The sequence below is a fragment of the Thermobia domestica genome, chromosome 11 (genome assembly GCF_964235325.1).
Source record: "Thermobia domestica chromosome 11, izTheDome1.hap1.1, whole genome shotgun sequence".
NCBI classification, from domain to species: Eukaryota; Metazoa; Arthropoda; class Insecta; order Zygentoma; family Lepismatidae; genus Thermobia; species Thermobia domestica.
The window spans coordinates 64,307,817-64,368,764 of NC_137464.1; the positions used below are offsets into that span (position 1 = coordinate 64,307,817).

At 35.4% G+C, this 60,948-nt stretch overlaps 1 protein-coding gene across 4 annotated transcripts; it reads left to right on the top strand.

Moving 5' to 3' along the window:
* The first annotated feature begins 21,913 nt into the window (after positions 1-21,913).
* CIA30 (complex I intermediate-associated protein 30) lies at positions 21,914-60,584 on the top strand. 4 transcript variants are annotated; one of them, XM_081730478.1, is made up of 5 exons: positions 21,916-22,064; positions 41,475-41,856; positions 51,016-51,233; positions 54,825-55,010; positions 60,281-60,584. In XM_081730478.1, the coding sequence occupies exons 2-5, from the start codon at positions 41,508-41,510 to the stop codon at positions 60,503-60,505; spliced, it is 978 nt and encodes a 325-aa protein (XP_081586604.1). In that variant the 5' UTR covers positions 21,916-22,064; positions 41,475-41,507; the 3' UTR covers positions 60,506-60,584. The 4 variants fall into 4 exon arrangements, with proteins under 4 accessions (XP_081586607.1, XP_081586604.1, XP_081586605.1 ...); XM_081730479.1 differs by lacking the exon at positions 21,916-22,064 and adding an exon at positions 22,069-22,114; XM_081730480.1 differs by lacking the exon at positions 21,916-22,064 and adding an exon at positions 22,195-22,405.
* Positions 60,585-60,948: the final 364 nt, after the last annotated feature.

Here is a 60,948-nt window from a genome sequence, read left to right on the forward strand (position 1 = left end):
ATTCACTGTCCACACTGTCTGGTCCATTGGAATATCCTCTTCGTTCATTCTTTTTCCATTTAATGATCACTCGACGACTGAATCTTCTGCTCCTATCCTCTTCCGATTGGATAGGGCTAGGTCCATCGGTGGAAGTTCTTGACATTCTCTGCATTCCTGATAATCCTATTTTAAGGTTAGGACTCTGTTTTTCTGAATATAGGACGCCATTATTGATATGTTATCTTCACTGTACTTTATTACTCAGAAGCTGATTAGACTTTTTTTTATTTGCTGCTGTTGCTGCTCCTGCATTCGTGTTAAATGAAATGTGAATGAAGTATTTGTTCTTCTTATTGTTTGGACCTATATGTGTTCTTCCTTGTGTTATATTCTTCGTGTATGTAAAACAAGTGTATATATTTTACGTGTTGCATGTAACTATTACAATGAGGGTAAATCAATTTGACCATGCTTAAAAGGAAGTTGACTTGGGATGGGTTAACACAAGAAATGTAAGTATTTCTTCATTTGCTACACACTCTTCATGCGCAATCAAACACGATAGACATGACCCAATTCTTGTCGCATACATGCAACTTCACCAAATAAACACATGGTACATAATATTGATACTTGATACTGAAATATACGTATATAGGATATGATGCTGAATAAAAATATATAACATAATAAGCCTACACATATAATCTTAATGATGACTATTATATGAATATTATGAAGTTGGAAATAAACCAACATAAACTCGAATGATGGAGTCTTATATTGAGGCAATGTCAGATGTCTACAGATGCCAACCTGTATCCATCTTTGGGATGGTCTGACAACTAAATGATGAGGAGCCACCCACAAAAAACCAAATGAATCTACCCACTATAAGTACGACCATGAAGACACAAGAGATGTGGTTAACAAAAAGAAGTTATGTTAAGGAAACTCCATAGAATTTTATAGAACACACACACACAAAAAAAAGATTGCACATGAAATTCGTGGCGAAACGTGGTCGTAGGTTTTCAAGGGAAAGCTTCAATGTTGTTCTTCAAACAACAAAAGGAATACTTTAATAAAAAGTGTACATACTCTAAAACTTCTAACATATTTCTATAAATTCGACCTCACTTCTTCAAAGTACTACTGGTAATATTTCTCTAATAGACTAAACAACTTTCGTTCGTCTAAATAACCGTGTCGCACATACCACAGAACACTTTCGTCAATAAAGCTAGAATGCACTTTTACTTCTAGTTCTGCGATGTTTACACTGCACAACTGATCTTCTTTGCTTTCTTCCTCTTCTTCTTCTTGATCCATGCAATTTTCGTTTGCTTCCTTTTCAGCTCTCTCTAGAATATCACCGAACAGTTCTTAGTTCACATGCTTCTTCAGAAGTTCAAGCCATTTCTTTCTAGTGGCTGGTGTTGGCCTCCACAACTTCATTCTTGAAACGTTCTGAAGTCCAAGGTATTTACCACTTTGCGGATCTACTACTTCAAATACATTTTCATCGACTTTCTTCCACAATAAGTACGGACCACGGTACACTTCACATAGTTTAGCGATGCGTTTGTCCACCAAACTACTGATGTCATACTGACGTAAGAAAACTAAATCACCTTCGTACAAAGTTCTTCTCGCTCTCTGACAAACATTTAATTTTTCATTTCGTTGCTGAATAATTTTCTTTCGTCGCAAATCGGCCATGATTAATTTTCCATTCCAATCTATGCCTTTTCTTTCGTCAATCACTTCGTTGTTCTGCACAATACCAAAATGCGATAATGTAAACTCTTCTGGTTTGATATTAAGGTGTAACTCTGCTGGCGCTATTCCCAAACTGGCACTAATAGTATAATTCAATAACAAACAAGCTTGCACAACATATTCCGGCCATAAAGAATGAGAATCGCGGTACAACACACGCAGAATTCTTTCTAAGTCAGCATGAAATCTTTCGATGACATTTCCTTGTGCGTGGTAAGGTGTAGTATAATGTATATTGATATTGTACGCTTCCATGGCTTGCACAAATTCTTTGCCAATAAAATGTGGTCCATTATCTACCAAGATGTTCATGAAAATACCCGGATGAAGCATGTACGACTCAGTGAGGCATTTCGCTACACTTGCACTTGTTGCACTCCGAAGCAGATATGTCACTAAGTAACAAGAGTACACATCACAAACTGTTAACAGGTAAGTTTCACCATGTTTACCTCTAGGAAGAGGACCTACTAAAGCACGGCCAACAAGAGATGGTCCCTGACGTTTCTTACCACATGCGGTGGGACATTGCAGCCCCTACTTTGATACCAGTGGTACCAACCACGATCACTCTGTCTTATACCATTAATTAAGTTGCCACTACAGTTGCACTGTAAAAAACCTTGACACGCGAGTAGTGGCAATGTCACTGCGAGCTGTCAGAGACGTTCTCTTCCTGGACGCACTATAAATCTGCTGAGACTAGATAACGAACATTTCTCATTGGCACAGATTGCATTAAACACTTTGACACAGATTGAAACAGCACCCACACAAACATTTGGGATCAAGCTATTGTCCAAATGTTTATAGTGTATTTAGGCGTGCTCTTAGCAATATTATATTAATACTTTCCTCAATACTTCATTTTCGTGTAGTGCTGCGATGCTTACTCCATAGGATGGTAGTCCAAGTAGAGCAAACATTACATTAGATAGTAATTAATCGAATTTTTCACCCGAGCGTTAATGACGAAACAAGTTATCACAAAGGACTAGATTCTTTCACCGCTAACTATACATACGCGAAAATTCAAATAACAACCTTAAACTTACGAATAGGACAAAATTTCAGCATCGTTTAACCGAAAAACAACTGATCACAATAATTCCTAACATTAATACGTATTTCGTACCATGCACAACCATGAGGCGAGAGTATCTGGGTCAGAATAACGTCAATGATACACATGAATAAAGCTTATATTTGATATTAGTACTATACTTACATTGCTTCACAAGGAATGGATAATATTTTTACTATAAATAATGTGGATGTTTACTATTTACGAAAATATGAGTGGATATTCGCAATTCTACATTTTATATTAATTAATCGTCGTAGTGAGTGCGTAGTCCTCCTTCCAGCTGAGTGAGTTTTTTTGGCGCCCAATGATGACTACGTCACGCAGTTTTCTTCTTGTTCTCGCCGTTCACGTTAATCCCACCTACCAAAGTGACGAAATCACAAGTGTGATTGCCTGTAGTTTGATTGCCAAGGCCAGAGGCTGCTTCGTCTGCTCGTTGCTGCTACTCCGTTGCGAGAACATACAATGATTAAATACACTATTTGTTTAAAAGTAACCGTCTTTCAAAATAAAAAGGGATTGAATTGTCTGAGTCGGGTACACCAAAAATAATGCACAAATAAGTTTATTGCAGTACTATTCTGTTTATACTTATGGAAACTTGAGAAGTTGCAATTTCCTCAAAAAATGTTTCAATTGCAACAAAGAAAAAGATAACTTCTTTTACATGTATACATGTGTGCAACAGGAGTGCAAATTGTGTACAAAATGAATGAGAAATGTACAGAAACTTCCAAGAGTGCAAGTCGTGCACATTTCTCACACGTTTTGTACACAGTTCACACCTCTCGTGTTGGACACATATAGCCCTATACATGTAAAAGAAGTGACCAAAAATCATTGCAGTGTATGCATACAAAAGTGAAATATTTTTACAGTGCAGTATGGTGTTTCACTAATAGTACATTGTTTATAGTTGGTCTTACTGTGAATATGTTTGATGGGTCAATAATTAACGATATACAGTAAGGGGTTAACATGAATAAACTGTTTTTGAATAACCCTATTTTATTACTAGAAAATAACAGTCCACATGAAAGGATATAGTAGTGCTTATATTATCAACCTACAGTTCTAAACATTTTCAATGACTGGGGAAAATCAAAATGTGCAATAATAATAATAATAATAATAATAATAATAATAATAATAATAATAATAATAATAATAATAATAATAATAATAATAATAATAATAATAATGGTAGTAGTAGTAGTAGTAGTAGTAGTAGTAGTAGTAGTAGTAGTAGTAGTAGGGAAAAATAAATAATAATGTTTCTTTTGAAATAATAATATATATTCAAAATTTCGGACCTAAAAGTAACGCGTCACTTGCGTTACTTTGGGAGTAGGGTAACAGTTACTTTACTGGGGCAAGTAATGAGTTACAGTTTTACAAGTAACTTACCCAACACTGAACATAGGTACCATCATACACTTCGCAATTTGACACAGATACGTACTTGACTCACGCCTAAATTTGGAGATTGTCAAAGAGTTGGTAAGTACTAACGCCTCATTCTCTTTCACTTGACATGGAAACTTTAGTGCATCTCTTTAATATTTGCCAGGGATACTACATGGTCCACTCCTAAATTTAGGCATTTGTTAAAAAAATAAAAATTAATGAACACTGGGGCTCATTTTCTTTATAAGACAAGGGTACCTTTATGCATTTCCTTAATTTTGACAGGGGTCATAAATGACGTACCCTACATTTAGAAATTGTTCAAATATAAAAGTTGGTAAAAATTAGGTGAATAGGACAGGAACTATAATTGACTTCTTCGTAATTTGAAAGAAGTACGTTGTTCCAGACCCGTATTTACATTGGGCTAGCCCCCAAAAATTTTCACTGTAGCTTTGCAAATGAACTATAATATAGTTGGATCGGATCCCTCTAACTTCTACAGGCCCCCCTACATTTTTAAACTGGCTACGGTCTTGAGTTGACTCACAGCCAAATTTGGAATGTGCCTAAAACAAGAATTGGTATTAATGACTCATTCTCTTTCACTCGACAATGGAAATTTAATGCACCGCTTTAAAATTGGACAAAGGTACATATATTGGCCCATCCTAAATTTTGGAATTTTCTGAAAACAAATGTTAAATGTAGATATTTCATTCTCTTTCATGGTACACAGATACTCCTCTTAAATTTTGACAGGGTGAATACATTGTCCATCCCTAAATTTTGGAATTGTAAGAAAATTGGGAATTTTTTATAGGACACTGGGTACTCATTTTAATTTCATTAGCTGAAATTTGAGAAGGGGGACATCCATACATTTTGGTCAAGCTTTTAGTTTATAACTGAAGCAAACTAATAGTTTACCATACTAATGCAGAGATTTAATTTTTTCTCATCGTAAAAAATCAACACTGCTAAATTCCTTTTATCTTTTCTTTTACGTTAATGATATCTTTCCTGTTACTTTATTTATCATGGTCGAATTGGGTTTAGTGTTGTAAATGACGTTGCTTGTCACTACAGACCCTTTAACATCGAGGATTATATCCTCGATGTTCAGTTTAATACACCACCAACATAACCAATATCGTCAGCTGGGTACATGATAGTTTAACCTATGCTGGACCATCTGTTGGATCAACGACGATGCTATTATTGTGATGATTAAATTATCTGTGATAATCTTCTCACAATACGAATAAACCGTTCTGGCGAGCTTCCGCCAGGCCAGAAACTTGAGATGATTTGGGCATTGCTTGACAGGGTTCTACAAAGAAACCTTTCGTTTTTCCAAAATGAACCATTCACCGTCCATATTCGTTTAATGGATATTCCACGTGGCTGTGACAGTGATATGAGGCTAGGAGTTCTACAAAATAAATGACTTCTCCGACGTAAGCGAGAGATTATACTAGTAAAGAACCGAGACTCAAGATACTTAGTGTACGTCCTTGTAATTACCTCTAGATTGAAGAAATACAAGCATGGAGATATGAAACGTCATAACCAGTACAAGTATCAAACAAAATGTGTCATGGGCAGAGAAGCAGATGATTTATGTATCGAAATTTAGACCATGGAGCAAGTGTTAATGAAATTCGTTAGTTCCAGGCTAACCTTGTAATGCCCAAGTTACGAAGAATGAAGAAAAAGGAGTAATGAAAAATAACATCATAATGCGAATTGAGTATGGAAGATAGAAATTTCAAATTGATTTAAAATGTCTAAAAGTATAAACAAATAGAATGGTATTAACTTTTGTCTGTATAAATAAAACAAGAGATAAGAATGATTGGAAGTATTGAGAGTAAGAGGTTTTTTGCTTCGGGCTTCTAGTTCAAGGTCGCTTTCGCTTCTGCTTTTCTTTCCCCTCTCCCGTGCTGTAGTCTTTTTGGGTGTAGCGATCCGTTTTTCGGTGACTAGTTTGTTTTGTGTCCTAGAGGGAAGGTCTTCAGTCTGGAGGAAATGGCAGTTCATGCAGCAATGGAAGTCTTCATTTCAATAGACCAGTTATATAATGGATCTCGTCAATAGGATTGAAGTTATTTCTTTTCATTAGTTTGTTTTGGTGAATGTGCTTAGTTGAAGCAAGGAAAAGTTGCTTGGTATTTTTTGTGAGAAAGGATGGTTACGCTTATCTTGCATCCGTGTTCGCATTCCTGGCTAAAAAATTGAAAGTTAAATAGAATAATTGAATGCTCGGTGTAGCATTTATTTTGTTTAAATGTGTTGGGACATTAATATTAACAACGTTAAATTCTCCTCTTTCTTGAATTCCATGATTTGGCGTAATTTGCCAGTGAGTTAGTTTGCTGGAGTTTAATGCCCCTTTGGCCCTGTTTAGTTTCTCTCTCGCTATTTCATCATTTTAAGCACCTCACAGAAAATCCCATGTTTATTCTTGCTTCAGACGTGATTGCGACTTGGAACAGGAAAATATTTAAAGCTGTTCTCCTGGTCCTGTTTAGTTTCTCTCTCGCTATTTCATCATTTTAAGTACCTCACAGAAAATCCCATGTTTATTCTTGCTTCAGGTAGCGCAAGACGTGATTGCGACTCGGAACAGGAAAATATTTAAAGCTAAAGTGGGCTCAAGAATACAGTGAGTCCAATTTCAATTTTTGGTAGAGTATCTTTTGTGAGTGTTAATGTATGTTTGTGGGTTCGGTAGTGATCTTGTCACCATATACCTTTGTAACGTTCCTCTTTGAGCGTTACATTTTCTCAAAGAGAATATTTGCGGAAATGTTCAAGCAGCTCTCAGCTAATATTATTTCTTTTTATTTTCTCAATTCTCGACTCTCATGAAGGATTCAAGATGGTCGACAATTGGACTAGTGCGTGTAGATGTAGTATGCTACTTTCCTTTGTACGTCTATGGTTTGCGTTGAGCGGCTTTTGAGAGTAGCTCGGATCGTTTGAAATAATTTAAATTTTTGTGTTTCATGTAAAACGGAAGGATTATTATGAATCTGCATATATAAATGCCCGTTTATATAATTTTTATTCTCCTTTAGTTATATTTGTTTTATTATAAAATCTGTTATTTCCATTCTACGCTCTGATGCGTAGTATGGAATGACTAATCCGGAAGTGAGAGGGCTGCGGAGAGCCCCCTCTGGTTCACCTTTCCCTTTGTACTACGAACTGCGAACATGGCCGTGGTGAGGTGAAAAGCACGATTGTCCATATTTTCGGACATTAATTTACAGTGAATTATGCAGTGAGTGGCCGTTCTTTAATATAAATATTTAAGGAAGCTGTTTAGTCGAACGGTATGCTAGGCTAGCGGGTATAAACAAGAATCACAAGAGAACTTACTCAAATATTCGACCTGTGCGTTTTGGAATATGGCTGGGATTGGTTAGATATTTCCTAACTGTTAATGTGATGAAAGCTGAAGTTCAGAAATCCCTTTTGTGCTGTCTCCGAGACTGAACTCGATTGATGTATGGCCTCCTTCTCTTGACGTTGTAAATTTCCGTCCACCCTTACTACGTTTTCTTGGCAAGGGACTTCGTCCTATATTACTTGTTGTCAGCTCAGCCTGCCTCTCCGGAATTTAATGTGTCTAACTGTGGTCGCTGTTGTGAGGATGAACATTGCAGCAGCTTTGTAGTGATTGTTTGTCTACCTGGTGGAGATAGCAGTGGAACGTATGCTTTGCTGTTAACCAAGGAGGGGTCGTCGTGTGATCAATCCACGCCGAGGTTATGGCTGTACACATGGTGAGATGTTGGAGGAGTCGTCAGGACCGGTCGCCACCCTGGAGTGCTGTTTCACAGTGTTTCCTCAGTGTCCCTATTCGTAAAGTGAAACCACGGTCGGGTGAGCTTTGGTAACTGTCTACTAGGTAAATATGTCTATTTCTTTTATTCCGTCTTGTGAAGAAACTGGTATCATCCGGGAAGTTGCGGAAGAAATTGTCCACCGTTTATAGTTGTCCAAATTATTTAAAATATAACATCTAACGTCATATTAATGTCTTCGTGTGTTCATTATCTTACTACAGATTACTTATGAACAAACAATAATATACGTTCAATAATTCTCAGTTTTCTTGGTGTATACATATATATATATATATTATCCGAGTCAGTTTATAATGTCCATAATATTGTCCGAAATGAGTTTTGTCCGTAATATGTCCGAGTAAACGAGAGTGAGTCTCTATCCAGTAAGTTGAATCATACGCCAGCGGGGTAGTCTGATATCAAAGCCGTTTCTCTCTTGCTCTGAATAAAATCATCTCTTAGAGTTGTCTAGATGTATAATATATTACTCGCTGCCATCTAGCACATGTATGTGAGCAACAGGTATTCCGTATTGTTTATTCTCTCAGGTATTCTATTTGATAAATTAAGGATTGATTAGCGATGGCTAGTTTACGTCTGTTTAGCAGCGGGCATTCCGTATTGTTCATCAATAACTATATACGTAAGTATATCTATATAATTTACAATCTAAGCATCAAGTCGCCGCACCCCAAGTTTGCATTCTCGAATTGTCCTGTTACGTTTGATTGTGATGTTGCTCACTAGATCAGTGAGGCACGTTAAGACGGTGGGTGTACGATACCACTCGTACTTCAATGCGGGAGTGTCAGAAGTCGAGTCTAATTTCATTGGCTGGTTTTGTGTTCCCCATAATGTGCTACAGAGTTTAATGTTATTACCGCCGCTGCTAATAGTAAATGTCGAGGGAAATGCCCTCTTAGCAGTTGGATGCGGGTGAAGTGGAGAAGTTATGTACTAAAAGGGGGAAGGTTAATCGACGCAGCCGTAGGTCTCTCTCTCTCTTTGCAAGGAGATGTTTACGAGTGGTAATGTAATCGGTAAATTTCCTTTGGTGAAGTAGCCTACCAAGGACTTTATGCTATTGTTTAGAAATGTAAACAACTCTCTTACTGTTAGTACAGTGTGGCTTAATTTATATTGTTATTCACCTTTGAGTTGTGTTGGCGCTAAAGGGTTTGAGAAACTTAAACTGAATACAAAGTTTTTTTCCCTGAATCTAGCTATCCACGATCATAAATGTCAATGAGAGTCTTTTGTTATACGTTTATTACAAGGAAGGTTAAATAAACAGAGATGCAAGATATATGGTGTTATCTTAAATGATTTTTTTTTTCTTTTCCTCGTCTTTTCCTTAGCATTGACAACGCAAGTAGTGTACAAGAATCTGGAGTAAGTAGCGTTGTGTTTACTGGTCTATAAATTATAGTGTAAGAAGGAATAATGGCGACCCAATGTTTTTTTTCTTTTTTTTTCCTTCGTTTCCTTAATGTCAGCTACGGATACAAATTCAAGGTAATATAAGACGCAAGGTAGCGCTTTTCAGGTTCGGTTCCCATAGCCAAAATTCTAATTATTGGAAAAGGTGACGCCGCAAGTTTGGCTACCCAGCCATAGAATCGAACTAGCGTATCCAGCGCTCTTCACCTTCAAGAAGCTGATATAGGATTGGTATTTAACAGAAGTTGAGAAAAGATTGGTATTGAGATCGATAGTTAAAATTGATAATCTAGTGAATTAAAGTTGAGGGATTTAAACTCAATATCTTAAAAGGCAATATTATATGTTTGTTCTCTTGCAGGATTGCTTCATTAAGGTATAAATAATTGCTTTCTTTAAAATTGTTGAATGTAATGCTGTTTTCTGGGATTAAGTAAGGATTTGTGGTTCCCAACCACTATACCGCGGGTTATATTGCGTAGTTCATATAATATTGCGAGACCTTATAATATTGTGAGGTTCCCTTTGATTAAATTGCTTATTTTGGCTTATAGAAGGTTTTCACAGATTGAATATTTGCTTCAATCTTTGCTTGCTTTGCTAGTAAATTTTATTGTGAAGCATGCCATCAAAATTATAGTGAGCGTAACAGACATGTGAAAAATTGTCCTGTAACGTAATAAATTTTCACAAAGGACTCTATGCGACAAGAGTCGAAGTTAGATTTTATGTCCACACTTAATCGTCAATTTTATGGGGAACCTGGTTTAATAATCACATGAATGCACCGTACCATAAAGAAGAACCAGTGTGTAAAATGATGAAACAGTATAAACACTTCAGAATATACTCTTTTGTACATACTGGAGAACGAATAGATGATATAGAAACATTCTGCTACATGTATAAGAAGATTGCTCCAGCGCCACATCAATGTTTTATGATTCCTAATCAGCTATGCTTGAAGCCTGGCGTACTCTCCATCTCCACGCAAAGAAAGCAATGCTCTGTTCTACGACACTGCAGGAATGCAGGACAGAAAAATTGAGGATAATATGTATGCACACGTCCCAAATTTTGTGGTTACACAATAAATCTGTTACAAATAAATAAAAAATTGACAATATTATACTGCTTGTAATGCTTGTCAGCGGCAACGTATCTTTAATACTATCCAATTCATTATTTTCTCCTGTATTTGCGGAAATATGTCCGATCATAAAAGGATCACGTGTCTTCCACACAAAACACAAGATTACGATGTGCACTTTTTACTGGAGGCCATGATGGAACATGAATGGAAACCTTCAATTATCCCGAATGGAACCAAAATTCTAAGTATGATATTAAATACTGTGATATTCACTAACTTCTTTAATTTTCCACTCATGGCTTTAAGTAAATTGTCCAAAGCATTTAACTTGACAGATGATGCTTCCCACCTTTCTTCAACATCATGGAGAATTAAGCATACATTGGGACCCTGAGATGAAGTATTATGGTGTGAATCTCCAATATCTCCACCAGATACTGAAATTAATAATATCGTTCCAGTCAATGATATAATGTTATATGCGTTCTGGGAATAAAATGAACATGTACCTTTTCAGAACCATAATACCAATCTTGTTCTCGGAGCGTTTACAACCTGTCAAGCACGACTAGAATTATACAAATACTAGAAAATTTTGGAAGATCGCGTGTTGTACTTTGAAAATGATTCTGTGATATTTACACAAAAGCGATAACTAACCATTAAACCTTCAACATATTCAGGGTCAATGTCAGATGAGATCGTGGGGTACGATGAATGGGCCTACATCAAGACATACGTTAGTGGTAAACTCAAAAATTGTTCCCTACAAATCTTTAACCCTGATATGAACGTGACCAGCTATATATGCAAAATCAGAGGATTCACCTTAAACTATCAGGCAGGACAACCAAATTTCAACACTCCGAAAGAAATGGTTTTAAATCACTGCCAGGAAAAGTCACAATCACAATCCACATAAAATATGCTGTCTGAAGAACTATAGCATCATTACAAGCAAAGATCTACAGCAAATAATATTGCAAATGACGTTTCATAGATACCGACTCTTATAATACGGTTCTCTGTATGTATAGAAACACAAATAAGGAAGAAAATGAAAAACAATAAATATCCGATCAGACCATTTCCATGGTATAATAGTCATACTATCCTTTCGTTCTTTTCTCCCATGCCTTTTACTTTAACACAAATCAAAGCAGCAGCAACAAGAAAAAATGCAACGTCTCGCTCATCACAGCAAGAACATTCAGAGACCTCATAGTGATGTGAGAATGCAACAAGAACTGGTCAGAGAGCGAATACAAGGAAACCATCACATTTTTATTCTCTCGCACATGAGTAAGCTTTCATCATTCTAAATATCTTTCATGTTGTAATGCATTATTTCATGATCAAAATACATGTTAATCATTGACAACTTGTTTTTGTTTCAGGAAAATAAAATCGTGATCAGAATGTAGAGTTTTATTATATTTTATTCTATTTTATTCTAGCTAGTCTTCAAGAGAGAAAGATCATACTTCAAACTCTCTCGTTTTACTTGTCTTCAATTTCACGCTTACTACCTTTACAAGCCTACATGTTTTATATAAAAAAAGTTATATGAAAAAGTGAATACTTTTTGTTTAAATATATTTAGTTGAAAAAATCGTCTATATATTAATCTATATTTTGAAACTCTATTCGGAGAAAACAATTACAATGATTTTTCTTTAGTATGAAAATTTAAGTTCCAATTTTTTTTGTTTGAAATGATTTTAGTTTAAAAACCTTTTAAAATTTAGTTTTGAAAGTTTTCAGTTTGAATTTTTTATTTGAAAATATGTAATTTTAAAGTTGTTAGTTTGAAAATGTATCTCTGAGAATTTTAGATTTTAGAAATTTGTTTATCATTCACTTTGACATTATTGTTTTAAAATTTTGATTTGAAAAAATAGCGAAAATATTAATTTGGAGATTTTTAGTTTGAATATTTTGGTTTGAAAATATTTAGTCTCAATATTTTCATTTGAAAAATTTTAGTTTGAAAATTTTCGTTTGAAAAGATTGTTTGAATGAATATTTTTAGTTTAAAATTTCTTGCACTCATTGAAAAATTAATACAAATAACCGTTTCTAAAAAGATCTCAGCAATTTTGATAAAAAATTAATCTGTCGACACTGTACATTAAGTTTTCTGTCAACTAAGCGTTTATTGGATTGAACTGAATAACTAAACGCTGACCTTTTAAATTAACTCAAACCATTAACAATATTTCCAAATCATAACAATGTTTCATTGTTGTCTTGTTTAGTAAGTATGTTTAATCATAGTTACAATTAATCAATCAGATTTGAATACAATAGCTTTTTCACTAACAAGAATTTAACATCCTAACTCTCTGACCTATGGGACCCGGAGACAATGCCATATTCAGGAAAGTTCTCCATTGACTTGTGTCCTTAAATTTGTTCCTTATGCCGTTTTCACATGGTGAGAAAAGCTTGAACAAGACCATTCAATACTTCAAATTTACACATTCAAAGAAATATTGTTTAATATATTTGAATAACTTTCTCGAATGAACTTGAAACAATTTTTACATGATTATAGAGGTATTGAATCATATTTTATGTACTTCTTGATAGGTGGCAGTACAAAACAAGTGACCGAAACTATGAAAACAGGTGAAAGCGAAACTGTGTACTGATTTAGATCAGACTTGCGCATGAATAGCTACAATATTAGCGTTTCTTTCTTAACTATCTGTGGCATTTGGAATTTAATAGATTATATTATATTAAACCTTTTAGAATACATGTCAGTTGATTTGTAACTATATCATGAATTTTTCACTAAATATGTTGGCCCTTCTACATCGAATGTAGTTTTGGTAGCCTACTTCTATTCTATTCTATTCATCTCCCTCGCGGGAGATTTTATAATAAAAAAGTCACAGCATTAAGGCCAAGGTGACTGCTTCACTAGAATTGTTTTAAATCTTTTTGTTGTTAATATAATTGTAGAAGATGGCCCGTTCCAAAATGGATGAATTGGCCTGTTTCAAATAGTTCTGTTTTCACAATAGTTTGTGAATTAAAAAGGAAGGCAGAAGCGTAGAACATACAAAAATTATGTATAACACTATAAAAATTGTAATACACTAAATTATGTCCAAAATTGAAATTGTTGTTAAAAATTAAATTGAAATAATTGAAGAGCATGACGCTGTATTGTGTAGAACATTCTACGCCATCTTGCCAAACTCAGCCTACTTAAGTGGATACAATGCTGCTTAATTATAAAACCGTTCTCTGTACTAAGTTTTTTAAAAATATATTTTTACATAGTGTAGGAAGAACAGAATCACAACGAGTGCCTTTTGGTGTTATTTGTGCTATGCCAACGAAAACTATTTTAAAGAAGAAACTGAGAACAGGAAACTAAGAGAAGCAATGACAATATACTTTTTCCCTAGCTGCTGGACTTACCTTCATATCTGCATAAGACTTTCTTCACACACACATAGGCGAAATTCGGAATAGCCCGTTATGAAAGTGGCAATTTTACAGTTAAAACGAGTACATACGAAAATGTATTGTCAGGTATATTAATTTCCACTATCAGATCGTTTCTGCATAATGTAGGAAACCAGTATTTATGCTTGCAAGTTTAATATTAGTAGTGTCAAACCAATATGAGGGATATAGTATAGTTAAAAGGAGTGAATGTGATATTAAGTACTTTTACAATGCTCATTTATGCGCATACTCTCTGTCGATGACAGGCCTGCTCCTTTCGTACATACCGACTCCTGGGTCTCCCTACGGTGCTACTACCTACCATAGCAACAACTTCTAAGGTACTATGAGTGAATTTGGTGATGAAATAGTTGCATATATTATAATAGAATAGCATGCAATGATTTCCAAAGCAATTCATTTTGCACACATATTATCATTCTGTACGCTATTTATTTGGGCATGTGCCAAGGTAGTAATAATCCGCAAAGTCTTTTTAAAGTAGAAAAAGTCATATATACAGTGTTTCCCAAAATTAATGGCGAAAAATGAAACATCAGATTCCTGTCACGAAAATAAGAAATAAGTTTATATGACATATAGTCCGGAAGTGGACATGGGCGGAGCTAGACAACTTCGAATGTTGTGGGGAAACGAACTTCACACCTGCCAGCGAAATAATGATAGAGACTAGGAAGATGGTTCAGGGAGACAAAAATCATATTGATTTGACATGTTAAACGCGTTACATAATTTTGCTAGAGATTCTCCATACGTCATTTAGGAATTCGCCTATTGTTTGTACGACAGGGGTAATGAAACGGTGCAGTATAGATGGAAATCATACAGAAAAAAGTTGTTATCCATGACACGATTGCACTCACATGTATAATGGGAGTGAAAGCAAAATCACTTAGCATGGTTGCATAATCTCAGGGAGCAATGGAAATTGGTATATTAGATAGAAACTTGAAATAAGAATAAGTGTAACTAGTAATATCATATAATGAAATAAAGGCAGAATCCATAACGACGTACTGCTTTTGTAACGTAGTATCTTACACAGAGTAGCACTACAAACTACTAGGTTATACGTACTAACAAGAAATATATCTACAGAAGATGCTCAAAGTGCTGTCCTTCCATATCTATGCAACGTACTAATCGTAAGTATTGAATGCATCTCCTCACTCCCGGTGTGTTGTGTAACTGTTCACACGCATCTTCAACGCGGTTTTGTAAGTCAGCAAGTTCCTGTCCTGAAGTGTGAAGTTCCTTTCCTGCCACACTTGAAGATTTTTATCTCCGCCCCTGTCCACTTCCGGACTATATGTCATATAAACTTTTTTCCTTGTTTTGGTGCCAGGAAATTGTGGTCTCATTTTTCGCCATTACTTTTGGGGCACCCTATATGAAAACATACAAGCACTCTAAGTACATAAATCGTGTACATTATGAACAAGACTACTAACAATATCTTGCAGCGAGGATATTTGCTTTTGTTTATAATGCACACTTTGAATATCAGATAAGTATTTAAAGATATTTATTCAACAACTACCGCTCTGTCCCACGACGGCAACTTTGTTTCTTTTTTTTTTTTTTTTTTGTATTTTCCTGTAAGCAACTCGGGTGTTGTTTGGCTACTGAATGTTCTTGAATTGGTTTGTTTAGACAGGACGAAACGAAATCTCGTGAACAAAACTATTGAATTCAAGACAAAAATTACATCAGTCTTAAAGTCTTCTTCATAAAATAGTTTTGAATGGTCTTGAACGAGTCTTGTTCAAGTTTTCTTTGACCATGTATAAACATGCATTCTAAATAGGGGCGGATTAACGCTTTTGGGGCCCTGAAGCCGATTATTTCAAGGGACCCTGTATTACGAAAAATTTCAGAGCATAAATTTTCTTTGCTGCATTCCACAGCCTTATAAACTTATCGCAACACCGAGAACTATGTTGCAATATTTTAATGTACTCCAGGTTTACACTAATCAGTTTAATTACATTCGTTATTAACAGTTAAATGCTCATATACTGCAGTGTAAAAAGGGCCAGATTTCTGTTTTCAGCCCATGGGCTCTAGGGAATTTGCTGCCCCTAATCACACCAATCGCATCGCTCTCCAAAACTTCAATTCTCCTGTTTTCACTTCTTAAAATATTTCCTTTACGTTTGCTACTAAATTATTACTATTACTAACTATTACTATTACTCAGTGGCGGCGTAAGGTAAGCTGGAGACCGAGGCCAGTAAAGTAGACCGGGGCCCCTGCTCGAACAATCTTGATTTATACACTGCTATTTTTTCATTCATTTGCATAATTATTCTTTCGGTTTATTTCTCCTCCACCTTTCACGTTGATGTGTGTGTTTATACAATCTTAATTTGGGATATATTAAATAAATGGGGTGATATTCAGCATTTCTGTCTATTTTCTTAATGCTGAGAATCGCCTTCAGATTGGTATCTAAAAATAAAACCGGACCAGGGCTATCACTGCATATTTTTTCTTTATTTTATTCATTTTTAAACAAAGTATAGAAGAAGGATTAGAGATACAAGTGTAACGGAAACTACAACTCACGACAGAAATAACATAATCTTAAGAATAAACAAAACGTAACAACAAAGAGTCCAGAATTTATCCTGCACCTAAGTTATACTTAGTTTAAACATGTACTGTAATTAGATGGAATCATAGAAGTAATGCTCCTAATAATACATTTAGAGACAAATTTACGTACAAAATGTAAGAATGAGCTGATATTGAAAAAAATGTAAATAATAAGATTACCGATGCAATTTCTAAATGTAAACTCTAAGTTTTCTAGAACTTTCTTCTTCGGTTCTCGCCTTTCCTGTTTCTCCTGTGCAATTTCTCATGTCTGAGTCGCTACACGGGTTTTATTTGATTCGATTTTTCTCCTACAATTAGCCCCATTCACTTTAACATTTGGTTTTTCTCCAATGATCAACACGATACTTAAATACGTTTGAATCGAACTATCAGTAAATAATGGCTAGAATAGATTTCTCTCCTGCATATCTTCTTCACTTACTTTTTACTAGGTTTCTCTCCAGTGATAATATACGATCTATTTATTTCCACTGCCTTTGCCAAAATATCAATGAATAATTAAGGACTAGAATATTTCTCTCGTGCTTGTCTTTTTCACTATTGTTTCCAGATTTCACACTTGTTTTATGATTGCATTATTTTGTATTTAATAATTCAGTCATGTTTATATTCTGTCACTTATGACTGTTTCCATTACCACTTACTAACACACTTAGTATTAGAATATATTATAACAAAAAGCCCTGAATGCATTGAATAATTTATGGATATATCAATATATGAGCACAGAATTCTGCTACGGGTTATACCATCCTACTTTTCATTACCACTTTATCACCAGTCAATTGACAGATATTGACTGCTTTTTATTATTCGTTCGGTACTTTAGGATTTTTATTATCTTAAGTTGAAACATGAAACTACTTTGGACGATAATTTCACTACCTTATTAGCCTGCGTTCCACCAGCATTCAGACTCCTATCTTCCTTGCTATGGTAGCTGCGAAAGTCTCAACTCAAAATCCAAAGTAGATGCTATTTCAATTTCGATAGAAAGAATGGTCACATTCGTGATTCTTAATTGAGCTAAGTAAAATAGTTTCGCTCGCTGAAAATTCGACTTGTAAAGGAAAAAAAAGACAGATGCAAAACAAGTGAATTAGCGACTATAACGTCTGTACCAAAGAGCTTTTAGTTAGCAACAGAATGTTAGTACCCTAATAAAGCATTTTTTATGTTGATCCCTTCTTTGTGCCCTTCCTTGAACTGATAAATAAATAAATAAATAAATAAATAAACAGTGATATTTTAGGAAGCAGGCTAGCAGACGAGGCACCATTACTTGCATATAAGACTTAGAATGTAAACAAAACAATATACTTCGACTTTTCTTATATTATATTTTAATTTACACTAAGCTTTTTCGTTTAAATTTCTATGAGGATATTGAACAGAGTGAATCTTATCTTATTCATATGTTAATCCACATACATTCTTTCTTTTAAATTTCTGAGAGGCCCCAAGAGAGTAAAACGTTTGTATTATTATTTTTCCCTTACATTCAGCCTTTTCCTTTAAATTTCTTTGGGGCCTCTCAAGAGCGTAAAACGTTTACTTTATCAACTTTTCATCTACATTCAACTTTTTCTTTAAATTTCTTTTGGGGTCCCCAAGATAATGAAACTGCTATTTTATTTATTTCTAAACTACATTCAGTTTCTTCTTTAAATTTCTTCTCAGGTCCCCAAGACAGTGAGGCCCTAAGCTATAGCTTGTTTAGCTTATACGAAAAACCGGCACTAATTAGTTTTATTATACAGATATTTCTGTTGTTTCTTCTGTTATTTGGTGTAATATTGATTGACAATTAATAGCGTTTACTTTTAGAGAAGGTGTGGATTATAAACCTTGACGACCCTTGTACGGCTTATGTGAACAAGGTTCTTTAGTAATTACTGTATTTTCTACCTACTGTTCAGGGCCCTCACAAAGTGGGACCCGGGGCGGGGGCACCGCTCACCCCGCCCTTACGCCGCCACTGCTATTACTAGTTAATACTGTTCCTATTTCTTATTACACATTTTATGTAATATATTTTTATTCCTATAGAGTAATTCGGGGAGAAGTGACCATAGGGGTGAAGTGAATAAAGTTAAGATAAATATGTGACAACACAGCATGATCGGTGCTGACCTTGCAAAGCCCCTGTGTGGACAGTATTGTCCGAGACGGTATTTTGGACACGACCACTGGTTGGTTTGCCTGTTTGCTTTTTAAGCATTTTTGCAACAATAGCTTCTGTACCTTTACATCATGTAAATATTCTTCGTTCGCGTATACTCATTATATACCAGTCTATAACTTGTTATTTACATTATGTCGAGGACGCTTCTTCTCACCACTTCACCACATATGCATATTCACTTCACCCCCACGTGTGGGGTGAAGTGAATAAAATGTGCACGTTACTTCAGACATGATATGAATCATACTTGTATTTTCAGATTGCAGAAGGTCTGACCTATTCATATATAATTGTCAACAGCCGTGCTGCCATTTCTGTGTAAGATTTTTTCACTTTTATGGTTACTATGTTTACTTCCCCCCGAATTACTCTATCTGGTCAGCATTTGAAGTAGATACATTTAAACTTACCTGGCTTCTGCCTACAACATTACATGGTGTAAAAGACGGCAAAATATAAATCAATTATAAATGATATAAAGAGTTATATTATTATACCTAAAAATTTATAAAATGACGTTTCTGGAAACTTTTGGGTATCGATACTGGTCACGTCTTGCTTTGACATTGGCAAAATCATTAATAATGTAATCAAAATCAAGTTTAACAGTCAAGTCATTTTCGATGGCTAAAACAGCTAGACGAACCAGTCTCTTCGGAGAAGAGTAGTTCTCAAATAGTTTTTGATTCTTGATAGTATGGAAAATGATCTTTCTGCCGCACAGTTAGTTGCTGGTGTACATAAAAACACTTTAAGGCAAATATTTATCTTAGGATAAAAGTCCTGAAGGATTTTCGATATGAGAAATCGGTTAAATTGCGCTAGTGACATTTCTTCATCACTTCTCAACGTGTCTTGAGCTAAAGGGCCTTTTAAATGAAGGCACTCAACAACAAACGAAGATTACTCGAAGTCAGCTGCATACACTTCCCGCAGAGATGTCGCTGCTGTGGTGATTTCTTCGGCACTCAAGTTGCATAGAATGAAAATCTGCTGAGAAATTCATTGTAGACCGCAATTCCCTTGTTCAGTTCGGAAAAAAGCTTGGTAATGACCACAACAAAGGTTTCTTGAAGACGATAGTTTGGGTTTTCTATCTCCTTTTCCTCTTCTGATTCAGATGATTCTGATTCTTCAAAGAATTTCTTCCTTTTTCTTAATCTTTTAGGCCTGTTTTGTATATATTCATCATCAGTTTCAAGAACAGTCTGGACAGTCTTTATTTTTTTCTCACCAGACATCTTATAAAACTTAAACATACCCAGTGATGTCAATTTAGCCTATTTTTGGCTAAATCTAGCCTTTTTGAAGAGGCATTTAGCCATACAAATCTACGAAATGCTTATAGCCTTAAATATAGCTTATTTTATAAAACTCTTTTGCCATATTGACTTTTTTATTAATGATAGTGCATAATCCAGTTCCAGCTCTTTATCTAGCTGCGACGTAATCGATTATCACTTATTTCAACTCAACTGATAATATGGTTATTGACTTTCACAAGTCAGATGAGTTGTTAATGGATTTTATTGTAATTTAAAGTCATGTAAAGTCTTTAGCGAATAAAATTCAACATTTCAAACTTTTACTGTAACTCACTTAATCCTACAAATAAGTACGGCGTTTAAAATTTACAATTAAAATTTACAATGTGTGTTATAGGTTAAAAGTTCAAAATCTAGCCATTTTTTGAGTAGAAAGACTTATTTCTGAAGGCAATCTAGCCTATTTCTACAGAGGTTGTTGACAACAGTGAATATACGTTTCCGTTCATCCACAAATGTAATGAGAGATGTATACATACTCACAACTGTGGCTACAGTCATATTATGAGATTGTATCTTTTCACTCACAGAATTAGATCTACTGAGAATGTCTGCCCATAAGGCTGCCATAAACAAAGTTTCAGGAGAAACAAGTTTTCTTAAAAGCCCTTTAGCTTTGGTATTTGTTTTTTGATTTTCATCTTGGCGGAGAATCATACACTTGATAGCCTTTGCAATTGCCTCAAAATCTCTGTTGAAGCTTTTGCATGCATTTTACCCGGCGGACCATCTTGTTATGTTCAGTCATTTGATAGAAATATTCTTATCATCAGGCTTGAAAAATGATTCTAAAATATTCCATGGATGTGCCGAGGAAGGAAAAACATTATAGAATTTTTGTAACAAGTCAAAAAATGCTCTGGAGATCATTTTGGCGCGCCAAAGCCAATTTGTGAAAGTACGAGTGTCGAGCTGCCTACTGCCACCCTTTTTAGCAGATCCACCGACAACTGATTAAACCACCGTAATAATAAACTGATTTATGACAATATTTGCTTAGACTAATCTGCTACAATATTATCGTAGTCACGGCCATAAAAAAAATGGTTTTTGCTTATTTTATTGAGTCGGTGAAATATGTATTTTCAATAGCTTTGTCGTTTTATTAATTTTTTTTTAAATTGCCACCCTGGTCTCGGGCCCATGTGGCCCATGCCTAAATCTGGTTCTGAGTGTAACATACAAATGCCAAATACAAGCCAAATGGCCAATCTCACAATATAAGTATCGTGAAGACGTTGGTGAAAGAAGTCTTAAAGCTAGTGATAAAGCGAGCGTAGCGAGGAGAAAAAATTAGCATTGCTCTGAAGTTTGTAATATAATAAGTTGATTGCTATATTTTAGTATTAAAGCGAGGGATTTGGGGGGGGGGGGGGCAGAGCCTGGGCTCTATTCTCTCCGCTCTTAATCCGCTCCTGATTAGAAGCACTTCTAACCTTACAGAATATTGATATCACCTCTAAATTGGGGAAAATTGGGTGTCTCTAAATTTAACTAGCAGATATCATACTCATTCTGTATGGGTTTGTATTAATACAACTCAAATGAAAAAAGGTCGTTTAGTTTGTGATAATCAGCATGAGACTCATAATTGCTTTTTGCAACTTTTGATTTGCTTTGCGATTTGCTAAATCTTGAGAATTCCACTTTCGAATAAGGCCCTATGACACTCTTATTTCCCTCCCGTCGCTCGTAAATTTCGATATAAGTCTCGATATTTGCTGGCGATATTTGGACACCCTGATCAGTTTTATTTACATCGTTCGGACAAAAGACGCGCGATCGTCCGAAATAGGTATGTACATTTAAAGGTGTTTTGTTGTGTTTTTGAACCACAGTTTTTTGGTGTGTTATTTTTAATTCCTGTAGATTGGTAAAATGTCAACACAATATGAACGTCATGCAGATTTTTTGTACAGACCCATACATAAAATTATTGCATATATACTTGGCTTTTAGTAAATCTACCCTCTATATCTTTTTCATTTTTGGAGTGGAGACTTGCATTCTTCATTGCAGTTCATGGATATTATTTAGTTTCTCCTCCAAATCATTTGGTGGTGACCATGGACGCCGGAAGAAAAGTTTCTACGGAGGGCATCGGGATGGTTCTAAAACACAGGTCCCCCGATATAGGTTAGTAGCTAGGTTGGTTCCTTTATGTACCACAGTTTAATAATTAATTCATATAGTGTTGCCGAGTGAGCGTAAGCGAGTGAAGGCAGGTTAGAGTCCCGCAGGGCTCGTTGTTTTGTGTTCTTATTATAGCTAAATGGGAAGGGGAACCTGTGTACTAGAACCTTGCTGAGGGAATCTCCCTGATTGCTGTATTACGTTTGGTATTTTTTATTTTTAAGAAAATGCTAAGAAATGTAAATCATTTTCGGGGTTCACTCGAACAGACGGCTCTACCAAAAACAAAATTTATAGGTAAAATACGATGTCAAACACTTTTCGTAAAAGAAGAGGAGTATCAGTATAAGTAATTTCAGTCAATGGATATCATATTGAAATATATTTTGAATGGTAATGAACGTATTGTAAGTGTAACTATTTACTGAAACGGAAGGCGGAAGAGTACAAGGGCGCAAAAAGGTGGAAATAAACGGCTGGAATATTCTGTTCGTGTCAGCAACGAACGTTTGCGATGTATGTAATGCAATATACGATTCTATTACAAAGAAATGTGCGATAAAGAGCGTAATATTATCGTCGTTTATGCATTAGCTCCTCATTTAGTACATGCTGTGCAAGAAGAAACCGGAAAATGCAATAGATGTGACAATTCGGTAGAGCTGTCTGCTCGAGTAATGCCCATTTTTGTTAGCGGAAAGGGGAGGGACGGTTCTGCCTCCCTTTCAGGCGCATATAGTGTGGACGTATGGCATAAAAACTGCAGTGCATAAAACGAACCAACTTGTGCTAGATGACCACTAAAAAGGACGAATGATGTCTAACCGAGTCAGGGTAGGAGCGCAGTAGGGAGATCCGAGTGTCAACGAGGAGAAGCATTGCACTTTATGACATATAAACTGTTTTTTCACTGTCCTCGTTTATGCGTGTACCCACCGCCGCTGACGCGCCTAGTCCTATGGATGCACCCTCTTGTTGCCGCTCCCGGTACCCTGTTGTGCTTCTGCCCTCACTCGGTTGCCTAGCATTCGTGATTTTTAGTGGCCACCTGGCACAAGGTGGTTCAGTTTTTATGAGATATGTCCATACTGTATTTAAACAAATGATCGGTACGAAGTGTGCCAGGGTCACAACCTATTATTCGTTTCTCTTGTGGTCCGGCGGTACAGCAGTAATGCCTTAAAAACACCAATACTATTTAAGTGACCCTTCCGCAGGAGCGCAAAGTGTGAACCTGTGGTAAGCAGGCGCGTCAGCGACAGTAGTATTCATATATACGAGGATATCGCAAAACACTATGTGGCATATAGATTCTTTTGTTACATGTTTGATTATGTACTGTATGTCATTTTTGAACGTTATAGGTAATATCCCGACGTGCAATTTTATTTTATGATGGATATATTTATATTCTTGAAATGTGAACCTCTCTTAACGAAAAATACACTATTACTGCTTTAGACAAATTTCTTAATGGGGAGTAGCATCAATAGGTGCAGATTCACGTTAGGTGGGCATTAAAAGTCACGGATTGTGCGAGCTGTAACAAGGGAATGCGTCCGGAATCTAACACTGTTTGGTTCGTGATTTTTCTATAGTTGTTTCAATAGTGTTCATTCAATAATAATACCTTTGAACGTGTATTTTTACCCATAACAAGCAAGTTTCCCTAAGGTGAATCTGCACCTGGTAATGTACTTCCGTTCTTAAGAAATACTTTCTAAGGTACTAAAAGTGAATTTTCTGATTTAAAAACGGAATATGCATTGAATTTAAGTATGCGGACCTGAAGTAGGACATCCGTGTTATATTGCTGTAAGCGAACTGCGCATGCGTGGATACATGTCATGTAGTAAAACGTAATGAGGACATCTAACTGAGTTCAGGTACATATATATGGTGCCTTCCATTTCAACTCAGGCAAAAAAATATAAAATTGTACCATCACCATCTCAGATATTGTTGAAACTTTTTTATAGCAACTAGACATGTTTTTAAGAGACCCGTATATATTTTTTTTTTGTTTTGATTTGTCGAAAAAAAAAATCCCGCCAAGTAATGGGCCATCAAAGACGGGTAGTACAATTTATAAATTGTAGAAGACATGGAAAATGGTCAACTTCGGAGCCTCACCATTCGGCTATGGAGAAAGGTAGAGTTATAATTCTTGTTGTGGTATGTATATAGGGATATAAATAAACTATATTTTATTATAGTTTGGTTTGCGCATGCGTATCTTTTTGTACATAAATTAACAAATGAACGTCAATTTATCTGAAAAGTCGAAGTTTGCGAATTTTTTCGAGCACTTCCGGTTCGAATTTTAAAATTCTGTTTTCACGGTTGATAAGACCTAGTTACCCGCTTACCGGAAAAAAAAATTGTACCTCTTCTGTGTGCAACCGTTTTGTCGCAAAAAATTCGAGAAATTGTAAAATTTTCAAAGATCGCCATTTTGGGGCGCTATTTTCTTGAAAACACTATCTTTTGAAATTCTGAAATTTTGTCAGATGGTTCAACTTTACATGAATAATAAACACACCAAACACCATTCTCGACCAATGCTTCATGAATTAACTGCAGCCTTTTTAGTGATGAGCGCAAGAGTCTTGCATGCAAGACCAAGACCAAGACCAGGAATACCGATGCAAGACCAAGACTCTTGCGCAAGAGTCTTGCACAAGTACTGATTCTACTTGAATTTTTTATAGAATGTAAAAAAGAAGAAAAATTATTGCATCTTTTTCTTGAATTTTTTGGCTTCAGTAGAACTGCCACTGGAGTGAATGTGTTCCCAGTAGTTTTATGCAATCCGTGTGAGTCGATCTGCCCCTGTAGCATATAGCACAGTATATCGTTTCCTGAATTGGTTGTTCGCGTTTTTGTAGATATTGCTCGTTTTCAAGCCACACAGGTGTCATCTTGCGTCATGTAAGCTATTTTGATGGACAAACATCGTGTGCGTGGGTTTTGTCAGGTTTTCTCTGTTTCGTCCAACTTTCCTCATTCCACCATTTCAGTCATTTTTCATCATTACCGTCTCCCTTAGCCTTGGTACATAACTGTAGGACGTTAAACTAGATACTTCATTTCATTTCAAAGCATACTAGTGGTGTTCTTCCAAAACTGAAGAGAAATGTTGTATTAAACATCGCTAATTCCGTACACCATAGGTGCTGACATGGATATGGCCTTGGCTCCGAGACTCGAGCATCCGTTGGAATGCTCATAAAATTAATATCGAGATAACATTTTCATGACATTGACAAAAACTTAGTGCATCTGACCGCAAGTTTGATTTCATGGGCGGATGCTTATACGTTGAATAATTGTTTATCAATATAACTTTTAACCTTGCTAGATATACAACACATCGAGGATTGAGCGATATAACATTACACTGCAGCAGTAAATCTATATTGTAAAACTGAAAGTTTGTGACTCCTAATCTCTTGAACCACCGGCTCGAGATCGATCAAATTTTCAATATAGATCAGGTTTGGGCCTAGAACGTTATTTGTCAGTTCACTTTGAAGGAGCAACGTATGGGAGGAGGAGGAGGGGGAGGTATACAAAAATCAAAATAAATAAAAATAAAAGTGACTAATTTTCTGACTTAATAATTCTTGAACTACTATACCGATCTTAATCAAATTTTTAACATATATGAGGTTTGGAACTGGAAAGTTTTTTATATTTTCACTTTGATGGTAGAACCTAGGGGAAGAGGAGGAGAGGGGGATATATATAAATATAAATATATATATATATATATATATATATATATATATATATATATATATATATATATATATATATATATAATTAAGTAAAACTCTTGAAACACCCGACCGATCTCGATCAAATTTTCAACATAGATGAAGCTCAGGCCTGGCACGATTTTTATCATTTTACTTTACCTTGCAACATAGGGAACGAGGAGGAGGGAGATATATGTAAAAAATAAAAGTATAAGTGACTGTCTTTGTGACTTCATCACTCTTGAACCAGCCAATCGATCTTAATGAAATTTTCAACATACTTCATACAACGAACTTTGGGTGTTTTCTATCATATCACTTTGACGGTAGAACTTAGGGTGGAGGAGGGGAGGCAGAGTGTAAAAAAATAAGTAAAAGTTAATAACTCTTGTACCACCCAACTGACCTCGATCACATTTTCAACATAGATGAGGTTCGGACCTGCGATGGTTTCTGTCATATCACTTTGACGGTGTAACTTAGGGGACAGGGAGATAAGAGATATTTAAAAATGATCGAAAATGACTGATAGAGTGGAGTCTATAGTTTTGGGAGTCGCTGAGGTAACCAATGACACTTCCGAATGGTATTTAAATCAAAATTCAGCCCCGTAGCTTGGAGGTGGGAGGGGAGACATCTAAAAATAATCGAAAATTAATATTAGTGTCGAATTCGTAGTTTTTGGGGTCTCTAAGATGAACAGTGACGTTTCTGATGCCGTTTAAACCCAAACTCAGTCCCGCTTGGCGAGAAGGAGGGGAGAGAAATATAAAAATAATCGAAAATGACCGACATCAGAAAGCGCTTTAGTAATAATAAAAAGTGACTGATTAACGAAACATATTATTATTATTATTATTATTTTAATTTAACCCAACGAAGTGGGTAATTGATGCTAGTAATCCATATTCACAAGTCAGACTGATTTTGTACAGTTATTTTAAATAACTATTAGTTTGATATCGTTATTTTGTATTTCTAATATAGGTCAAAAGTATTTATACAAATTGAGTTTATAGAAATACATAGACAGTTGAGTCGTTTATAGTTTTCACTCAATTTATTCTAAAATATTAAGTTTCGATTATAATAATTAATTTAATTTTTCTCTCTTTTTTGGTCGATATGCTAAACATATCATCATAATTATCATCAAATCTATTCTGCCATTATTGGCAGGTTGCTTGCTGCAACTGAGAAACCTCGATGTACGATGGTTCTCAGCTAGTTTCTTTGTCTTAATGTAGAAATTTTCTGTTTTAATACCTTCCTTCAACTACAATCTCCTTTGCTCCCTCTCTCTCTTTCCTTTCACCATACCCTCTAGCACGTCCTTCACAGCCAATATCGCAACCAGTTCCTCTTTCCCCTCTTATCAATATCTCCAATTCTTCTTTTTTCTCCTACTGCTAATATTTCTAACACCTTCTCATTCGTTTTCCGTTCAACACAGCTAACTCTCTCCTTTTTTCTCCATACCCAGGTTTTGAAAGTCTGTAATTTTTTCCAGCGCTTTTGCGTAATGTCCATGATTTTGCCCCATTGGAATCAGTAAAACAAAATCTCAATATTTAATTATAAGTTTGTTAATAATTATAAGTTGTTGTTATTATACAGTACAAAGATTAGCTAATGGTGCTTGAAAAGAAAAATCTGACGTCTTTAGAGTGTAAAAATAATTTTGCAGTTCATGGTATTTCAATAATCTGTACCGTTTTGATTTTCTTTCATTAGTCTCAGGGGTAGCATCCCCAGTTTGGGAACCAGTGGAGTGTTGGATCTGTTAAAAAATATAAGATTAAGAAACGTCGTGAATAATCTTATAAGTAGCGAAGCGTGGGCACACAATAAAAAAATAAAGGTCATCATATATGTTGTACACTATTATCATACACGAAGATAAACTGTTACATTTACAAGCATACATTGTATTTCCGTTACTATTGGAGCATTGTAGAATTTATTATCCCTTATATCCAGAGTAAAATTTACCTATGAAAAGAATAAGATTTCTTAAAAGCAAGACTTGCAAGACTCTTGCAAGCAAGACCAAGACCACCGCGGTCTTGGTCTTGGTCGTGCATTTGCTCATCACTAAGCCTTTTAAAGTTAGCGAAGTTTCGTTAACTTTGATGTCACAGTTAGCAACACTGGGAACAATAAAAGTGCAATGATTTGATGATGTTTGTGGTTCACATTCATTAAATGAAGAATAAAAGGTTTCTTGACTAGTTTTTTATTATTTTGATCAAAAAGGCGTTCTGGAATAGTAAAATGAACCTCCCCCTACTCCTCCGTTTTCTTAAACCGAAATAATCACTTACTTAAAATGGTCTTCGGAAACAAAATTTCACTTTTTTATGGACCAATTATTTGCTTGGTTGGTGTATTCTTCGCTAATAGCATGTGACCGTGCAGGTGCTCGAATAGGTGTTGGTTCACTCACAACTCGTCCAAGAGTGGATCTAGGGGGACAATTGCCCCCCTCCCCCCAGAAGAAGAAACTTTCTTATTTTATATATAAATAAAACCCATCGCAGAGTTTAGAGCTCTTAAAAGTAGCTCTAAGTAGCAGTATTACAACCCCCCCCCAGAAGTCCGTCCTGGATTCGCCCCTGCGTAGCACATTGTCGATAGTCACAAAACACTTATTTTCACTTCTCTTATGCTCTTCTGGAAACTGGTACCCTGCTGAAGGTCCATGTGGAAGCATAAACAGCACTTCAACTTAACGTAATTCATAATTTATTCATAATATTTCTGCTACGCACCACTGGTTATCTTACATATATGTATGTAAGAAAAGTTCCTTTTAGCAAACTTCTTAAATCTACACTTTGAATTGCAGAAGCTCGATTTGGGGGTAAGCATGAAGTTAGTTCATGGTGACCCGTTACTGCCATAAAAACTTCGCCATTTTCCGAAAGCCAAATATGACTTCGTTAAATAGCAGTCGCATACTTTCCCTTTTTTCTTCCGGAAGTCGTCGAATTCAGTTCCAGGCAGCAACAAAACGAGAGTAATACCCAGAGTTTGTACTTGCACTATACTCACGAATTCTTCTGCGGTTTTAGTGGGGGCGCGGTGGCTCAGAGGTAGAGTGTTCACCTACGGTACTTGGGATCCCTGGTTCGATCCCAGCTCGCGCCGTGTGGGCTTAGTGATGAATAAACACCGTGGTCGTGGGTTTTCTCGGGGTTGTCCCGTTTTCTCCCACTTTCTGCATTCTGCCATTTCATTCGTTTCTCATAATCATCGTCTCCTTTAGCCTAACCGGCATTACCGTAGGACGTAAAACTTAAAGATTTCATTTCATTTTTTCTTCTTCTGCGGCTATCTGTTACTGTGTATCTGTGTTTGCCTAAGGTTATGCCGCGTTGCCACATCCCCCCTCGCCTTTCAATACCGTCGCAGAGACCCTTGCATGGCCAGTTTCACTGCAAAACCACTGCTTTATCGGACCTGTCTGCATCTCGAACATCTGAACGCGATTTTTAAAGTGAGATGCAGCACCATCAGAAATCACTGACAAGGTTTGGGAAATTTAGACACTTATTTTCACGTATTCAAACCTTTTTCTATAAAATATATTTTCGCTTTTCTTCGAGTATTTTTAAAATCTTGTCTATGGCTATGAGTACATGAGCCGAATCGTGTGTTTTATCGTCGTTTATTACAACAAAACTGTCATTGTTTCATATTCCGGTGATAACTCTGAATTTTACTTTGCAGAATAACAGTCCAGTTGTCAACGAAGTCCACATGATATAAAATAGAATTTGTATCTTGAAATTTTATACGGTGCTTTTCGGTAGCAATTAATTCTCTTTGGATTTGCTTGATGTAGTCATGAATTACAATTCTTACAGTTAAACCAGCAATGTACGATACGAAAACAGAAAGTGGCACAGTTTTTTTAACGAGATCATTGTTTTCCCATATGGCATACGTAACACTTTCATATTCATCAGGATCAATAATTAAAGACTCCACACTTATTCCTTCCACTCCAGGACATTCACCACATTCTTGAAGAAGACAGCTGTCATTTTCTACGGATCATACTACTAAAGGAAATAGGTCACTCATGACAACTTCAATACAGGCTGCACCTTTGATTTGTAGCCACGCAGTAGCAGCTAACTTAAAATTTGCACAATATACGCACACACACACTTCCCTCGCAGTTTGCGGACTGACCGACTTTAGTCGAATACTATAAAATTCAGAGTGACCCATTCTTATGCTGGGACTGTTCTGTTTAAAAAGTCAGTAAATTTCTTTGGAACGTGTAAGAAAACATTTCGATTTTTTAAAACTTTTTGTCCTTTTTCGATCACTGTAATGACATCGCACTTAATTGAGACTTTGTCTGGAGCATTCCAAATCATCACTGAGGTAATAGTTCAGGCTTTTTATAGATCATCAGAATTTATTGGATGGCCATTTCAAGTAAACTTAAAATTTGTGTGTTTCGTAATCGTAATTTCCCCCTCAGATTATTTCGGTTTAAGAAAACGGAGGAGTAAGGGGAGGCTCATTTTACTATTTCAGAGCGCCTTTTTGATCAAAATAATAATAATAAAAAAAAACAGTCAAGAAAACCTTTTATTCTTCATTTAATGAATGTGAACCACAAACATCATCAAATCATTGCACTTTCATTGTTCCCAGTGTTGCTAACTGTGACATCAAAGTTAACGAAACTTCGCTAACTTTAAGAGCCCTCACTACTTCTCGAGCATGTCAGATTTCAGTGTTCTGGGAGCGGGGAGAAGGGTAGTGTAGGTGTGGCCATTCGTCTGTCAGTCGAACTCGTCCTGTAGTGTTTCCACTTTGCATTAAATATCGTTATCGGTAGTTACACATTTTCCTCTTGTTTTGTCATTTGTTAGGAAAATTCTACCACATTCTCATAGGTGACGTATTCACACAAAAGATACTACAAATTTCTTACTGTTCTTCTTGCAGATTTCGTACAGAACGTTAACATTCTTGTCGAATTATTTTTTTTTTTTTTCCTTTAGACAATTCTTTCATATCAGATATGGTAACCTTGAAATTCCGCCCAAAATAGTTCTCATCAATAAAACGTGTAAATTTCGATTATAAGTTTTCTTTAAAACTTTTCACTGCTTGAAAACAATCATAGTGAATCTTCCTGACATTCCTACAGACACTGATCTCAGCATAAACGATGAATCCTATACTTCTGGGACAGTTTACTGCAATACTTCCACGATGCTTGAATGGCAATGAAGTTGCATTGTAGTCGACTTCGAAACTACCCTGTACTCTGCAACAGCGCTAGAGATATGAATAAGCGACATACCACACACACACAAATACACACACACTCACAACGTGTGAACACAGGTTCTTCTTAGAAACGCGCGCGCAGACTTTTGATACCTGCCGGACAGATAGTAAAATTATTCCCGCACTCCACAGTTCATTGACACGGTTTCCAGCTGTGGAGGAGACCTTTCAGTTTGTCAAAAAGATGAAGGGACTTCGTAATGAGAACTGCTGTGTTGCGTTTCCTGAAGATTTGTTTTTTAGTCTCCCATTGTAAGAAAGCATATGCAATTTCAGAAACGTATATCACAATACTTCACACGCAAAAAAATGCTAATACAGTGGCGTCACTAAAATATTTTGTTTGGGGGGCATACTCCCCAACAACCCAAAAACTCCGTTTAGTATTTTAGAATCATCTTCAATCAAGGACACAATGAAATTCGCTTTTGGGCGAGGGAAGGGCGGGGGGAGAATATTGTTGCTGCTCTACGCTTTCATATTTTTGTTATCATAGTCATGTTTATTTGTTTCACTTTTATCGTTGCGGAAATGCACATTCTTGTACTTCATCGATTCATTCAGATACTCGTACAATCACGCAATTTTTTTCTTTCTTTATTCCCTTCTTTCCTTGATAGTTATTTTTCTTAAAAATACTTCATGAAAAACTTCTTTCTCAGCAATCTTATATTTATATTTACTTCTGACCTGCCTGAAATAGTAATACAATAAGATAAAAATAGGCAATAATAAATAACATAAAATTTCTTAAAAGTTATCCATCTAAAATTTGCCGCATGAGATAGTTTATAGTTGAGACCTCACCTTGCGGAAACTAAGAAGTAAAGGAATGAGAAGTTCAGTTCACATAGTATTTCCAAGTGAGAAATACGATAGAAAAGCATAATTACGTTCAGTGGCGTATTTACGATTTTGTTTCGGAAGGGGCTTTCCTAACTTTCGGGTAGGGGAGCTTTGTCTGGAAATGTAAAAATTCTGCAAGATATTTCAGTTATTTTATTATAGTAAGATTTCGGGGGGGGGGGGGAGGTTAAGCCCGGAAGTCCCCCTAAATACGCCACTGATTACGTCATAATCATAATAGCTATCGCTCTTCTCAGCTAAATCTAACACATCAACAAGTATCTGTAGTCGCTCGCCGAAGACTGAACTTCACATTGAGAACTCTATACAGAACGCGTTGCTGTTTGTTGAAGCAAAAAGAAGACAACCCAATATGTCATGAGTCTACTGATGACGTGTTAGAATCTTACTTTTGAAATAAATTTCTCAGTATATAACGTATTTTCAGTGTGAAATTTGGGAGGGGAGCTTGGAAGAAATTTCCGGGCTTTAACCCCCCAAATAAGGCCTAGTGACGCCACTGTACATATAGTCGTCTTCTGAAAATCAAAACGAAATTAGGTAAGTAAACATGTATATTTTAAAATAAAGTGCTTACATACTGAACTTGCATACAATAAAAAGTCTCATATCACAGAAACATACACTTTGTATTGGGTCCATTATTTCCCTTAAATGACTACATAGTAAACAACAAGATGAAAAAAATAAGACACATGCTTAAATTGGTTATATTTACATATTATCCATACACTGAATAACTTACGTTTCGATTCTGTTTCTTTTCCCATCCCCTCTCTCTTTTGCAGGTACCGTAAGACACGGTTACTTTGCACACAATTTAAGGAATTTTAAAGAAAATCGCATGTAACTTAGAAACGTAATGATTTAGAACACTGTATTTAAAACATATTATAGCTAGATATGTGTGGAAAACATTCGTATAAGTTCATTAGTAAACATTCAGTATGACCATAGTTACTGAAATATAGACTTTGGTGAAAAGTAACCCCATAGTTGGGGCCACTTTACACAACATACAAAAAAGTATGTTAACATACGAATATAACGTTTCTGTGCAATGTTTTCCCTTCAGAATTTAAACATTTTACTTTCTACATAAAAGTGCATACAGTTTACAAATATTGATATGAGAACGAGGGTACTGGTATCGATACTAAGTATGAATTACCAATATTTGTGAAGAAAATTATGTATTTTCTGGTACCGGCATAGGGACTACATTCTAATAGTTCAGCATATGTCCCACATAAATGCCAACTCAGGAACAGAAAAAAATCCCCGTGAACTGATTTGCCTGGGTTATTCCTTATACCCAAGAATATCATCCCAACCGTAATTAGTGAAAGATTTACGGAGTTTGAGACTTTCAGGCTGAAGTCCATCCAAATTGCATGATTTCTTTTTCAAAAAATCTAATGCTAATCATCGAGCCGTTGACAACCCTAAACTCGGGCCGAGCAGCTATGAACATGTTTGGCCGACGCTCTATGAGTTTTAACAATTTTTGGCTCAAGCCCGAATACTTGTTCCTCCAGAACTCAAACCCAGAACCTCGTGACCGATGTCCTTCCCTCCTGAAGACTCCTCGAAGACCGAGATCGACAGTCAACTAGTTTTAAGTATTTCAATCCAAACCGCCGACCTTTCATGGTTATACACAGTGTTATAATAATAATAATAATAATAATAATTAGTAGTAATAGTATAATCATCATCATCATAATTGATAATTATACTGTCTATGTAGGATATTTGAAGAGAGTACTTGGAACTACACAGGGTTTAGCTCAAATTGGCTCGACTCGACTCGAAACTTGACCCAAATTCGAGTCAGTTGGAAGAATTTTTTCGAGCCGAGTTTTCGAGTCGAGCTCAAAGATATCTGTTTCAAGTTGAGTCGAGTTTCAAAGAAAACTCGCTCGTGCCCATCCCTAAGTATTACAGTCTTCATTGATAAATCAGTGGCCACCCCTAGAAACCTGAAACGGTGAAACGGATGTCAAATCAGGGAGTTTCTGGGGCAAACTTCTAATCTCCATACGTTGTTATTTATCATTATACCCATTATTACAATTTTGGCCTATTATTATTTGAAGCTAATTGAACTTTCATTCTCATTTGTGAAAATTGTATTATATGGAATATGATTACTTATCATCATTAAGAGGAGATGGGCAAATATGGTTTTTCAGAGAGAAATGGAAAGTTTCGCCAATAGGGACTGTTGCTGCCCTGATATTTCTGCTTTACTCTAGCAGAATTATAATCATTGATAATATTACCTCTGCCTTATATTAGCATGTTTCATAGTAAAATATACAAAATACAAAAATATAAAAATATGCAAAATACAAGTCAATTACATACTATACAGTGACCCTGGTGGAATGAGTGGTTACGCTCGTCGCATTCTAATCAGTGCTTGGGTTCAATTCCCTGTGGGACACAAGTGGCGAGTGTCTCACGTTAAACTATAGATCCCGTCCTTTGGACGTCATCATAATCCCATAGAAGATAATGGCAAACCACCATGGGCTTACCTTTCCAAGAGATATTCGGGTTAAAGACCTATTTTCGGGCAGAACACTCATCATCATATCATGGGCGTCTCTGGTGGGGGGACAGGGGGGACGCGTCCCCCCCAAATGGATCCATGCTGAAAATATTTAGATGTATATAGAAGAAGTATAAACATAGGAGAACAAATAAAAGTTATGTCCGTTGGGAAATATTAGGTTGGTGTGATTCAAGTGTCCGCCTGACATGTGCCACTTTCAGTTTTTTTTTTTAAGTTATAGTTCTTAGTTAGTCAAAATAGTCTCGGCTGCAGGCACACACTTTTTTCATTGCTTAACTAGCAACAATTGGATTCCATGACAAAGAAAGACTGGAGAAGGGAAGGAAAGGATGCATAGAAAGTTAATCTGCGAATTTCGTAAGAAGGAAATCTATACAAAAGCAGGGACAATACACATAGAAGCGAAGGTGACTAGAGGAATTAAAAAAGATATCAAAGTTTGAATAATCTATATGCAGGTATATATTTTTTAAATAGAAGGGAGCAAGGGGGGATATAGAAAATACAGATGGAAATGAACCTAAATAAGCGAATTACAACTTAAGGAAGATGGAAAGAATACACTGAGGAACGGGATGATAGCAAGAACAAACTGTATATTTTAGACAATGAAACGGTAAATGAAATTAACGAGGATGGTTCATTGGACAAGTTCAGAAACATACTGCGAAATAAAAAAGGGTAGATAATATACCTTTTAAGTTTATTAAGAATACAGAAGAAAAAACAAAAATTCGAAATTCGCAATCAAATCAAGTGTCATCGTAAGACTTCTTTTAGAGACTGTTTTAAAACTTACGTGTCATCGTAAGACAGATTTTGTTATCTAATAACTCGAAATATATGAGGAATATAAAACTAGATTGCTGCAAATGCGTTTAAGAACTTACCAGTAGGAATGTCAAAGTCAAGAAATTACCTAGCACCAAATTATATAGAAACTAAATTTTTCTTTTTTTTTTGGGGGGGGGGGGCAGGTAGCCTACTAGTGGTAGAAGAAAATTATGATGAATTGTGTTGGTAAAGGTAGAAAGAGGGGACCCCGTTAGTAAACTAGATTCCAGTTTACACGTAATTTTGACGTAACTTTAGTTGGGGTCGACTAGTACTCTAGTCGTCCCCGTCCCCCCCAATTTTAGCATGCCAGAGACGCCTATGCATCATATAATGTACACTCATGTCCAAAATTATTGTCGCATGTCTATAAATATGTTGTTGTAGGAATATAATTTGATAACGAATTCTCCCGGTATTTCTTATAATGTTAGCATGTGTATAATCAGCAAAGACATGTATGTGGTAAATTTCATGTCAAAAGAGCAGTAAATAAGAACAATAAAACGAAAATAAAACTTTCTTGTCCATTAGCAACATTTTGTTTTACTCACTCTAATTTTCGTATTTATAATTCTTTTCCTATGAAATTTACCACAAATATACATTTCCCGATTATACACATAGTATCAGTATTAAAAGTACCCCGCAAAATCATTATCAAATTATATTCTTACAAGAAGACAGTTATAGACATGCGACAATAATTTTGGACATGAGTGTACATCGTTAGTTGTCTTCATTTTTTAAGAATATAATTTGATTCCGTTTTCTTTCTACATCACTTTAAGTACAAGACTTTTTTTTTCTGCGCTAGTAACCTCACCTTACGATACGTACAAGTAAAGTGAGACATTCACCAAAAACAAACAAAAAAAAAAAAAAAGAAAGAAAGAAAGAAAGAAACGAAAAGAAATAAATAGCTGCAGGCACGTGTAATGTTAGATGCGTGGTATTCGCAAAAAAAAAAAAAAAAAAAAAAAAGGTTTTAGTATTTGTTGCCAGGGTAACTCTATTATCACTGGCATGGTACTGTGACTTATCATTTAATATTAGCAATGTCCGTTGACTAAATACTAGCCCGGTTTGTGAAATGATGTTCGGGAAGAGAAACCGAAGTCAAATAGCAGTAATAGGTGAGACAATACCAAGAATGTATCTGCAGCACACCAACAAAATGTACTCAAAATTATAGCCTATTTGTGAGGTCCTAGAAAGGATAATGACTCCAGCTTTCTGAATTTCTCGTAACCTTCTTTAGACCACCTGATTTTCTAGTCAGTAAAGTGTTTTTCCTTTGATTTTCCCTCAGTGATTTCGGTCGCTACTTTGCCACAGAACCGAGAACATTTATAAAACAAGAATGCCCTTCTGATAAGGATTGTAAACAGGGACGTACGCAGGGGGTTGGTCCTGGGGGTCCGGATCCCCCCGAAATTTCGACTTTTGTATAAATGTAGCCTAAGTTTAGGGTCAATTTTAGGAATTTTGATATAAAATACCCTCATTTTGAGTTTGGACCCCCCCCCCCCCGAAATAAATTTCTACGTACGGTACGCTACTGATTGTAAATTATGCGACCACCCCCGCCTACTTTACATTGCTTTCAAGCTCTTTACTTCTTCTTTCGCATAGGCAAAGTATCAAAATACTTATAGTCTTTACTGATGAGTGATAAACATAACAGTTATATACTTGATAAAAGAAAGACAGAACTTTTATGCTGAAGACGTCCAGTTGATAGAAAAGTCATCAACATTTAGGGTATTCGGTGCACTAAATTACAAATCAAAATCTTAAACTAACAACTTATCTAAAAATTTAATTAAAAATCTACCCAAGTAATGAATGAAAAATTAAGAAGAAAATTTTGTCAGTAGTTTCAAAATTTACAAATGACATTTAACTTTGTCCGTTCCCTCCAGGCAGCTAAATTTTCGCCTCGATTTTTCTTCCTTCTTGCTGAAAGATAAAGGCCGCTCTTCTTCCTTTTCTGAGATGGCATTTTCCTAACGATTACTTTCTTCAAAGCTGCACAAACACAGTGCGGAAGCAAAACAAAAACACACTATGCGTTCGCCCTGGAATTCGGAGATTACAAACCTACCAACAGAGGAAAGGATTCCCGAACGTGACATAAGCAGCCGATTTCGAACGAACTGAAGTCGTATTTCGCGCCTCCAAGAAGTTGAGTGAGGCAGACTGCAAGGAATAGTATCACTCCGCGCTGACGTCAGAAAGTGGGTGGGTCTATGCTTGCAGCAAACACCGCCTATGCTGGCTAGATTTTTTTTTAACGTACCATTTTCTTTTTTACGTAATAGTTTTGCTAATATGCATTCAAAATAGATTTTGATTTCAGGAACGTTTAGCAAAAGGTACACTCTACAAATCCCTGTTTTTACTTTTTCTTTTACGCAACAATTTGTTTCTCTGTTGAAGAGTAATTGATAGACAAGCTGTCAATTCGATATTTTATTAATACTTTTATTAATTAAAGTTATTTTACCATGCTTATTGGAGGAAAGAACTACAGACAACTGTTACATACAATTTAATCTATCTAACAAAAAAAAGAGCACAACGATATCTCACATGATAAGAGAATTAGAGCGAAAATAGATTACCATGGATTTAAATGGCAATAGCGAACTTGGGCAGAATGCAATAACTCCTCTTAAAAGGCTGCAGTTAATTCATGAAGCATTGGTCGAGAATGGTATTTGATGTGTTTATTATTCATGTAAAGTTGAACCATCTGACAAAATTTCAGAATTTTAAAAGATGGGGTTTTCGAGAAAATGGCGCCCAAATATGGCGATTTTTGAAAATTTTACAATTTCTCGAATTTTTTTGCGACAAAACGGTTGCACACAGAAGCGATACAATTTTTTTTTCGGTAAGCGGGTAACTAGGTCTTACCAACCGTGAAAACAGAATTTTAAAATTCGAACCGGAAGTGCTCGAAAAAAATTCGCAAACTTCAACTTTTCAGATAAATTGACGTTCATTTGTTAATTTATGTACAATCCGCGGCAAAAAACCTGCAACATGAGCATATAAGTTTATTGTGAAATGAGGAAGTCTTTTGCTCCAAAATAAATGTGCATGGGAGGAGGTCGGGGTTTATCCGGGCGTGATTCGTTCCACTTAGACGATATGTTCATTCCCTGTGCTGTTAGGCGTAGTTTCACAATAAACGTACATTCTCATGTTGCAGGTTTTTTGCCGCGGATTGTACAAAAAAATACGCATGCGCAAACCAAACTATAATAAAATATAGTTTATTTATATCCCTATGTACATACCATAACAAGAATTATAACTCTACCTGTCTCCATAGCCGAATGGTGAGGCTCCGAAGTTGACCATTTTCCATGTCTTCTACAATTTATAAATTGTACTACTACCCGTCTTTGATGTCACATTACTTGGCGGGAAATTTTATTCCGACAAAACAAGAAAATACGGGTCTCTTAAAAACATGTCTAGTTGCTATAAAAAAAAAAAAAAGTTCAACAATATCTGAGTTGCTGATGTGCATGCTCTGGCTGAATTGAAATGGAAGGCACCGTATATATATATATATATATATATATAAATATATATATATTACCTCTAATTATCATGTGTCATTTGCGGTGCCCCAGCCGGGGACGAGGTTCAAAATTAATCTTTTGAGGTGGAATCCACTTACAGCGTTGGATTTTTAAATTTTAGGGCGATCCCACATTCAGCAGAGACAGGACAGCCGAGCTGAGGTATTGTGTTTCACTTTTTTTTTTTTTTTTTTTTCGGGATATTACTTTTTGCCCCCTTACTATGAGAATGAGATCGGTTCGCATACGTTTTATCTCCTCACCTTTTAACTAGGGATTTTGAAGGCTTCATCCCTAGCAAAATCGATAAATGCATTACCTTTCTTTTTGCAGTTAATGCAAGACACTATAGAAATGTTATAAAAAGAAGAAAATGAAGCTACATTCTTTCACAACTTGAAACTTACAGCTATTAACAATATATTTACAGAGTACACGAGTTTTGTTACATGTTCCGTGGCTCACCTCTGGTGCTTGGGGTCCCGGGTTCGATCCCAACCCCCGCCAAGTGAACTTTGTGGTGGACAAACACCGTGTGCGTGGGTTTTCTCGGGGTTCTATCGTTCCCTCCCACTTTCTTCATTCCACCATTTCATTCATCACTCATAATCACCGTCTCCTTTAGCCTAACCGGCATAAGCGTGGGACGTAAAACTTAAAGATTTCATTTTCATTTCATGTTCCGTGGCTTCCGTACTGAACTCACACCCAGACACCAGTGTTCGGTTAACCGTGGCGCCTTTTATTGTTTCATTGATCAGCTAGGACAACAACAAAAAGAAAAATATAGTTGCAATTTTAGGTATGATTCGATTTTCTGCAGTTTCTTTTGACAAGTGAAATGGATGCAGTGTAGGGTTTTATAAGCATAAAGACTGTTCTAGGTTTTTCTGTGAATAAAAACTAGGAATAAGTTTAAAGCTGGAAACTAAATTATGTTCTCTTCCATTATAGTCCATAAACGGCTGTTGTCAACAAGAGAGTTATCAATTATTTGGTGTGTGATCATCACACTGGCTTCCATCATCTTTGTTTCTGGAACTAAATACAGCTGAGTTTTGTTAATTCAGACTTGGATAATTTAAACAAAAGTTTATTCCTCTTGTAAGCTGTATTGAAAAGCCGGCCTAACAGGGTTGCTTTAATGTGCAACCAATCTGTATATATACTGATTGTAGCTATAGGGTTATGAGGTGCAAGGGTGAAGGATATTTGGGTGGAGCGAGCGTTCTGAGAGTGGAGAACCAAGGGGGGCGAGTAATAACTCGAGTTTCTCAAACACTTCATCCGTGCACTTATTGTTTCGTGTCACTGAACAAGGGAGTTTAATTGCCGTAACGCACAAACAAGAATGACTGCCACCTATTAGTACCATGATTAATAATACATGGTCATCATTGGATATAGACATATCACAATTTAGAATCTAAAAGTGTTACTTAAGAGCATAGAAACCAAAACACTGAGTACAGTGAGTGTCGCTGTATAAATCATACACTTTCCAATCACACTTTTAGTTGCTAACATGTAAAAATTTCTTAATTCATTCCTTACAAACTCCCCATGTCCTAAATAGATTTTTAAAAAAACTGATGATTAAAGACAAAGTTGTTCTAGAAAAAATATCTGTTCAAATTGTTGAATTTATTAAATTATCTATAAAAAGAAAAAAAGAAGAAAAAGTTCTTCAATAACAAAGACATTCGGGCTCCTTCATACCCATCCGAAGGAACCATTTGTGATTGTTGAGAGCTTTTAACGGTATGAAACCAACAGCAGAGATGTATGCGAATATCTAGTTATGGAGTTATTTAATTGGAATATTCTGACTCAACTTTTAGTAAGTAAACTACTCACTGATGCTGCGTCTCCGGATCCTGCCCTGGCTCCTTTCATCAGTCGGAGGTTGAAAAACTAGAGTTTATATCTTCTAACAGAAACTGTAGTGTAGAGTGTAGTTGAAAACAAGCTGGTAAACTATTATTGTACTTCAAAATACAGAATTAGTTTTTATTTGTGAGTAATTCTTCCTTTAGTAACCAGTTCTATGTATTTTAATATGTTCTTTCTGATTACAAAAACAATAACAATATATGTTAATTTTACTTTAGGTGGCGGACAATGCAGATGACAGTTGACCAAAAATGGCCTTGGTCTTTAATTACAGAAGTGTCTCGAGGATAAGATTATTATGTTCAAGAGAAGCATTCTATATTAAAGAAGGCGGAATTTTATCCAAAGGAATAGATCCTCATATATCAAGATATAAAGAACCTGTTAAGTTTCTGCCTGTGCGATCATTTCATACTTCTCTATGCACTCGCATGTTTTGGGAGAAAGATGAAAAGGGAGGTTATAGGAAGGAGGAAGTAAAAACGCCGAAGATTCAGCTGATTCGTGATGGACTGAAAGAACTGAAAGAGGAAATCAAGATTTGGAAAGAAGAAGTAAAGGAAACGTTGGAAGGAGATCCTATTCTGGAGTATAGACCAGGCAAGTTGATCGTAAAAGTGTGATAGTAACAGAACAATAAACTTCATTGCAGTTTCATCAGACAGACAGTTTTCACAGAAACTTTTATTAACCTATCAACTAGACTTTTGAAATTAATGAAATTGTGAATTTTAAAAATCATGTATATATATTTTGAAAGTCGATATATAACTAAATTACTTTTTGTGCCTGAAAATGATAGGTATCTCATTGGAAGCAGGGCCGGAGGTAACCCGGACAAATGTCAGGAGACCATGAAAAATTTTAGTTCTCTTTTTACAGTCGTAATTTTTTCGAGTTTTAAATAGCCAAAGAACTGCTGTTGTGCAGGGTCGTACGTATGGAAACCTTGCCAGTGATACTTTTCCACTTAAGCTGTTTCAAGTTTTTAAATTTAAAATAATAGAATATAAATCGAAAAAAAAACAAAGATATTTTAACCCTATAACTATCATAACTCGGCTATTTTCATAAAAATAGAGTTGACAATAGTGCTGACGATCATTTGGTGAGGAGGGTTCAGAAATTTGGTGGCTCTCACAGAAAACTTGTCTAGGGGCTAATCAAATCTATGGACGGTCCTGATTGGAGAAAATCATTAGACAATATAGTTATCCCCTCTGAAATGGATTTTCACGTTACTCTCTATAAGATTAACCTATAACTGAAAAGGATGTGTTTACCAAAGCTGTACCTAGAAATCTTGTTTTAGGTATAATTTCAAGAGTTGTGCCGTTCTCTTCCTCAGTTGACCTAGAAAAAGTAGTTTATGTTGATGAATTCATATTATTAATGATATATCTTCCCCAATAATGACTGACAGCGTTTGCGTTAAAGATATTTCAGAACAGTTCGGTCGGCTGTATTATCACGATGAACCCTTCACACACAACTACTTAAAGAATTTCTAAAATGTGTGACTGTATAAATATACTATCATAAAAACTGGAAATCGTCCAATATGTACAATACGTGAACGTGAACGAGAGGGACGGGGAGAGGCGTGAACGTGAAATTTTCAAATGGGAACATAGGTCGAGTGATATCTCGTTCGAAAGAGCTTTAAAAATTGAACAATTTTTGTAGGAAACAATTTTTTATATGGGGCACCGTTTTCAAGATAGACCCCAAAATTGGTCCTGTAGGAGATAAAATTTCCAGTACTTATAAATCGGAAACGGCTAAGTAGAAAAATATGAAACAAAAAATGAAAAAGGTAAACGCAATAGACATCGTGGAATGGTGTTGTCGTGGTGCCCCAGGACCCCGTCATGGGGCCCCGGGACCAATTTTAAAATTTCAAATCTGAATATAGGTCGAGTGATACCTTGTTTGATAGATTATGGAAAACCAAACAGTAAAAAAAAATGTTTTGATTTCGGGCAAGCCTGTTGCAAAATGGCCGCCGAAAATGGTTCCACATTCAGATAGAAAGTGCAGTGTTCAAACTGAGTTTTACAGGCCAATATCCCGCGAATTATTGCATCAAATAAAAAGTGTTAAGAGTGAATGTTCAATACAGACAGTCCTAAAAATATGTCGAACACGAGGTTCCATCATCATACTGTAAGTGAATAACAAGTAAAATGTTCGGGGGCAAAATCGACCTGTAAGGGTTAACATAATAATAATAATAATAATAATAATAATAATAATAATAATAATAATAATAATAATACTACTACGAAAAATAATAATAAAACTAGTAATAATAATAATAATATGAATGAAAATAATAAGACAATGAATAATACTAATACGTATGCGCAAAGAGATGTCGTTCCTCAATCACTACAATCCTATGAGAAAGGGACAGGAAGGTACCTATTAGGCCCTACTTGTAGGCAACATCTCACCATGTGCCCAGTTAGAGTAGGGAAAGCCCGTCAACGTCATTGCCTGGGGAATGGAACCGATGGCCTTCGGAACATAGTACAACGATAACGTTGTATATTGCATTCACACAGGGGACGGGGAATGTGATTTTCATTGTTCTACTGAAAACATTTGAATGTACCTGTGTGTTGTTTGTTCATGCAGTGTGAATAGTATGGTATTAGTTTTTTTCTTGTTGAGTAGTAGTGTTCAACGTAAAATCATCATTGATGCTACATTGCCTAGCTGTTAGTGAGAGTGTTAGTGACTTAAAGGGAAGTGGCAGTGTGGATATTGTAGGTAGGGGCTGTAGTTGTGTGTTGAACGGTTCAAAAGCGTAGAAAGAACGGGTTATCAACTTTGGTGATGAGTTTTCCGTACAAGGAAACGAACACTATCGAATTAATATTATTAGTTTGGGTAGCGTTTGAATAGAGCAATGGCGGTGTTTGATCATTGTGTAGATATGTTGCTGGTGTTGGGCGAATGTAGAAGAAACTATCGTAACGCGGCACGAATGTATGCAATGCGTTATTCCCAACGCCAACAAACACCTCACATGGCATTTCTGCGATTGGAGAGACGTTTGCGGCAACATGGCAGTCTTGTTCGGGGACGAGGTATGGGTCGTTACCGCTCTGCAACCAATGAAGAACGTGTAACAGGAATATTGGCAGCAGTGCATGTAGACCCACATGTTACCACGAGACACCTCGCTCAGGCCAGTGGAGTTAGCCAAAGATCTGTAGTGCGTATTTCGCACGAGTACATGTTTCATCCGTATCATATCATCTTGCATCAGGAACTATCTGGCAATGATTTTCATGCCAGATTGCAATTTTGTCTATGGTTGGAAGGTATGGAAAACAGACAGCGCAACTTCATATCCACCATCTTGTTTAGCGATGAAGCTACATTTACAAACACAGGACACGTAAACCGACATAATATGCATTATTGGGCTAGGGAAAATCCACTATGGCAGAGACAAGTTGCTCATCAGCATCGGTGGTCTCTTAATATATGGTGTGGCATCCTTGGTAACCATATCATTGGGCCATATTTTTTTGATGGACGCCTTCCTGGTGATACCTATGCCGCATTTATCAGTGATGTACTATACCCGGAGTTGTTAGAGAATATTCCTTTCGCTGAACGTATAAGAATGTAGTATCAACATGATGGTACTCCAGCACACAACGCACTCCAGGTCAGAGCCTTATTGGACCACCGTATGGCGAATAAATGGATTGGGCGTCGAGGTCCTATTCACTGGCCACCACGATCTCCTGACCTAATCCCACTTAATTATTTCCTCTGGGGTTATGTTAAGGATCGGGTAATGTGCAACGTACCAACAACTACTGATGATATGAAGGCGCGTATCCAAGGTGTGTGTGCATCTGATGTACGAACATCCCTATGCCGCCGCTTACGGAGGTGTGTGGAGCAGGATGGAGGACATATCGAGCATCATTTGTAACATGGTAAGTGTTGAAATTATTTGCTTTACAGTGATAGAAATTACAATTTTTAACATCGCACATACCCGTAGAATTACTAAACGTTATTCTACTACTTTACAGGATATTAGGTTGTGGTAATGCTGTTGTGACAGGCTTGCCTGAAATCAAAACAACTTTTGTAGTAAGCTGTTTGGTATTTCACGATCTATCAAAGAGGTATCACTCGCCCTATGTTGCGATTTGAAAATTCCATGTACACCCCTCCATACAAAAGCGGGGCGAGGGAACTTCTTTAACACAAATTTCAGGCTTTCTGTATTGTACATTGACTCTTAACATTTTCTTATTTGATGCGTAATTCGCTTGATATTGGCGTGTAATACTCAATTTGAACACTGCACTTTCTATCTGAATGTGGAACCACTTTTGGCGGCCATTTTTAAACAGGCTTGCCCAAAATGAAAACAAATGTTATACGAAGCTGTTTGGCTTTCCACGATCTATCAAACAAGGTATCACTCAACCTATATTCCCATTTGAAATTTTGAAATTGGTCCCGGAGCCCCATGATTAGGGCCCTGGGGACACCACGACAACATCATTCCACATTGCCTATGATGTTTTCGTTTTTCATTTTTTGTTTAATCGTTTCCTACTCATACGTTTCCGATTTATAAGTACTGGAAATTTTATCTGCTACAGGACCAATTTTGGGGTCTATCTTGAAAACGGTGCCCTATATAAAAAATTGTTTTCTCCAAAAATTGTTCAATTTTTAAAACTCTTTCGAACGAGGTATCACTCGACCTATGTTCCCGTTTGAAAATTTCACGTTCACCCCCCTCCCCCCAAAATGGTGGGCGGGGGAAACCTAATGTTTGACTCATTTCTTAGGCCCCTCTGTATTGTACATTGTCTCTTAATATTTTTCTTATATGATGTATAGTTCGCGAGATATTGGCTTGTAACACTTATTTTGACTGACCCTGTATATGTTACCTTGAACTAAATTTAAAGTGGGATTCTTGGTCCTTATGTAAAGGGGCTCCTTTTAATTAGTGATGTGGTTTTGCGGATAGTTTTTATTATTTTGCTTGACAAGTTAGAAATACCCGAACTACAATCTTTAGCATCTTCTGTATGCTTCATAATCCCCGTTCCGAAGTTCCTCTTAGACAAACCAATGTAAGTTTCGTCTCATTCATATCTAGCTTGCATTACACTATAATGGACTACGTGAGCGACAAAATAGCTTATACAATTTGTGAGAGATTTTTCGATGTTTATTGCAGATTTGTGACTACAAATCTTATAGCAAATAAAATAAAAAGTTTCATACTCACCGCAAAAACCCCAGAAACTTAAGTAGTACTTTCGAGAAACACAGCCGTCATCTTAAGTTTACTTATGTCTGGAAAAGTTTTAAGGATAAAAACATGTAGGAAGATAAAAGGGATAAAAAATTATTCGAAGTAAATAGATACTTACTTCAAGAAATATACCATATAATAAGTATAGTATATGTTTATGGCGTGAAGTGTATATTTATTTCGAGTCTTCAGCCGTAAGTAGGCTGAAGATGAGGACCGTGTTCCTCGAAAGTATTACTTAATTCTTGGGATTTTTGCGGTGAGTATGAAGCTTTCTATTTTATTCTTTATATTGACTTATCACCGCTCGCAATTTGTACAATAGACTGAAAACCATATTTCTTAGCAACTCTATTCAGACAGGATGATTGTTTAAGCCCTAGGGAAAATGACATCCAACGGTAATCACACTTATTAGTGACCTTATTGTGTAAAACTTCCTTAGGTTTTCCAAAGGATCTGTTTCATAGCGATTTGTATTTCCTAATTAGAAATTATTTTCTACTGATTTTTAATATCTGCAGTTGAAATCTGTCTATAAGGTCAGTGAGAGTAATTATGAGACAGATTTCACAACTTTTCCACGCTACTCAGCTTACATTAGTTTTCAAAGCAGTTAACCTAGGCAGCAGCTTATGGTGCCAATAGAGTAAAATTTGCTACCAAGAAATTTCCTGTCATCTCATAAGTTGCTGAGTAAATGTCATGTTTGTGCTGTCTCATAATTTTCCTCCAAAGGGTAATTATGAGACATATGTTGTCCCCAGCTTTGTGTATGTGATATTGAGGTATGAAGGAATCCTATTGTGTGACAAAAAAGTCTTCGTTATTTTGTGTTTATTACATAAAGATATACAAATATTTGGCTGAGTTACAAGAAAATAACTAAGAAAGAAAGTGGATATAGTTACTGATGCTATTGTAACATTTTTTGTGAGTTGACTACTGTATAATAGGCCCATAAGCTAATATACTATATTAGATAGTTTCAGATTACAAAACAGGCTTATGAAATAAATTTAGACCAAGTTTAAGGCTATTCACTAAAAACAACTTAGGCTACTTCTATTTCTTTATGTTTTAGTATATTGATATGGAGCCTAGGTTATTTTCAACAAAATAATGTAGGTCTACAACTTTGAAAGTAACTAAGAAACAAGATTATAAACTACAGGACTATAGGACTAAACTATAGAAACAAGATTATAGGACTATACAGCTTTTTTGAAACTTAACATACTAGGATACAGAGACAGATTTCAGCATGCGTCTCATAATTACCAACCATATAAGCAAAATGAGATACAACAACAACAACAAAAATTATAACTCTGAAACTAAAGCCCAAGGGACAAATTCAACTTAATCCGTAACTGCTGACCTACAAGGCTTCCACCAACACCCTTTGGTTTCTCAGAAGTGATACTACTGCACGAGATATAAAGTTGATGATAGGATTTCAAAACTTTTTTTTTAATGTTTGTTTAAAAAAAAAAAATGGTACATCCAAACTTTTGTAAACTGAAACTTAAAAATGTAGATAGAGCATTGTGAAAGGTGTTACTAAATACCTGTGGTCTTAATTTGTATTTATCGTACAGTGGTTGAAGATCAGTGAGGGGTGTGTCATAATTACCCTCCATAGGCAGTGTTTCATAATTACCCTCACTGACCTTACACTCTTAGGAAGAAATTCAAAGTTTGAATCTGAAAATGCTTGTCTAATCATTTGCTCAAATGGCTGATATGATTTAATGTACGGCCGTGAAAATGATAACTCTTATGGAGCATAGTTTCTTTATAGAGATCATTTTCATAGTAGGTGAATGCAAATGCAAGAAGGTTTGTGGCAGTTGACAGATATCACAAGGAAAGTAACAGATTGAAATTCATATGTGATCGGAAGCCCACAAACTGTGCTTTAAACCGAGCAAAAGGAAAATAATTTCAACTTAATAGCACATTCTGAAACAAGTACGCGAAATGCTGCTGCAATGGAAGGCTTACATAAAGCAGAATATGGTGCATGTTCAACGAACAAGTTCTATATTCTGGCGTTTATACTTCAGAGAGGATTTATTATCTCCTGTAACATAAAACCTTTTATGTGCTTACATTTCCTCCCCATTCGTCATTCCATCAGATTACCCGTCTCATCATCATCGTCTCCCTTAGCCTCGGTGCATAATCGTGGAGCTTTAAATAAACAAAAGAAACAAGGAAAATACAGTTACTATTACCAATGTAATTTTCCTTGTGCTATGGCAAACGTACCCCGAATATTCTAGTAATCTGCAAAGAATCCAAAACTGCCATGTCTTCAGTATTTTTGTCCATTCAGTTGCCTTTGCTTTCTTTATCAAATTACTAGTGAATGCACTAAACAAATTATCTTTTCATTTTCTTATCATCTTCAAAGGGTTCAATCGCGTTGGTATTGTGGAAGGAATTGAATGAACCGAATGTAAACTACAGAAAATAATCAGACTGGCAACATTTCACTCAGCACTGAGGTGTTCACATGGTCTTATAACATTTTTGAGGAATATAAATTATAAGTTATGAAAGTTATACTCGTAGCTTGTAGTTTGTGAACTAGTGGAGTGGTAAGTCTTGAGAAATTATAGGTTTTGGACTCCTGGGAGTATTGAAGTGAGACTCCCCAAAGCATTGAAATAAAAAGCTAAGAGAAACCCAGACTCTAATATTTCGTAGGACAAGGTCTGTTTTTAAAAGTAATGGAGTGATGAACATTGTGTCGTAAATCTCTATAAATTTACACCTGGGTATATGCATTCATAACTTTAATTAAATATTGTATGGTTACTTCATGTGCTAGAACAAAGCAGTGCGTAAACGCTATTACTAATATTAGAGAAAATATGCTTTCCAGTAGTAAAATTATCAGAAATGTAGGTTTTTCATTATATAAATAATTCTATGTACCAAATTGCTACCAGGTGTATCTACATGGAAAAGCAAAAAGTTTCCTAATTGTTGGCAGAAAATGGTTGGAAATGAAGCACATGCCGAGTTAGGCAGCAGTTGCCAGGCAAAATAGTTTGTGGGATTAAGAAACAAACAAAAGAATATAAATAAATGACGTTAGGAATAGAGGATGCTAAGATTCGAGATTTATATAAATTGTAATTAAGAAAAATGTTAAGATCATAAAAATAATCAGAAGAAAGATTACTGAGTAAAATAAGATTACCCATGATAGTAAGTGTTTTAATAGTCTAAGATATATAACAATTAAGCACAACACATCTCAAACCCTTAATTAAGATCATAGTGACTTACTATATATTACCTATATTATAAAGTAATATTCATGAAAAGATTTGAAGGTATAATTCTAATTGTATTAAACTATAAATAATGGGTTCTGTATAAAATATAGTTTATTCATGACCATTATATTTTGATATCAGGTGATAGTTTACGTATATTATTTCCATTCCGTCAAGAAAGATTCTTTTCTAACCTCATATAAAGGTAAAGTACAGTGATGAATGTCTGCTCGAAACACCAACGCTTCTCTTAGTTGTCTTTTAGGTTCTCAATAACACAGACCACTCCATTATCCACACAATATACTAGTAAATATTTGCCTTAAAATTTTCAACAACAATACCATGCACTCTTTGACATTTTATTGAATCGGGAAATTAAACGCCACAATGGGCTTTGAAGATGAAAGACCCCAGCCTACTTTTCGGAAAGTAGATCACAGAAAATACATGAAACTTATCTCTCTTACCTCTATACCTACCTTTTATGTTCTACTATTTTTTCATAGTTGTTTCTAACTTTTGTTAAAGAGGATGATAAATGATGCATCTAGTTGTTCCATAGCATTGGTTCAGAAATATTATATTTGTTGTTTCTATAAAAAGAAAGGTTTACTTCGTAGACTACGTAATTCATTTTTCTTCTTTTTACACGGCATTATGGGTTCAGCATTTAATTAAAAAAGATCTGTGTATGACACATTCAAAACAATTTGTCTTTAGACAATCTGCAGGATGACAAAGTTGCTACTTTTTTCTTTCTTAGAATATATTTGTCATTACTTTTTCTGTACTGTCTCTTTTATCGTCCTAATCTTGGTTGTGATCACACACACAAATCTTGTTCACGGAAAATAGTAAAATACATACTACTATTAATAAAATTAATAATTCCTTTGTTGCTGAAAATGCGATACAAAATTTATAAATTGGATTCAAATTTTAATTTGTTTAGCAATTTGCTACGCAAAGAATAAAATCTAAGAAACAAAAAAGAAACATTGTTATACACTGTAAGAATTCAGCATTGCGAGAATTCGAGGTTATGTTTGTTATGTAAAGTGTACTATGCAATATGTTAACTTGCTTTTTAAAGTAGTAAATTTTTATTTATTTATATATTTATTTTAGTTTTTTTTTTCATTTTTTTCATAGGAGAGATCGATATGCTGTGGCAATTTGGTCCACCGGAAATTTTGGATAAATGGGTTGTGTCATGCGATAGTGATCACAATGAAGGCTTTAGCTCATGTGAGTTTGTGATCAGTCCTGTTGGGAAAGCACTCTTCCATGGCAATCTGTGCACACGTGTGCCTAGGGATGGAAAGGTTAAAAATGCTGGATATTGTAACATAAAATCCAAAAGAGTGCGAGTAAGTCTGTTATACTTTTCTTTTCTGGAATGACTGTCAATAATGTATACAGAGCAATACTTTGATCAGTATGAGGAAAGAAAATTAGTTTCTAATATCTTACTTATAGTGTATAAAAGCTTGTTAGTATTTTTTAAACAGATTATTTTTAAGGCAAATTATGTTTATACTTATATATAAAAATTGAAGGACTGAGTCTTAAGAGAAAAATTGAAGGGTTGTAAATGAGCACTTTCAAAATAGTATGTAGAATACAAGATGTATCACATAATAATTGAAAACCTAGCCCTCCAACACCATTGATCGCAATTAACAAGTAAATTTCAGGAATTAATTTACACATATACTTTATCAAAATATTTGTCGCGCAAAGCCCTTTCGAGTGACATTATAGCTTTGCTATTTAAAATTCTTGACTTACCCTTCTAGTGAAATTTGGTTAGTCTAAAAATATAATCTCAAATTAATGAAGTATGGGTTTCAGCTTTTTTCACAGATATCGATTGTGTCTGACATATAAGGGTGGTTCCAATGATTCTGCACCCGCTATATATATAAAATATCGCGTATTTAGATATCCAAAGAATTTTATGGTGGATTTCCACATGATCAGCGAACGAATCACGAATTGTGTGTCTCAGTTCATTGTCGAATACAAGCTTCTTAGAAGCTAAAGGTGGATAAACATTGCATTAGTGGCATTTTATTAAAGTGTTTCCATTATTTTGGTATTTATCTTTATACAAATTCAATACAATTTTCGTATTTCATCTAGTTTTGCTGTTAAAATAAGGTATAGTTTTGAGTGCGTTAATTCTCACATATATTGGTTTGCCATAATTTTCGCTTCACATTTTGAGCGATCTGATGACTTTTTTTCTGAAGGATAAAGGTGATGTATAAAACAAATTACAAGGACACAAGTCGAATAAAACAAAAATACCGCATTTGACTCCTTTCCCATTGAATTTTTGAAAACTCATGTACAAAATAGCTTAAATGAAGGGTAAGTTTCTGTTTTTGAGCTTTAAAGGCGAACTTTTACAACCATAATATTTAGTTTTGATCTATGAGATATTTTCTTGTTATGTATCCAAATCTGTGAGGAAGGTTGTTGCTTGAAACTACAACATATATAATTCCGTGTGACATGCAAACCCGTACCCCGGTGGACCAGTCTTAATTTTCCTTCTTCCTTTTAGAAAATTCTATAAAATGGAAAAGGAACCACCTGATTAAAACCATCTTAGCACAAGTAGACTTCCATACGTCGTGTAATGTAGTCAACTGTTGGGAATGAGTCTTGTATGGAATAAGGCGCGTTCGGAATGAGGCTCTTGAGACTGGTATCGTTATGTTACGGAATAATGGTACATGCCATTTTGTGATTAGGCTTGGCCAGGTGTTAGTCGGTGAAAATGTGCCAAATTAAGTTGTAGGTATATTCAAGGTTGATTCGTAAATTAGGAAACTATTATGTTGTTTTAGTAGTGTACTCTTGGAATATAGGTACACTTATGGTGGATAATAAGTAAGAATAGTTTCTAGCGTAGTTCTAGACGTTCCCCAAATTTTCTGTTGAATGACTTACATCAACATACACTCTCCTAAAATTATTCAAAATTTCCATTCATTTAATACACAAACTTTTAAGCTAATTTTTGAACAAATTTAATAGACCAAATTGTGGGAAAGGATCTAGGCTACTATTTTCTGAAATGGTTAAATCCTTTAAAAATTTCGGGCAATAAACAGTTTATTGCTAACAAAATATATAAATAATAGTAACAGAAACTTATCTCAAAAATAGGAACAATATATATACAATTAACGATAATGTAAATACTCGAAGCCTTGCTAAAGAACAATTTCCAAAGATTTTTTTTTCATAAGTAATTTAACAATAGGGGAAGGCGTTGTACCTTTGAACACCTGTGCTTTTCTCCAATTCAGAGTTATCTAGGTGCAGTGATTAAAATGTAATTTTACTTAATACAAACTTAGAATGGGATTCTCATTTCAAAGAAACTACATAAATCCCATTTTCCTTTAACAGGCTCCTCTGTTAGGAAGTACTACATAACACTTATATATCTTACGGCAAACAGGCCGGGCAACTTGAGGCTAGCGAAGTAGGAGCCTTGGCTATTACGTCATCCAACCACTCGCGCAGCTGGTCTAAACGTAAGCTCACTGACGTAGTCACCGAACTCTATCTAGGTTGCCACCTGTTATCTTGGAAAACATTGAAAGGGAGTTTCATTTACAAAACGGTTTTACAATTATAATAATCGTAACAAGCTTGTGGAGTAATTTTGCTATTTACTTTAAAGTATAGGAAGTTGTACTGAGCTGTCTGATAGATTCACAGATGGAGTGTTAAAATGGCCACTATAAGATATGTGACATTTAGTTATTGTATTAATAGGGTCCATATTTAATATAAATAAAGCTTTTTACTCACGTTAGTACCCACAAGTAAAAATAGCACTCTTGACCTTAGACGTTTCACTGGCAGTTTGTCATCATCAGAACAAATTCTTTACTGATTTATCGACAATATAATTCTGGTACGTTTGTTTCCATAAAGAATTGCACTGATGAAAATGACAAATCGTAATTGAAAAGTCCATGGTAAAAGTATCATTGTTACTTGTGAGTGATTGCTTGAGCCTTGTTTGTATGTTTGAGACTGTTGGTGAGACTGAGATTTGATCTGGTGTAACTATAATTCGTGATTTTCGAAATATGATTAACATAGTAACTACAGTAACTTTTCAGTAGCTGTTAATTCCGTTACTAAACTCCATTTATCGAAGTTAGTTGAATGCGACGGAAAACTCAGAATGTTCGTTTAAATTTTCTATTAATATGCTAGATATAAAGAAGATGCTTTGAGAAATTTTCGTAGATATATTCTTCCACTAAGCGCTTTAAAATCGATCTTAGCGTGGAGCCTACATGCATTTAGAAGCTATGAATAAGTAAAATTATTAAATGTAAGAAAATCTAACAAAATTCAAATAAACACCAAAGAAATGAAACTATTTTCCAAAATCTGTTTGAGCCACTAATTTTATGAGTAGAAACAACTAAGCAAGTAATTGCCGCAAAAAAGTGATTTTCTCCTCTTTGTAAAATAGTTTAGGGAGAACCTAAAGCAATATCCATTTACCGAAGATCTTGGCGCTAATTGATTACGTGATCATTCTTTTCAGTCTAACTATTACTAATACACCAATCTGTTTAGAGGTTACAGCTTTTCGAAATTGTCCCTAATAAAAGTTCTAGTACATATAAGCCTTTGTTTATAATTAGAGCCTCCTTGTTCTGTTCGATGTAAGTATTTATCTTGCAATTTTTCTTTTCAACTCAATCTTTTTCTCACACCGTGTGCGTGGGTTTTCTCGGGGTTCTCCCGTTTCCTCCCACTTTCTTCATTCCACCATTTCATTTATTACTCATCATCACCGTCTCCTTTAGTCTAACCGGCATAACCGTGGGACGTAAAACTTAAAGATTTCATTTCATTTTTTCAATCTTTTTCTCCGTGGATATGTAGAAATCTAAATCTTCTTTCTATTCCCTTAGAAATCATTCAAGAGAGATTCTTATTATGATTGGCGTCAATATACTCATCTTGTGATGCGTGTCAGGGGTGACGGCCGATCCTATATGCTGAATCTGACAACAATGGGATACTTTGATGTGTTATGGTATGATATATACAATTATGCGCTTTTCACAAGAGGTGGACCCTATTGGCAAACAACAAGGGTATGTACTTTAATATACATATATATATGAGATACATACATATATTTATGCTCCCTCCCATAATTGTATCCTCATCTGAACTTTGTGATGGATTTTGAAATGTAATTTTCTATCTATTATAATTAAAGCAGTACTAAAAGTAAAATAGAACTTTCAGATAATACTTAATGTACTATGGTTTCCAAGTATTATTTTAGTAATTTTTTTAAGGTACGATGACTTTCCAAACTATGGGAATCAAATGTTGAAAGCGGACATGGATAAGAGCAGAGATAGAACCTATTTTTGGGACGCTTTTTCTTACTGCTTTTTGCTCAATAGAATAAGATTAAAGTAAAAATGAAACGTACTTTTGGAATTCTGAAGCCATTGAATACCAATTGTTTCAATGTTTTACTTTTCACTGTATAGGAATCCAATATTGAAACTGAGATGATTATCAGTGCTGATAAGGGTGAAGATCTGTAATGATAAGGGTGAAGATAGAACTAACTGTTTTTGAGACTTCGAATTTATATATATATATATATATATTAAATTCCCTTGCTCTTACCCGCTTTTGGTCTGTGAGATTCCAATATTAAAATTAAAAGATGTTAAATCTGTCACTTCTGGTTTCAGTATTACCTGTTTTTCAGACTTTTAATCTATATATTTCGAATGGGGCATAAAAGGACAGAACGAAGATACACGTTGGAAAGCTTATGTCATAGGACGTGTAATGGCCTTACTAAAGAGAGGGTGGATGAAGGAGGCCCTCATGGGGAACAAGAAAACACAGGCAACCGGTCAACATTGGTTTATAATTGTATGAGCAACAGTTACACAAACTTTACAATATACATAGTACAGGTCTCGCAAATTATCTGGATATTTAGCAACATTCGAAGTAATCTCCAAGTTCATCGAGAGTCCGTTACCAGCAATTAAGAAGGCGTTAAATACCATCTGCTTTATATGAAGCACTAACGTGAGTCACCTCGCATTAAAATGCTGTAACAATGTCTGGTTTGTTAGCAAAACGTTTTCTACGCAATAGCTATTTCACTTTGGGAATCAGATCATAATCGTATGGACTAAGTAGGAGAATATGACGGATGTGGAAGAACTTGTATCTCCATCCGCACATTGTTCGCTCTCCGTGACCTCCATTCCCGACACTGTCGCTCACCTACTGAACTTCGAAGCATGCTCAGACATGCAGCTCTACTCGCATACACCATATACTCACTCGACATTACATGCCGTAAGCTTTGCAACGTGTATCTTCGATCTGTCCTATTATGCCCCATTCGAAAGAAAAAATAGTTGCCATTACTTATGATACCCTCGTACATGTAAATTTCACTATTTTTACCGTTTTTATTCTATGAGTATTCAGTATTGAATTAGAACTGGTTAAGTGTTCCATTTTCGTTTCCAATTGAGCAATAAGGGCGGAGATGAAACCTCCTGTAGCGACGCTGAAATTATATTAGGGAAACGTTTCTCGGCATCTTATGTTTTTGGATTATGGAAATTATTCTTGAAATCTAACCCCGTGTCGAAATGCACACTCGAAACACACTTATTTCTGTCATCTAGTGTGCTAGGAAAGTTAAAAGTTGTTGTTAACTTCAACTGAGGTTTAATATCTTCAGGTGCAAAACTAGGTTCCTGTCACATATATATTATCGAGCTTTGTTTTACAGTAAATAATTGGTTTATAATACAGTAATTTTCAAGTAAAAGGTGATGAATATGATGAATGAAGATGTAAGATGAATTTTGGATCCTTTTCAGATTAGAGTTTGCTAAGGCATGAGCTCATAATGCTTAGTATGCGAAGATGTATATTAAGTTAGTGTACTTGTGTACTGAACATGGCCGTTGGGCATGGCAGAAACAACTTATAACTTGTAAATAAACGAAAAAAAAAAAAAAAAACCTTATCGTTCATATTTAATGTTGAGATGAATATTTTGTGAGATGATGATATAACAATTTTCTTAGTAAATACGTAAACTAGTAATTCGATAATTAATATATCAAAATGTTACAAATATATAAATGGAAAATAAATCTAAAATTTTATGAATATACAATGAATTTAAAATGTATCGTAACATCCAATAATGCTATTATGATACTTTTTTTCTTTATTTATTTAAAAATGACATAGCTTGACTGTGGTAACCAGACTGTCGATACTGCATTCTACTTAAAGGTTTCTGTAATTCCTGAATCTTTAAATTTCCAAGCTTTCGACTCTCTCCTGGAGTCTTGGTCACGGAGGTTAAAAATAGGAAGAACAGAAACATCAAGGAATAAAAAGGAAGGAACTTACCAAGGGGAAGAGCTGTGTGGAAAACACGTTGTCAGTTGCGTCAGCGAAATATAAACAACAGTTTAGCTGACGCACGTGACCAAGACTCCACCTCCGTGACCAAGGCTTGGAAATTTAAAGATTCAGGAATTACGGAAACCTGTAAGTAGAATGATAGTTACAATTCCTGAGCGTGGTTTTGCAATATCGATACTGCAGTTTACATGTAAATTACAGACGTCAATGGCGTGCGTATATAATTAATAAGCATAATGATACTTTGTAGATGAACACTATTGCATGATTCGTACAGCTTAAGAATACGGGAACAAGTTTATATAATAGTAATATTCACATTTCTTCGTAGAAAATAGTATTCTCATACCTTGTAGGCTCTTCTTTTGTGGGTACATATCGATACTACACCTGGAACTGGCACCACCAGAATCAAACGTACAAAAATTACAATTTTTTCACTAATTATTTCCTAATGCAGTGGTTCCCAGCCTTGTTTATCTGGCGTCTCTCGTCGTAAATCCTCCACATATTTCAGGTCCCCTTCCTGCGATTCCAGATGCAGCATTAAATTATGAAGTCTTTAATAATAATAATAAATCTAATACAGAGTGGCCCAAACGTGGGTATACAGTCCTGTATGTTTTATATATGTAGATGTTTATACGTACTTTTGGGCCACTCTGTATATACATATGTATGTATGTTCCAGCATTATTATATATATATAATTTTAGTGCAATTTAAGAATATGGGGAACACTTATGGTAAAGTCTGCTGATTCACAAATAAAGAATAATATCTAAGAAGTATGCCATACCTCTAACTGAAGTAGTAGGACAGAAATAACATAATTAATTTAAACGTCATTACTACGAAAACTATTGTTCGAAATGCAATTGCACACAATAAAACTCTCTTATAAAGTTTACACTTCCCAAAGTATTTTAAAGTCACATTCGCTGCAAATAACGCTCTCCTTAGCGCCTTCCATGATCTATCCCTTTTTCTACTTGCCTACCCTCTTTCACTACAAACTTGGTAAATTATTTTTTGGTCACAATGATTATAAACAGGAGCTAAACCAGCGACTTCGGGGTCCTAACTCTCACTGCTACTTTCTCCTAGTGGCTTGTAAAACATCTCCTACCACGGGGATATCCAGTGAAAATGGAAAGTCAGCAATAGGTTGGTAGTTCTTAGGTTAGTAGGAGTTGATTTTTCACATAAACAATATCCGTGTATATAGTCATTATCTTTATGCTGCTCTTTTGTTATTCTGCATGTGGAAGACAAAACGATAAAATATTCTAGACGTGCAGATCGAGTTTAACCTCTGAAATCGTTAACGGATATTTAGAAGAGAAAAAAAATACATTTATAATTATGATGTGATGCCCCATATTGTTAATATTCACGGGTAGTTTTATCTATTTAATACCCATAACCAGAAAAATCATTCGTTTTCTGTCTAGAAACTCCTCAGGAAACATTGCAGCATATTGTTTGGATCAGCGCACCTACTTATATATATATATATATATATATATATATATATATATATATATATATATATATATATATATATATATATATATATATATATATATATATATATATATATATATATATATATATATAAATGTTTCATATTCTACCACGGCGAAGGGCTGCAACATAGTGCGTATCACAAGTTAATTTGAGAAAGTGTTCACCGTAAATAAGTGTTCACTCCAATTGCATACTTTGAGCGTACATACTCGAGATATGCACTTAGCACTTGCGTTCACAATCTTAGTTTCAATAAGGGGATAAAAGTGGAGAAAGGACCTATTTTTGTACGCTGAATCGATATCAGAAAACAGTTCTCGCTATCGATTGCATACCGTCTTCTCTCAATGGCGATCTATGTTGAAACCGGTTTCATTTTCAATACAGGGATTAGGCAGGATATTGAAACTGTTCTTGGGACGCTAAATCCATTTCTTACACTTTTTTTTTTTTGTTCTGAATCCAGATATATATATATATATATATATATATATATATATATATATATATATATATATATATATATATATATATATATATATATATATATATATATATATATATGTCGACGGACGGACAAACAGACATAATTCTGTAAGATTGGTAGCATAGTTTGGAAGTCGAAATAGTAGTTTGATAGCATTTAAATTAGTTGGTGATGTTCCTGCAGTATTTATCCGTGATCTCCAAAACAAATCTTAAGGGGCCGCGGTGGGTCAGTGTTAGAGCGTTCACCTCTGATGCATGGGGTCCGGGGTTCGATCCCGGCTCCCGCCAAGTGAACTTTGTGGTGGAAAAGCACCGTGTGCATGGGTTTTTTCGGGGTTCTCCCGTTTCTTCCCACTTCATTCCACCATTTCATTCATTTCTCATCATCACCGTCTCTTTTAGCCTAGCCAGCATAACCATGGGACGTAAAACGCAAGGATTTCATTTCATTTTTTCGAAAACAAATCTACGTACATAGTTCCCAGAAGTTTCTTGGATAAGAAAGTTTCATACATACACAGTATATACGTTATCTGCAGGTCTTTCTTTCTTTCTTTTTTTTTCGGTAATTTTCTGTAAGCTGTGTATCCTACTCCCTAATGGCACTGAACGTAATGAAAATGAATGAAAAAAAATGGACAAATACGTACGATTGTGTCACAGTTGGTCATAGTAAACACTGTACCATAATGTTATGATGGAAGAATGAGTTTAATATCGTTATGAGTTTAATATTATTTTTTCCTGGCTCTTTAGGATGACGTCATCTCATCAAAGTGTTTTCTCTTTTTTTTAAAAAAAAAAAAGTTACGAACAGAAACACATTGAAAAAATTGACACGTAAATACCTTTTATTTCGACCAATTTTCTTCTATGTATTATATTGAGCTGGAATCTGTTTTCCTTCCAGATTCCGTTTTCGAAATTTTTTCTCAGTAGCAAAGGCCGTGTTCAGGACAGACAGCACCCAATTCCTTTGGATCGTGTGACCAACGTGGGAATAACTGTAGGTGACAAGATAGATGGACCCTTCAGTTTAGAAATCGACTATATAGGTTTGGAATATGATCCTTCACATACCGAAGAATTTGCTTATGAAATGTATCGTGTTCCAAAATACATTGCTGGTACTTGAAGGTATTATGTAAATAGATCTTGTATATACTGTACGTCTCAGTAGTTTTAATTATTTAATAAAATATTATATATTATCATTGTACTTCTTTTTCTACCATTGATTCAGTTTTTACCCTTACACCTTCTTTAGTGTCTATTAATATATATATATATATATATATATATATATATATGTGTGTGTGTGTGTGTGTGTGTGTGTATTGGACGCCGGTGTCGGTTGTTATGAATACTTATTACTTTTACCTTAACATTCCCATAATGAATAAATAGTATTTCACACTTGTGTGAGTCAATCGTCTTATTATGCAGATATATATCGATATTACTAAGCTTATTTTATATTTGTTGGAAAGGCCTAAACTCTTATTTGTGGAATAGTGAAGACCCCGTTGATCACCCTGATGTCTGGCCCCATTCAGTCATACAAAGCAAATGAGAGAG

What these genes read in the sequence shown, in the direction of transcription:
- CIA30 (XM_081730478.1), top strand. Translation starts at nt 41,508, where the DNA reads ATGGCCTTGGTCTTTAATTACAGAAGTGTCTCGAGGATAAGATTATTA. An exon ending in TATTCTGGAGTATAGACCAG is followed by an intron (nt 41,857 to 51,015) that starts GCAAGTTGATCG and finishes TTTTTTTCATAG; the next exon opens with GAGAGATCGATATGCTGTGG. An exon ending in CCTATTGGCAAACAACAAGG is followed by an intron (nt 55,011 to 60,280) that starts GTATGTACTTTA and finishes TTTTCCTTCCAG; the next exon opens with ATTCCGTTTTCGAAATTTTT.